Raw genomic sequence first — 71,126 nt, 5'->3', positions numbered from 1 at the left:
AAATGTGTGCACCCTGGGACAAAATCCCAGTCAGTGAGCTATGTACAAAACTAGCCACAGAGATCAGAGAACCAAGGAATGACTGGCCCCTGTCTGGTTCCCAATTTTGTGTTTTTATAATGTTTTCACTTCATGTCTGTGCATTTCCTGAAGCCTCTCCCTGCTTCTCTGGTGTTGTGTGTCTGATATTGAGAAGATCGAGGTATTGGTGCAACTGAGACTTGCTCTCCAGAGAGATTGCTTTTCCTGTTCCCTATTGGTGGGAACCTTAAATTAGTAACATTTTGGGACTCTTTTTCCTGGAATTTTGTGGTTATTTTGAAGTGGGCGCCAGGGTGGAGGGCCTGCTCTGGGGGCCCACCCTCTGGCTTTTTAATTTTTGGTTTTGCTTTTAAATAAGAGAATGGTGTTTACCTGTGACCAGAGCTCCAGAAATAGATACTTGGCCCAAGACCGGCGACGCCTAGAAGCCATGTGAAAACCTCTGTAGCTTCACTCCTCACCTAGTCTTAAGTAACTTCTTGCAAGTTTGGTGATCTCAGAATTGGAAAGAATATTAATTGCTTTAACATGGAAAAGAAATCTACCTTCCAGATTTCCCTTCTCCTCTTCTTACTCCCCACTCTTTGTTTTCTTTGATAAAATGAGATTTAAAACACACAAATTTAAATGGGACTAGAAACTTTGAGCCATAAAAATACCTGGGGCCAGTGATCGTGCAGTGGGAAGATTAAAAGCAGAAGAGGAGAGAGACAGTGGGGGTATAAGGAGGGAGCAGGCTCTTGAGGGAGCAGATGCTGGTTGACAGAGGAGGAATGTGAGCTTTCTGAAAAGCCAAGAATCACCAGTACCTGAACCCGAACTCTATGTGAACTGTCCCCTTTTTGAGAAAGGCAGCGTATACCCCAGTTCCCTCCTTGGTGACTTTGGGTGCGGAAAGAAACTATAGCAGCTTCTCTGTCTGCTTATTTATTTATTTATTTATTTGTTTGTTTGTTTGTTTGTTTTATTTATAGAAGAACCAGGGTATGGGCCAGATGAGCGGGAGGGTAAGGGGATTCACCAGAGAAAATAGAGTGGGGAGGGCCTCCCCTGGTGGTGCACTGGTTTAGCGCTGGTTGAGCACTGGGCTGCGAAGCTGCCCGCAGCCTCTGCAGCACCAGCTCCATCTCTGACCAGCGGCAAGGGTCCCACGTGGTGCATAGACCTCTCCTGCCATGCCTGCTGCTACCCTCAGCAGTGTACTTCAGTCTGCCTGTTCTGCTCCCCGTGCTGGCTCTGGTGAATTCTCTCACCCTCCTGCGCTTCTGACTGTACCCAGTGCTTGTATAAATAAATAAATAAATCTTTAAAAAAAAAAAAAGAAAGAAAACAGTGGGGAACAGAACAGGCAGACTGACTTTCTGCTTATTTTTAGTGCATCCTTTTTAGTTTCTGATTTGTAAGTTTTGTAATATATGTGATACATCAGCATAACTATGTGATATATCAGCACGGTAGCAAATGTATATGATTTATAACCAAACAAATATCTTTGGGAGGCATTAGTGTGTGATCACAAAAGTTTGGATACCACTGCTCACAGAGGTGGTAACAGTTGGGAGAGAACCAGTGCTTCTCACACTTGAGTACTGGGGATTCCTTGGAGAGCTTGTTCAAATGCAATTTTGCTTTCAGTAGCTCTGGACTGGCACCCAAATTTCTGAAGTTGGAAGGCTGACTCCAAAAGGGTGAGGTGACTTTCCCCCACCCTTCATTTTTTACTGTAGAATTCCATTTGGTGAGAGTCCCCATGGGGTCATCAGGGAACTTGCCTGTATCCTTTCCCATAAGGACTGTGTCATGTGCTTCCTGAGTTAATTTGCTTCTTGGTCCAGTGACTTGACTACCTACTTCATGGGAAAGAAAGGTACAGGCTGTCACCAGAGAAATGTCCCGGTACAGGGAGCCGGTGCCCTGTGCCTGGTGGACTCCAGTGCTTTACTTGCCTTCCCTGGCCTCTGTTGGCCCTCTAACTCAGGCTGCACAGGACCTAGTGCTTCTGAGGCTAACTAACACTTGCCAAGGACACCTCCATGCTGATGCTTGCAAATGACAGCCCCTAAGGGCCTTTTTTTTTTTTTTTCCACTTTGAAGGGAGGAAACAGCCTTGAAGCTTTAAGGGGTTATCTGAGCTCTTAGGACTTATAAGCTGCGAGGGACAGGGTAGAACAGGGCCGGTTCCTCCACTGCCTGTTCAGTATTCTTTCTGTTCAGATCAAAACTGCCTCTATTCAGGGAGCCAGTGAGTTATTAAGAGGCTAGAATTTTGAGGACTTAAATTTTCACTTATTTGTTACCAACAGTGTGTCCAGTTCAAGCACAGGATGCAGAGGTAAAGGAAGTCCTTAGCCATAAAGCAGAGACAGAGAAGCAAAGGTGCATTTGCCAGATTGTTGAGTTGGTGATAGGGTCAGGTCTGGGCGCTGCAAATGCCCAGAGAAGGGTTAGTGGGGAAGCTTAGCTGGAAGAAGGTTCTAGGCTGAGAGACCTGCAGGGTGAGATGGCCTTGGGAGAGGAGGTGCTGCCAGCAGGGGAGCCAGCGAGCAAACGGGAATTTCTCCTCAGTGTAGCCCAAGTAGTGATGGTTGATGACTTCGAAACGTACTGAAAATCATTCTGTTGACATCCTTAGTAATTGTTCTTTTTGTTGGATTGGTTAATTTAATCATTAGCAAATATTTCTCTTGAATCCACTCATATTCATTGTTCTGAAATTTACTGTTAATGCACTTAATTAGTGTTCACCTGGTATATTTTTCTTATCCTTTTATTTTTAACTATCTGTGTCTTCATGTTTAAAGTGGGTTTCTTGTAGTTGAGATTGCTCTTTGTACCCACTGTGATTGTGACTTTTAATTAGTGTTGAGGCCACTTAGTGTAATTATAAACTCTTCAAGCTTAAGACCAAAAGCTGCCTGTCCCTCATTCCCCAAAGGTGGGGTGAGGGTTGTTCTTCCAGTCTGGTTTGAGGATTTGGATTTGACCTGCTTCTTCTAAAGTTTTTCTCATCAGTTGGCCTCAGAATCTGCAGCCCTCTGGTTTAAGGCTCCTGGAATACAGCCCTTCATTTTTGGGGTGCGTTTTTGAGAAAGAATTGCCAGTGTTGTTGAACTTGTTGTCTTAAGTCATGTACAGTGTTACAAGTCAGTGTTACCTTAATAAGAAAAAAATGAAGAAAAACAAAAAGAAATTGCCAGTGAACAGAGTCAGCTTAGGAGCCACCTTCCTCATTTAGGGCCTCCAGCCTTCTCTTGTAAATCCCTTTCTGGCCTGAAGAAGCCCATTGACTTCTGGTGACACCCTCTGATGATGAAGAACTAAATAGTTTGCAAGAAGGGTTCACTTCTATTGGACCCGCTAGTGCAGTGGAGCCTTTTGATAGCCTGGGCTGCGACGGACAGCCTTGACACAGACCCAGAGAAACTCTGAAAACAGAAGCCTTGACCTGCTGCCTAAAATGTAAGGGCTCTGCTGGGTCAGGCGCTTCCTGTAGCAGAAGGGATTCTCCCTAGTGTGGGAAAGATAGGCATCCACTACTGTGTCTGCATATCCGAGTGGAAGGTCACGTCCTTGGTGAGATCCAAATGCCTTGTTGATGTGTCCTGTACCCGCTCAGTGACCTTGTGCTCAACCGCTAAGTTCGCAGTTCCTAGTTCTCAGTTCTCAGTTCCTAACAAGGCTCACTGGTCACTGGGTCACTGGGTCCAGCACCTTCCTGGTTGGGAGCTGAGAGAGGCAGATCTCCAACACATTCAAGTTAGAGTTAAGACTCTGGGTTCTGGGGATCCAGGGACTCTTGGTGGGGTGATAGGTCACTTCTTCAGACGTGCTTTTCCTAAACCACAGGTGGGTTCTTTGAAAGCCACCTTGTGCTTAGTGGGGAACAGAATATAAATACCCATCTTAAGGCCAGAGGCTCTGAGGACCAGGCAATTTATAAGTTTGTTCGGGGCCAGACCTTTTGTGGGGGAAGAAGGAACAGGACCAGATCTCCCCCTTCTGCCTTAGAGGCCAGGACACACCTGCCCTACCCTACGTTGTCTCTCTTCCTTGGCTCTGTGATGTGGGGAGACTCACTAACACCCATGTTCTTGCCCATTAGCCATTATCCACTGCAGCTGGCAGGTCATCCCAGGATCATCCAGACACACGGCCTCCGACCCCGCTGTTACACCTTTGCCACTTTCCTCCTTCGCAGGACATCCTCTTCTCTCTCAGTCCTCCTGTCCTCCCCAACCGCGGCTTTCCTGCTAAGATTCTGGCCACACCAGTTCCCACCTTCACTGAAGAGGACTTTCAATGAAGACTGAGGAAGTTGACATTGGTCTTAGAGGAAGTAGGGAGCCACTGACAGGTTCTGTGCAGGGGGAAAACAAAACCAAAGTGTTCTTTTCGAAAATGGGTGAGTGTCAGCAGTGTGCAGAATGAATTGGGCTGGGAGAGGCTGGAGGGAAGGAGACAGGAAGTGGTGATCTACAGTTCAGGTTAGGTTTTTAGGTTTTGAACTAGAGTAGAGATAGCAGGAATGGGAAGAACACAGAGCACTCACATGAGAAACATTAGGTAAGATAGGACTTGGTTAGCTATAGGGGTCAGAGAACTTAGAGAAAAAGGAATCAGTGATTACCAGATGGGCCTGACCTTTCTGAGCTGCAGTTTCCTTCTCTGTAAAATAAGAGACTTGGTTATCTGTGACTCGTGCTGGTGACATGAGATCTTGCTGCTTTAACTCGGCCTGTTTACCAGGAGAAACAGACCTCCCTGGCTTCCTCCTGTCTGGTCATATAACCTACTTTCTCAGTTGAGGGTAGGAGTTCTTAGAAGAGGCACAGTGCCCCCAGCACCTGCTCAGCACATCACATGCCATCCAGGCAGGGCTCACTGGTGTGCAGCTCAAGTTCTGCAGAGTGAGGCTACCACGGCCTGGGCTGGCCTCCTGGGCCTGCCGCCTGTGGCTGCCTGCCATCCCCAGCAAGTAAGCAAGATCTGAGGCCCAGTTGTCAGGTGGATTTCTGTTACCCTGAAGCCAGACTTGCTGACTCTGGACTGCAGAGAACCCGCTGAACAGAGTAAAATCTAAAGTTTGGGAGGAAGGGAGGTAAGCCTGGAATAAGTCCTTCCTTACTTCAGGGCTACCCCACCTTAGGTTGGGTGCTGTTCATGAGAGGCATGAAGGGTAGGTGTTGAGCTGGCTCTTGGTGACTCCAGTCTACTGACCTGAAGAGGTCAGGCCTATTCAGGGTGTGGCTCAGTACTCCTATTCTGCAGCCCTGGTGACGTGTCCTTGTGAGCCTCAGGGACACTTTCTGTTTTGTTTCTTTCCCATTCAAAGGGTTGGCGCCACCTTCTCAGAACACTGGCTTTACCTCTTCTTTGATTTCCTCACACAAAGGAAACACTTTTCTGTAGGAACAGAACATGATGTTGCTATTTAAATAGTGATAAATTACTAAAAAACAAAATTGTAAAACTTTACCTGGGGTGCTACGTGCCTTCTCCCCTCTTTATTGGCAGTTTGGGGCACAGAATGCTAGGTAGAACAGAAAAACCCCAACACATTGAGCACTTAAATTGTGCCAGGTATTGTTCTGGATGCTTATGTGCCTTTACTCACGCAGGCGTATGGGTGAGATCCTATTGTCCTCATCCCTATTTTACAGATGATATAACCAGGGCCTGGAGAGGAACTGGCTGCCAGAGCACAATTTGACCAAGGTCGTTCCAGAGCCCTCACCCGGGAAACAGTTTCGTGCCTCTATGTAGAGAGCCACAACAGTCACGGTGGAGAAAGGAAAAATAAAACCAAGCCCAAAAATAGCTTAACATGGAAACACAGTTATACATTTATGTGCCAATCTACAGTGAAAAATTGTTCCACCTCCATCACCGAGGAAACACAAATTTAGGCCACGGTCACTACCCTACGCCTGTTCTAACCAGAATGGCTAAAAAGAAAAAAAAAAAACAAACAAACAAGTATTTGTGAAACTTTGGAGTAAGAGGAGCTCTCATGTGGAAGTGAAAATTGATTGGACAAACTATGCGGCTGTACTTACTGAAGCCGAGTGTGTCTCACACACTGATCCTGCAGTTGCACTCCTTGGCATAGCCCCTGTGAAAATGCCTGTGTGTGCACTGTAGAGACACATGCCACCGTGTCCCCAGCAGCATTGCTTGTGGTAGACTCAAAGTGGAAACAACTTAATATTCCAGCAACGTGGATAAATAAATTGTGGTATATTGTGCGATGGACTGCTGTAGAACAGTGATCACTAATGAACCACCTGGAAGATGGCATGACAATCTTTTTTTTTTTCCCAAGATTTATTTATTTATGCATACAAGAGTTGGGGTGTTGGCCAGAGGTGCAGGGGTTGAGAGGATTCACCAGAGACAGAGTGGGGAGCAGAACAGGCAGACTGACTAAAATATACTGCTGAGGGGAGCAGCGGGCGCTACAGGAGAGGTCTGCTGTGCCATGTGGGTAGCTCCCTGGCCAGTGGGGGATCAGGAATTGAACTCGTGCTGCAGAGGCTGAAGATAGCTTCACAGTGCTGTGCTTAACCCCTTGTGCCACCAGGGAGGCCTGACATAACAGAATCTTGTGGATAGAATGTTGAGTGAATAAAGCCAGGCCCAATAAAATACAAAAAGTGCGATTCCACTGAAAGGAAGTTCCAGTCCTTGCTGTTGTAAGTCAGGAGTCTGGTTACCTCCTGGTGGTCACTGGCATGGGACACAGAGAGGGTCCTGGGTTCTGGTAGTGACCCAGTGCTTGAATGGGGCCATCGTTATGCAGATGTGTTCACTTGGAACACTTATCAAGCTGTGCATTCCTGTTTGCACTTAGCTAATAAGTGTATTTAAAAAGTACTTGAGTGATAGTAAAACTTGGTTCTAGTCTTACCTGTGAGTGCCTCAAGCAAGTAACCTCTCATAGATCCACTTTTCTTGTAAAATAGTTGTCTTGGACTAGATTGTGGTTTGCAAATATCATAGCCACCTCTTCAAACAAAAATCTAAATATAGGAAACAGATCAAGTGGATGGTGACGAAATCAGGCATGAATCAGGGCCCGAGATGAGGCCGCTGTGTGGCCAGAGCCCCAGGAGCAGGCACAGCCCCGATGCGTACTCTGACCAGTGTGCAGAGCTGGCTTCCTGCCCAGGGAGGCGACTGCAAGGCCCTCGCTGACTTTGGGGAATTCTGCAGCTTGGGTTCTAGCACTCAGCCTACTTCAGCACTTAATTGTTCTCTACTGGCTTCCTGTGTTTATCTTAGCTCTGCCATGAAGTCTAACAGGGTAGGGCTTGACTTTGGTTTTGAAGCTCCCTGATGATTGAGAAACAGCCAATCAAAACTGAGTATGGGTTGCTCTTATCAGATAGCCCCCTACCCCCACCCCAACAGAGTATAATAAAATGGAGGTAATGACAAGTTTTTGATGTAGGGATAGGGTGAAGGTGGTTTGGGATGTTGGAAAACTAGTGGTAGACTGACTGCATTGCTCAGAGCTTTGGACACTGGGGAGGGTGGATGTGAGGGTGCTTATATGGGACCTGTGTGGGGGTGGGTGCAGAGACCCAGGATATGTCTGATGAAGCCTCTAAGGCTGTCCACACTGATTCGGTTCCAGCCATGGCAATAATGGGTAACTTAAGGAATCTGACATCTGCAAACCCAGACTTCGAGGGGAGCCACATTTATGCAGGCCTGGCTTTCCCTTGGTCAGATTGCTTCAGATCTGTCTGTGAGTCTGTGGGGACAGGCTGTTGTTTGTGGCCAGATTCCTCCCTCCCCGTCCCTCCATCCACTTAGCAGTAGGTATGGCAGGCCTACCCTGTTGTGCTGGGTTCTAGGTACTGGCGGGTCATCACTGACAGAAACAGAAACCTCTCTGCATGCATGGGGGAGACAATATAATAAACAAAACACATGGCAGGAGAGAGAAAGCAGGAAAAGGGTATGTCAGGAAATACTAACTTTCAGGAAAGGCCCCCCCTCCCCCAGAGGTGACATTCTAGGAGAAGAGATGAGGTCATGGGGGCTGGAGAGGAGCAGCAGGTCCAGAAGGAACCACATGAGGTAGAAAGTTCGCCCTCCTTGAGGACCCCAGAGAAGGGTATTGAGAAACTACTCTAAAGGTGGCCAGGTGCTGTTTTCTCCTGGGAGTAGGGGTGGGTGGGTGTCTTTGTCTTAAATTTTGTCTCTAGGATGAGGAAATGATTGCTTAACAAAGGGAAGTGTTTGAGGGCAGAAGAATCCTGGGGTGCCTTTCTGTGTGTTCAGCCTCCACCTGCCTCTTCTGCCCCAGGGGCAACCCTACCCTATGCTTTCAGGGAGCCGCTTGGCAGAAGACTTTGTGGAGTGGTCCACCTTGAGCCACCACCTTTGAACTTTGAACTGCCTTGGGAAACAATCCCCCAAACAATTTCCTTCCCATCACTGCTTTGAAAGCCTCCTTCACCTCACCACCATTCAGTGTCCTGGGGAAAGTTATGTAATCTCTCTGAGATTGCTTCCTTATCTCTAGAATGGCAGGAGGAGCTATATGGTTGAGTAGTTTTGAAGATTAGAGATAATCTGTTTAAAGTACCTAATACAATGCCTGGTACAATCAGTAAGAGGTAGCCAAGAATAAAAACGACTAAGTTTTCTCTACTATAATCTCTCCAAATATACCAGTGGGGAGACACAGAGGTCAGGTTCTGGGCCCACAGTCGCACAGCTAGTAAGCGAAGAAAGCGGTATTTGAGCCAAGGTTGTCTGGTTCCCTAGGGAGGGAAGCACAGGAAGGTGAAGCAGGCGGAAGCTTGAACTTGTACTATATGCTGCCTGTGAGTTGTTTGTCCAAATCCCTTAATCTTCGCTCACAGCTTTCTGATCATTTTTCAATTAACATTTTGTTCCTTTCTGTGCTGAGAGACCCACGTCTACGAGGAGAAAGAATAGGGCGTGGGGAGGAGGCTAAATACATGTCACTGTATACTGCCCAACAGAAGAAATTTTCTTCCTCCTCTTCTCTCGACTCTGAGATGTCACAATCAGAGGGAGTTCTTTTGTGTGTGTGTGTGTGTTTTATTTATTTTTTAATAATTATTTTATTTTATATAATTCTTACATGATTTTTCATTTTTGCACAATGTATGCATTTTCATTTCAGTTATATTCCCCGTACAATTCCCACCTCCCCTTATTTTGACCCTAATCGTTCCTCTCTTCCCCCACATCCCCAGTAGTGTGTCTCTGGCCTACAGTTGCTTGTTGATTTTGATTTTTTTCTCTATTATAATTAGTCTTTTTCCTGGTCCCTTATTTAGGTTTTCTAAATTCCATATGAGTGAGACCATCCAGTATTTTTCTTTTTCTTTCTGGCTTATTTCGCTGAGCATGATCCCTTCCAGCTCCATCCATGTTGCTGCAAATTGCATGAGTTTATCTTTTTTGAATGCTGAGTAATATTCCATGGTGTATATGTACCACATCTTCTTGATCCAGTCATCTATTTTTGGGCATTTGGGTTGTTTCCAAAGCTTAGCTATTGTAAACAGTGCTGCTATAAACATAGGGGTGCAGGTGCCCTTTTGAATTAATGTTTCTGTGTCCTTTAGGTTTAGAGGGAGTTCTTAAAGGGCTGGTGTGGAGGTACAGGAAGGCAGCAGGCAGAAGGTGGGAGAAGACAAGGAACCTACTCACCTGATTTGCAGCTGTCACTGGTTGGGTTTTCCACCGGTGAACTGAGGAGCTAGGTCCCAGCAGGCTGAGATGGAAGGGGATCATGCCTGAGCATTTAGATCCTAGAATAATGGAATACAGAAAAGCACAGAATAAATCTGCATGTAGCTGTTGGGTCACGCTGCCCCATTTTGAGAAACAGTCTGACAGACAGCAGAATCAAGAATAATGTTTTGCCTGATTTTTTCTCTAAAAACAGGAAGTTGTTTTTTTTTTTTTTTTTTTTTTGTGGGACCCTCGCTGGTGGCCGGGGAATTGAACTGGCGCTGCAGAGGCTGCAGGCAGCCTCGCAACCCAGCGCTCAACCGCTGCGCCACCAGGGGAGGCCCTTTTTTTTTTTTTTTTGAGACAAGAATCTTACCACCCCAGACTAGGTTTGCAAGGTATGTTTTTGATGCATGTGTAGATAATCCTTCTGTAAAACTTCTTCTCTTAAATTGTAAAATTATTTGTTCTGTCTTTCCTTTCTGGAAATTATATTACTTCACTGGAATGACCAGATTGTAGGTTCCATTGTTCTATGTATGTGCCTCTGTGTACACATAATTGAAGTTTGTCTTTTCTCTTGCTAATCTCTCTGTGTCAATTATTTTATAGCCAAATGAACTTAGAAGGTTAGAGGAAGATTAGCTTTTTCCAAATGTGGTCATGGGCCACTGGCTACCAAGGGTGCTGTAGATGCCCTTGAGTGACAACCAGGCATGTGACCAACTCCAGACTGAGATCAGGCTAAGTCAGGACCTAGTAGAAACGATTGACTCACAGCATTCAGCCATTCAAAGTAATCAGCTTTTAGAAATGTCTGTAATTAACCTTATTTTGAATGAATGAAGGAAAGATTGAACAAATGATGACTCAGTCATTTGAACCCCAGGTCTACCATCTGACTGAAGTACTAGGTTTTTATACACTCATTCATAATTCCATAACACAGAATTAGCATTGTTAACCTTCACGTATATTTCCTTCTAGTTTGTGTTCAGCACAGTTGCGCATGTGATGTGTGTAATTCAATTTTACATTCTGACTGCCTTAATTTTAGCAATCCACGTGAAACAGTCTAACCAGTATACTAGTTCTATGGAAAATAGCAAAATTGTTAAATGTGTCCCTAAGACTAAGACATATCCTATCCTAATCATATTACATATAGGCTGATTCTAACATTTTTTAGAAGAGAGGCGTTTGGAAGTGAAAATAGGAACTTGAACAGATATTTGCGCACCTGTGTTCATAGCAGTATTAATCACCGTCACCAGAAGGCAGAAGTAGCCCAAGATCTGCGTGTGGATGAGTGGATAAGCAAATGCACAGAATAGGATATTATTTGGCCTTGAAAAGGAAGGAAATTATACATGATGCAAAAGGGTGAATCTTAAAGACATATGCTAAGTGAAATAAGCTGGAATGAGGAATGAGGTACCTCAAGTCATTGTATTCAGAGACAGAAAAGAGGTAATTACTAGGGTTTGGGGGAGAAGGAAATGGGGAGGTGTTCAATGGGTGCAGTTGGGGAAGATGAAAGTCCTGGAGGTAGATGGCGTTGATGCTTACACGTGTGAGTATACTTACTGCCAAAGAACTATAATACCCTACAGTGGTATTCTTCATGTTTTGTATTTATGTATTTCACTGAAACAAAATGAAGCAAAGATAAGACTTGGTCCCTGGTTTTGCCCCCCCCCCCCTCACATTCTGGAAGATTCGTCTTCCCTCTCTTCCCTACAGAGTTCCTCTAATCTTCACCAGTCCTCTGGAGTGAAGCCAGCCAGGCTCTCCCTTCCTTCTTGCTTATCCATCCCTATGTCCCCAACACACACACACATACACACCCTGGAGATCTAGATTAAGGGTCCTGAATCCTACTGGGCCTATGGCTGTTGGAGTAATATCAGACATCTGAGACAGGGCACAATATGGGGAACTGTGCGAGTAGTCTGCATCCTAAACAAGCTCTCCTGTAAATGATGCCAGGGTTAGAAGAGGGGGGTGGGCGGACCTCCCAGGTGGCGCAGCGGTTGAGCACTGGGTTGCGAAGCTGACCAGGGCCTCTGCGGTGCAGGTTCTCCCCGGCCACCGGAGGAGGGTCCCACATGGTGTGCAGACCTCTCCTGCTGCCCGCTGCTCCCTTCAGCAGTGTACTTCAGTCCTTCTGCCTGCTCTGCTCCCTGCTCTGGCTCTGGTGAATTCTCTCACCCTACCGTGCTTCTGACTGACTGTACCCAGTGCTTGTATAAACAAACAAACAAATAAACAACAAATAAATAAATGAATGAATAAAATACATGCCTCTTTAAAAAAAAAAAAAAGAAGAAGAGGGGGGTGGGAAGATAGGGAGAGTCTGCTGTGTAGGCAAGGATGCCTTGAATCCTAAAGCCACTTCTTAGTGAAGCACCTTCTAAATCACAGACTCAACCCCTGCCTGAGGATTTCCAGGCTTCTGTGTTTCAGTGTATCAGGGACCTGGAGAACCCCGACCTTCATCTGGTGGGCTAGAAATAGAAATGCAGCATCCTTCCTGCAACACCCCTGCGCCCCGGACCTCCTCAAGGCTTCTGCCACACTGGGCTGAGAAGACAAACCTTGCTTGTGGGTCCTGTGGGAGTTGATGGAGGGGCGGGGACAGGCTGCCTGATCACTTACTGTCTGGACTACACCGAAAGTAGGTGAAAGTTGCTCATCAGTTCAGGATCTGGGGCCAGGGCTGGGAGGGTCGAAGGTGAGACAGTGCATCCAAGGCCCCCGCTTGCTTCATAGCAGAGCCAGCCAGAGTGACTGTCTCTGTGGACCCACCCAGCTGGCCTCAGGCTCAAAATGGACGTGGTTGAACCCAGCAGGATCTGGAGCACCCAGTCCTGTCCCTGCTGCCCTCACTAGGGGACTTCCAGTGGGTGTCCTCATTTCTGTCTTCCCAGGGGACTTTTCTAGCCTATGGGAGCAGGCAGGAGGGGATTTTTTTTTTTTTTGGAAACTACCTAGTAGTTTAGTAGCCTAAGAAATTATCCAGTCTTTCAGAAGGTTGACCCAATTCTTCATTCTCCAAAACAAAAACAAAAGGTTTCTAAACTGCTAAATGACTTTTCATTAACCACATAGAAAAAAAGGCTACAGATGTAGCGGGAACATCAGTTCCCAAGGCTCATTTATTCTAGACTCTATTTTTACCTGGTCAGTCTTTCCAAAAATACATCCAAACTCCACTACCATTTTGCTTACTAATTCCGTCTCATCCATGTAGTTCTTGTTTCTTTGACAAGGTATTTCTCCCTACCTGCCAACCTGAAAGTCAGCACACACCTGTCACTGTAGGTAGGTGTGATGAAAACTGGAATCTTTACATGGCTGGACACTGGAATTACTTGAGAAACTTTTAAAAATTTACAAAGCCCAAGTCTCGCCCAGCAATTCTGAGTGAATTGCTCTGGTATGGTGTTTATATATTGGTTATTTTGGAAAAATTCTCTGTACTGATTCTTGTATTCAACCAATGTTCTATATCAGGATTCAGGTTATGGAATTAGCCCAGCCCTCAGATGATCCAGCATAGAAGCCTGGAATATTAATTAATTCATCAAGACGTCAAAAACCTCAATAAAAACCCAGGAGGCCAACCTTTTTCTCTCAATGAGGAATCTAGTCGAAGAAATACACCCAGGGGCTCCTATTGTGCCCCAAGAGCTTCCTGATGAAGTTACCTTGCATTTCATTTTTTTTTAAGATTTATTTTATTTATGCATACAAGAACTGGGGTACAGGCCAGAGGTATGAGAGGTGAGAGTATTCACCAGAGACAAAGTGGGGAACAGAACAGGCAGACTGACTGAAATACACTGCTGAGGGGAGCAGCGGGCAAGACAGAAGAGGTCTGCTGCACCATGTGGGTAGCTCCCTGGCCAGGGATCAAACTCATGCTGCAGAGGCTGCAGATAGCTTCACAGTGCTGTGCTTAACCCCTTGTGCTACCAGCGAGGCCCCACCTTGCATTTCTTATCTGCCCCCTCACATCTCCTATTTGCTCCTAGGCTCTTCAATTCTTAGGTCCTCATTTGATCCCCTCATTATTTATTTTATTTTATTTTATTATTTTTTTGTGGGATCCTCGCCGGTGGCAGGGGATCGAACTGGCTCTGCGGAGGCTGCGGGCAGACTCACAACCCAGTGCTCAACTCCTGCGCCACAAGGGGAGGCCTGATCCCCTCATTATTTTGAGAGGATTATAGAAATAGCCACTGGGTTAATCCATAATCCTTTATAAAGCATCTCAGGATGAGCTGTTCCTATAGGTGACCACACTCATCCCTCTGCAAGGATGCTTCAGCATCCAGAGCAAGTATGTCTGAACCAGGACAGGACCTCACACTGTTGGGAGCTTGTCTATGGCCTCTGCTTACCACCTGATAATAGGTGTGATACCCAAATTTGAGCCTTGAATAAATGATTATATTCTGCTCATGAGGCTCATTATTTTAGGAAAAGGCGTCCACATGGTATATCTACAGGGCCCAGAAGCCATGATGTGATATGGCCCAGAGGCTCTGTTTCATTACTGAAGAGGCTGAACTGGCCCAAGTGTTCTCGAAGCAAGAGCACTCAACACCCCTGACACCATGCACAGACCTCTCTGTTACGGAATCCTTTGGTAGAAAGCTCCTTTTGGTGTTCTATAATGTCAACACATTTTAAAACATTGCAGAAAGTGTCAGAATTACCCCTCCCTAGGCATAGCGTTCCTCTGTCTCTGGCAGTTCCAAAGCTAAGCCACCCAGACTCAGGAATTTCTTCTCCCTTAGGTGCCAATCCTCCAGCTTTCAACTGCCTGAGTTGCCTTAATTGCCTGTTCACCAAAAACAAAAACAAAAAAAAAGAGAGAGAAAGAGAAGGGATCAGAATATACTCTTGTTTATATTTGCTGCAAATGTTCACTGTGTTCTGCTGTTTTTAAGTGTTATTTAGCCCAAATTTGTACTGGAGGTGAAACTAAGAAAGAGTCTTTGTCTTGCACCAGGAAAACTTGCCAGGGTCCGCAAACAGGTGAGAAGAAGTGAGGACTGCTGACCTGCTGCTTCCTCCCTGTGAAGCTACTAGGGAGGGTTGGGGGGTACTTCCTCTGGGATGGCCAGATCGCTCCCCGGTGTTTCTCCTGCTTGAGGTTCCTAACAGGCCCAGGCCACCTTAGACTCGCTGTCTTTCCTCTTTTCTTGCCCCCTGTAACCTATCCCCACTCAGGTCTACCCCAGGAATACCAAGATCATATTCATATCTCTATATCAATATCTCTACCTCTATGTCAATTTCTGTATCTTTATCCATTTCCTGGAGAAAGGTTATATTTCAGGAGGCCAATAGTGCACAGTGGTTAATGGTTGTTAATGGACTTCCAACTTTGAGATTAGACACATGTGGATTAGAATCTCTGTTAGGTGATCTGGTACAAGATTTTTATCCCTCTCATTCTGAATTTCCTTATCTAAAAGGGGTGGCAATATTACATGATTGAGTTGTTGAGAAAGCAAATGTAAAACTCTAGCACAGCATCCAGGCTAGAATAAGTGCTGAGTAAATGGTAACTTTTAACAATGATTATGATTATAAAATAGTTATTATGTAATGTTATGGTTATTATAAAGTATTTTTGAATGTAGGAAGGCACACACAAAAATAAAATGAAAATTATTTATAATTCAGCCACCTAGATCTAGTAAATCTGATAGATTGAAACATCTAATATATTTTAGAAAATTGGGATCCCACTGGTATTACTTTTATTTAACATTTTCTTCTCACCATATTTCCTTACTAGGGCTACATCTTATATACAGCACATTACAATTTAAAGAATATTCTTGAGTTGTATAGCACCATCTGGGTCTAGTGACTTCTGGGTGCTTTTGCTTTTTCTCTATTTTCTGTTCCTTGGCAATGAGTTCCTGATTATTGGTTGTTGAAGAGTCTTCAGATTGGGTTCTCTCCACTAGCCATCAATGATGTGATGGTGTTTTCAACTTGATTTATGTGCACCTAAGAATGCCCTTGTCCATGTCCTCCACTCCAGCCCCTCCCAGCATCCTGCTCCAAAATTTCCCTGTCCTTTAGAGTGAGATCCTCCCTGCATATTTTTGCCAGTCTGGCTTCATAGCTTCTTCTGGGTGTCTTTCCAGTTTTTGAAGTAGCAATCTGGGTCATCCCTGAGCCAGCACATGGAGTGGGCTTGGTCCTGATTTCTTAAAGACCAAAACAGAGGGAGAATCCCCTGTAAAGGGGCTCGAAGATCCTTCCAGAAAAGACTAGCCATTTACACAGATATCAAGGTCATCTCAAGCACACCCAGAGGCAGGTGCCTCCACCTTGTACAACACGGTGTGTGGCAGTCTGACGAGCTGAGCTGTTCCACAGCTTCCCTCTTTCATTTAAGGCTTGGATGCAGGCTAGATCAAGTTCCTCAGTGGGGGCTATACTCAACAGCCATTTAGCAATCATTGATAACTCAATGGGAATGGGTTTCAAATTCTTTTCTGAAAGCGAGTTTTGATAAGGAAGGAGAGAGCAAATCACAAAAATTGACCTCTAAGGGGAGTGAGGGATGACCTGTTCCTTCAATTAATCCCCTTAATTAATCCTTACAGTAGCCACAACAATCTTCCATCAGGTGGTTGGTGCACACTCTAAAAATCCAGCCAAGTCACACAGTGGGGTTTATACCCTTCCTGGGTTGTAGATCAGTCTTTCTTCCCTTCCTCATTTAAAATCCTAGCCAGAAAATACCAAGCTTAAACCTTTAACCCTGAGGAATTTGCCCTAGGCAGAGTTCAAATTTGGTCTCCTCTTCACCTTGAGCATTTAGAAATTCTAGAAGGTCACCTCTCCTTCCTTTCAGAAGTCTCCTACTTACTCATCCTCTTCCCCAACCCCTATTGTGGAATTGGAGATCAAGGGGCCCAGCCCCAAGCAGGACTATAGAGATAAATACATTGAATTAAATCTTTAGCGTTCTATATTTTGCAATCAACACTTACTATTTTAGTTTACTCTGTTTACGGGAATGACAGTTAAAATCAACAGCATTGAACACTTTAGTGCTGGTGATTGCATATAAACATTATTGATCTTGTCTGGCTCTAAAGCATGGCATCTTTTCACACCTATTTTATAATAAAAGACTGTCTTCTGAGAGATGGTTGTTAAAAAATTGTTATCGGAAAAGGATATTATAGCAGAGACTGCTGATGTTTCCCATGACCCACCTACTTGCTGCCTTTCCTGAATGGTGGAGTCCCCAGCAGCCTTCCTGGCTCCAGGACCACATCTGGCCATTAAGATGATGTGGAAGCGTTACTTGGCACTTCTGGAAAGTCTTCAAAGTGAAAAGGCCTCTTTGTTCCTATTCTGCTTCTTTTACTACTGGTGGTATTTTGGTATACATAATTTTGGAGTAGACAAATAGTGTCATATGACATGGCTTGTAATACCATTTAATATATAGTAAATGATGAGATATATGTTAGACAGCTCTTTTAGGCTACTACTGCACAAATTACACATTTCATATGTGGCCTTCTGTTGTGACCAAATGAAAAGTCAAATTAAATATAATTATCACTATATATTATCTTTCAGCATTAGTTTTTGAAATTAATTTAGAGATGTCTTGATTCATTCTCTCAGAACTTTGATCAGATGTATGCAACTTCCAATCTGAGGAAGATCCCTTTGAGATGAATGTGCAAAAATCACCATTTTAGGGTCTCCCTGGTGGCTCAAGGGGTTAAGACGCAGCCTGTGAAGCTGTCCACAGCTTATGCAGCACGAGTTTGATCCCTGGCCAGGGAGCTACCCACATGGTGCTGCAGACCTCTCCTGTCTCGCCCGCTGCTCCCCTCAGCAGTGTATTTCGTCAGTCTGCCTGTTCTGTTCCCCACTCTGTCTCTGGTGAATCCTCTCACCCTCCACCCCCGCGCTCCTGGCCTGTACCCCAGCTGTTGTATACATAAATAAATAAATCTTAAAATAGAAAAAAAGTATTCTATAAAAAAATTACCATTGTATGCACCCTTGTGAACTTAAACATTATTGAGTTTTAATGTTTCATTTTGAAATAATTTGAGACATACTGAAAAGTTGCAATAATAGAAAGCAATCCCAGCTAACTTTCACCCAGATTTTGCAAATGTTGGCATTTTATCCCTTTTGCTTTATCATTATCCTGACTTTGTCTCTCCTTCCTTCCTCTCCTCACTCCTCCTGCCTTTTGTTTGTCTTTGTATCCTATCCCTCCCCGCCTCCCCTCCCTCCCTTCTCTCCTTACCTCTCCCTCCCTCTCCCCATCCATCTAATAATCTCATTTACATAAACAAAGAGTAAGAAAAAAATATACACATATATGGGTGTGTTCGGAAAGACACCCATCACTCTCTACCCCCCTCCCTCTGACACACACATACACACACACACACACACACAGTTTTTTTCTGAACTATTTGAGTTAGATCCAGATATGACGCCCCCCTTTGCCTTTAAATACTTGAGAGTATGGGCCTCCCCGGTGGCGCAGAGGTTGAGTGCTCGGTTGTGAAGCTGCCCGTGGCCTCTGCGGCGTTGGTTCTATCCCCGGCTGCTCCCCGGCCACCAGAGGAGGGTCCCACATGGCGCGCAGACCTCTCCTGCCGCCCGCTGCTCCCCTCAGCAGTGTACTTAGGTCCTTCTGCCTGCTCTGCTCCCCACTCTGGCTCTGGTGAATTCTCTCACCCTCCCGTGCTTCTGACTATACCCAGTGCATGTATAAACAAAACAAACAAACAAACAAATAAATAAAAAAAAACATGCCTCTATTAAAAAAAAAAAAGAATTGAAAAAAAAAATAAATACTTGAGAGTATATTTCAGAAAACAAGGGCAGTATGTACAATAATCAGGAAATTAACATTGATAGTTTTATTTTTATTATCTAATTTGAATACCTTATTTAAGTTTTACCAGTTTTTTCCACGTTCTTTATAGCAAAAAGAGTAACAAAAATTTTAATCTAGGCTCTCACGTTGTAGTCAGTCATCACGTCTCTTCTACTTCCTTCACCTGGAATACTTTTCACTCTTGCTGCCCCTGGCCTGGGTATTGCTGAAAAGTATAGTCACTCATTATTTTCGTTGACAATTTAAAAGCATGTGCAACTCTGGTGAAAACACAAAAAGTTATCATCTTGACAATTTAATTTTTTTTTAAAGATTTATTTATTTATTTATACAAGCACTGGGTACAGTCAGAAGCGCGGGGAGGGTGAGAGAATTCACCAGAGCCAGAGCAGGGAACAGAACAGGCAGACAGAGGAAATACACTGCTGAGGGGAGCAGCGGGCGGCAGGAGAGGTCTGCACGCCATGTGGGACCCTCCTCCGGTGGCCCAGGAGCAGCCCGGGATCAAACCAGCGCTGCAGAGGTTGCAGGCAGCTTCGCAACCCAGCGCTCACCACTGCGCCACTGAGGAGGCCCTAAATTTTTATTTTAAATTATGGTAAAAACACAGGGAGAGGGTTGCAATTCTAACACCTGTGAAAGAAAGACCAGGGGGCAGGAAGTGGGAGTTGGGGGAAGCCTCATTTTCAAGGTAGTGCTAAGAAGTCTCAGCTCACCCAGTGGGCAGCTCCAGTGCAAAATTTGCCAGTCGTGGAGCCCCATTGAGCAAAAACTGTCCATGACCTCATATGTTGCTGTGTTTGAACTTTGCCTGGGAGTTGCTGGGAAGAGCATGGCCTCAGCTGAAATGCTGTGTCTGAGCTAGAGGAGCTACAGCTGGAGATTATTTAACCGCTGCTCATAAGCAAGTTCTTTCTTAAAGAGATTCAAGAGGGAGAGCCCTAGGGCTGTCAGAAGAAAGATGTATAAAGATTGTATTTGTTGTTTAAAAAATTAGAAATGGAGTAAAACTATTTTTACTTGGGATATGAACACCTACTAGGTGTATCACTCTTTTGTGACTCCCTGAGGTTTCAGTGGTCATTAGGTGGGCAACGCTAGTCTAGGTATCTAACTTCTTTCCAGTGTGGAGTTTCAAGCTAGAGTCTTGAATCTGGTTGAGCAGAACTATGCTCGTGTCCGACAGCCCCAAGGTATGAAAGGAAATAATTGGAAGCATAATTCACATTACTATGCCAACTGGGTTTACTAAGGTTCTTGTTAAGGAATGCCTCACCCAATCTCTGAACCCTCCAACTAAAGTTGATTGAATGTATGATATGACTTATGGCTCAGTCAGCATCTTTATGTCCAGAGCCACTTAATACTGCAGTTTTAGATGCAAAGGCTTCATGAGGTGAAAGACCCATGGGGACCACATGTAAAGTGCAGAGAAGTGTCCTGCCCAGAGTCACTGAGTTGATGAACTGGGACTGGGACTCTGGCCCCCACAGAATCATAGGGTCTCCCATTTGCAGGGTTAGCCAGAAAGGCCTCCAGTTTGATCACCTGATCACCAGCTCTTGCTGGAACCCTCTATAGTGTTTTGACCAGTGGGGTTTGGGTGCAAAATGGAGCAGCAACATGTTAGCTTTCTGTCCCTTCGTTGTCCATTATGGGGTGTGTCATCTACCAGCGATCTGGTTCTGCTCAGGGAGCAACACAGTACAAGACAGCTCCTTCTGTTTTTGTAGGTATCACCTTTCCCCTCCTAGTCCTGTGTTTTATGTCACGTTTACTTCTGTAGCTATTCCTCACAGAGCAGGACTTCCAAATGACTCAACTCCCTGATTGCCTTTCTGTGAAGGTATGTGAGTTTGCTAATGTTCCCCTTAAAAGGTGTCACCCAGCACTGAACATAATACTGTAGAGTGGTCTTCCGGCAGGCGCTGCAGAGACCGTGACACTCTAATTTGAGTGCTGCACGTTAACATGGCCCAGCTGTGGTAGGTTTTCCAACATCTAGTCAGCATTGTTTTCCCAAACTTGCATTTAAAAATTTTTGTGCTTGATTTGGCTTTATTTTTAGAATGTTTTCCACCAGAAGGAAGAAGTACGAGGGGGAACGGAGAAAGGAAAGGCTGCCAGCTTGCATGTGTCAATCCCCGAGTTGCACCACCACAGAGTTGCAAGCGTCACACGCTTAAGCCGTCCTTGCAACACAGTGCCCATTCCCCACTTTCTCAACACCAGACTCCCCGCCACATCGTGGTGGTGCATTTTCCTGCGCAGCAGTAGGTGGTCAGGCTGCCAGTTTTTTTTTTTCGCCAGTGTCCTAGTCAGCAACCTTAGGTGTTTTGACTTCAACCCTTCCCCTCAATTCTGTGTATGTGTTGGGGCAGGAGCGATGCAGCTCATTTCTTGAGGAAAAATGCAGACTAAATCACAGAGTGGTTCAGATTAGAGGAAGTCTATTCAGACATCTCAATCCATCTTGGGGGGCGCAATTCAAAAAGCAAATATTTATATATTTATGGAGTGTTTCCAAGAGCACTTTTATCTATAGCTATTTGCATGCTCAAAATCATCTTTGGAGATAGGTCAGCTATTAAGATGAGCCAACTGATAACCACAGGGTGTGGCTGTTCACCTCTGAGCCAGGTGCTTCCTGGACAAGCTGTGGAAGCTGCTTCCAGCCCACCCTGCAAGATGTACTTGTTCCCATTTGGGATTAATTGTTGATTAGCTCAGTGGTTGCAATTATAATCATTCTTCATCTAATAAACATGTACTGAACATCGCCCGTGTACCTGAGGCTGTGGTAGTTTCTGGTGATTCAAAGACCAACAGGTGTTCCTGTTTTTAAGTTACATATAGCCTTGTCATTCTTATCAAGTTACTGTTTGTATTTCATTGCAACAATTGGGATCATTGGTCTTTGCCAGGAGAGAAGTGAAAGAGGTGCTTAGAGACTATCTAGATGACTGACTCATGGGCAAATGAGGCAGCTGGGGTCCAGAGAGGACAGTCCTGCAACTTGGTGTATGCAGGGTCAGAAGCAGGCCCCGGCTCCCAGCTCCTAGCCCATAGCCCCGTCCCTGCACTGTGCTGTGTCTACCATGTTTGTACCCCTCACCCTCGTTTCTATGGGATAAACTTTGGAGATCAGATAAGCCCATTTCTCAGTGGCTGAGAATCTAAAACTACATTATCCATTGATTGCTGGTAATTGCTTTTTGCTGTAGTGACTTAGAGTACCTGACCATTTTGGCATTTATCTTATGTCTAATATAATTTCATATCATTGTCTGCCTAGAATCCAGTTCTCTTCACATCATAGTGTGAGTTCGCCCTTCCAGTAAGTGTTGCTGTGTACCATGTGTGAACTGTGTTGGCTGTTTTGAAGTCCAGAGTCTGAAGATTGTATGTTTGATAGCTGCTCGGCAGTGTTTCAGGGAAACCATGTGTTGTGGAAGAGGGCAAGGCGTATTGTGTACCTGGCTGCAGAACAAGGGCCAGCAGGGGAAGTTCCAGGAAATACCCTTGACTCAGTTGTGAGAAATGTCTGTCCGGTCAGTCGAACTTGTTTGATTAATGGAATGAAGAGTCTGAAGCTGCAAGTTAGGCTGCTGCTATTGGGAAGGCTTTTGGAGGAGGGGGGCTTTTGGATTCATGGGGAGATGGCCTGATTTCTCTGGATTTATCTGTTCCGGATATTTCATATCAATGGAATGGTATAATATATGACCTTTGTGTCTGGCTTCTTTCACTTAACATAGTTATATTAGTTTGCTCAGGCTATACTCACAAAATACCAATAGACTGAGCACCTTCAGCAAAAGAAATTTCTCTTCTCACAGTTCTAAAAGTTGAAAATTCAAGTTCAGGTTTGGCTTTCCTGAGGCCTCTCTACTTGACTTGCAGGAGAGAGGTGGACTTTCCTCTGAATTCACACATTCCTAGTATCTCTGTATGTCCAGATTTCCTCCTCTTATAGACTTACAATGGATTCAGACCTACCCTCAATGACCCCATTTAACTTAGTCACCTCTTTAAAGACCCTGTGTCCACCACAGGACACCGGGAGCTGTGGAGGTAAAGCCTTCCACAGGCTTCCAGGATTGGGGCTGTCTACCAGCCCACTGCACAGAGCCGTAGGCCAGCCCCTGGTGAGCCAGGCCAGGTGTGTGGAGATCCCTGCAGGGTGGCTCAGGAGACGCCTTCTTGCTGAAATTTGCTAACCATGCCTGTGTAGTTTCATTAAGACCTGAATTTGGAACAGGCACTACTAAAACTTCATCTAAACATAAAAAAGAGAGAGAGAGAAAGAGAGAGAGACCCTGTGTCCAAATACTGTTACATTCTGAAGTATTGGTGGTTAGCATTTCACCATGTGAATTCTACCGGAACACAATTCAGTCATAACTTTTTTTATGGCGGAACACAATTCAGTCATAAAAATCTTGGAAAGATTTTTATCTTTATCATGCTGCCGTGCTGCAGCATGAACCAGACCTTCATTCTTTTTCATGACTGAATAGTATATGGATAGATCATATTTTACATGATGGACACATGGATTTTTGGCTATTGTGAATGTTGCTAAGTCCACTGTCTTTTTACATAAAGAGGTTTCTGGCATTGGGGCATGGTCGGGCAACGTGCTCCGTCTATTGGTATTTTCTTAGTATAGCCTGTTAGTATAGTATAAAGAAGTGCCACTGTCTGCAGACGGTGATGGTGAAGGCTTCTGTGACCCACCTGAGGTACACAGGGCATTTGGTGAAAAGGTATGTTGTGACCAGGCAGTGGGGTGATGAAGGGCTTCTGGGCTGTATGTGTCGTCAGCGGGCTTTCTCAATACGCTGCTGCTTGTACGTCAAACATTTGTCTGGCTGCTTTATTTACCACATCTTATGGCTGAATGATACTTTTCTTACTGATGAGGAAATGACCCAAGCAATAGTGCCAGGAGTTGCCTAATTTACCCCTCTTGCACAGACCTATATACAGTTATCTGGTGATGTACTCAGAAAAATCTTCGACCTACTGCAAGCCATGGAGTCTTCTTCTGAGGGCGAAGGTGAGCTTTCTGCTCCTGTTTCTTTTCTCTCTGTGATCTAGGAGAGTGTCTTGAGGTCATAGAAAACCCTTGGACGAATGACATCAGGTGATTTAGGGACTAGTCATAGCCATGATTTCTGCCTACATTATTTGCTGCCCAGAGTTCAGCTGGCTCCTAGCTTATACTTTGGGATGTTTTTCTTCAATATCTCTTTGTTTTGTGTCTACAAAATATTATTGGGGAACTTTTCTGGCAAGAAAATAAGAACAAGTATCCTCAGGCATATTTCTGTTCTTGCAATGAAAAGAAGCAAGATTGAGGTATGAGAGAAAGGGCTGATCCTGAAACCGTACCCCCTTCATGGCTGGCTGTGTCTCTTGGGGTCTCTGTGGCTGTGTGTCTGCTCCTCAGAAGTTCTCTTTAGAAGCTTCACTTTGGGAGTGCCCCCAGGTATTGTCAAGCTTAGGGAGACCAAATCATAAGCCAACCTGGTAAGAGAATGTTCTTATCAGCTGGAGTGCCCACCTGACACATTTCCAGGAAGATCACAACTGCTGGTCATGTTGTAGAGCAGCCCCGATACAAAACGGGGTGCCTGACTGTGGGTCCTCACCCGCGCGCTTAAAAGGACTTATCAATGCTCTACTGCAGGCACACGCGAAAGGTTAATAAAAGGTTTATTTACAAGGGAAGGGGAAATGAGGAAATGTACGGCTCAGGGAGAAAAGTGGGAGACAAAGTTTTAAATGAGTCCTACCCGATCCGCCGATCAGGAATCCCAAAATGGCGCTCTGAGAGCTGGCCGCCAGCCAGGAGCCGTGATCGCTCGCCCCCCAAGGCCCACGTGTTTGGTTTTTATATCCAACCTGGCTGCCCAACTCCACCCTCAGGTCCCAGCCACCTTCCCTTTGGTGGTGATGGAATTTGTCTTTCCCAATGTCTTGATGGCTTTAGTCTGGAGTGGGGGTGGAGTCCACAAAACCTGCATGGGATTAGCTCAGGGCATCATTTCCCCCTAACAGTCAGAATACAGCATGCATTGGCTTACCAGAGAATTCTCTGTGAGAGAAGGTAAAGTGGTAATTAGAAGGAGTCTGCACACAGTGGAATGAAGACAGAAGAATGTGGGGTCCTGTAATGGTTAGTCTTACACAGCCAAGGTACCCTACTATACCATTTCTCTGTAAATTATCTGTAAACTTATTCTCACTGCAGATTATAATTTTTCCAGGATAGTAGGGCCCCATACTACCTAATAGAGCTTGTTATTACCAATTCTAACAGCCAGATTTTTTCCTATCCCACTTCCTACTTCTAGTTTTCAAGACTTTGAGAGGAATTTTCCAGAGTACAAGTTTCTGGCTTGCCTTCTCTTTTAGTTTCATAAGGATAAACTGTATTTGGGAGAGGGATGGGAGAGACACTGGGGGCAAGGTAGTTTGAAACATGTCTCTGTTTCAGGATCCTGCCTTTTGAACTCTCCTTTACCCATTTTTCCCTTGCATACCCAGACTGGTGGTTCTGGACTTCCAGGCATATCAGTGTCCCAAGACCTTGGACTGCCTGTAACCTGTTCTTAACACCAACCAGAGACCATTGTTTCTAAACAAATTCTCGTTCAGTCAGCCCATATTTACAAATGCCTATCTTGGGTGTGACTGCTCAGGGCCAGGGTATGGACATATCAGTGGATATGAGGAGGTTCCTCCCGACCCGGAGGGTTGTTCATTTCATTTCTCCTTCCTTTTTGCTTTTGGCAGCTTTCTATCATTCAGATTTGGAGTCAGTTTTCCTAATAATCTACAAAGTGTGACCTGATGTAATTTCTCCTACCTCCTCATTCTCCAGGCCTCTCTGTTCCACCCACCCTATCTCTTCTGTGAATCAGGACCCTACCCTGGGGTCTTTGTCCCTATTTGTCTACCTCGATGGGTTTATTCCAGATTTCTGGAAGGGTGATCAAAATGTAGGATAAAAAATGGATTGTAAAATATCTCAATGATTTCTTACATCATAATATGTTGAGACGACAAGAATTTGGACATATGAGGTTAACTAAAATATATTATTGATATTAGTTTCACTTGTTTCTTTTTACTACTAGGAAATCTTAAGCTACAGTTGTAGTGCGCCTAGGCCAGGGCTGCGCCGGCTATTGAAAACCTAGGTAGGCACCATCCTGGTGGTGCAGGGGTTAAAGTCAGCACTATCAAGCTATCACAAGTCACTGCAGCATGAGTTCGATTCCTCAGCCAGGGAGCTACCCACATGGTGCAGCAGACCTCTTCTGTCTTGCCCGCTGCTCCCCTCAGCAGTGTATTTCAGTAGATCTGCCTGTTCTGCTTCCCACTCTGTCTGTGGTGAATCCTCTCACCCCCTGCTCACCTCTGGCCTATATCCCAGTTGTATGCATAAATAAAAATAAATCTTAAAAAAAGAAAAAGAAAACCTGGGTGGAGCCACCATTGTAAAAATGCACTATTACCAATAGAAATTTGAGGTTCATCTAATAATTTGAACAATGCTGGACATATAAGAGTATTTCTTTTCTTTCCTTTTACTAATAAATCAGGACATTGCCAAACCTTTGAGAAATATGCAAAAAGCCCAAAGCCTCCTCTACATCTTCTCTTTTTTATTGCCAATTCAGTTTTGTTTTTTAAAACTTATTTCCTTCAAAATTGGCTCTACTAAAGTAGTGCCATGTGCCTTTCCTGCACCCTCAGGTGAAACTCACCAGGTCTAACTGCTAACACATTGAGGTCTGTGACTCTTTGCCAGCCTGGTCTTTATTTTCACAAACTTAGGGGCACTTTACATTGTGGTGCCATTTCAAAATTTTTACTTATTAATGCTCTCAGTAATTTCTTTTTTTTTTTTTAATTATTTATTTATTTATACAAGCACTGGGCACAGTCAGAAGCGCGGGAGGGTGAGAGAATTCACCAGAGCCAGAGCCGGGAGCAGAGCAGGCAGAAGGACCGAAGTACACTGCTGAGGGGAGCAGCGGGCTGCAGGAGAGGTCTGCGGGCCATGTGGGACCCTCCTCGGGATCAGCTGGGGATCGAACCGGCGCTGCAGAGGCCGTGGGCAGCTTTGCAAGCCAGCACTCAACCGCTGTGCCACCTGGGAGGCCCTCTCAGTAGTTTCTTAAGATGATTCTTAAGAATTTATTTCACATTATAACTAAATACTAAGTAATTTGGAGATGGTCATTGAAATCCCTTGGATTCAAAATTTTGTGGCATTGTTATTGGAGTGGAGATTGAACATTCTAGTAGGAAAGTGATTTCACTGGGATGGACTTGAAAGAATACCAGGGGTGCTGGGGAGCTTGTTTTTATTCCTTGACTTATTGGCTGTGCTATCATAGACAAGTAATTTAATAGTTCATTAACACTAAGGAAAAAGGGTAGGAGTGTGTGTGTGTGTGTGTGTGAGAGAGAGAGAGGGGGGGGCGGTTAAGGGTACACTCTGAAATTCAAAAGTGAGTTCATAATTCTGATAAGGACCACTTCTTTTTGACTTCATAGTCAACTGATAGATAAAGCTAGAACTCAGTGAATCCTGGTTAAATGTAAAGAGAAATGAGAGATCTTGACTTTTCATTCCATGTACCGTACACTTGGACCGAGCAGAGAAAAACTGATTCAGAACAATGAGGTGAAGATGAAATTTCCAGTTGCTCTTCCCCCTATTATGTGCACCCTTTTCATGGCCTTAGCCTGCTTGTGGCATTTCCTTACCACATACTTCTCTCTTATTTTCTTACTTTTGTTCTAATACATGGTCTGAGATTACCAGCTCTTGTGGGATCTATTTCTTTGTAATGCTCAGTGGAAGGCTTGGCAGAACACCAGGAGCACAGCTATTTGATCACCTATTTCTCTTCCCCAAGATCCTTGAGATTCCAGTGCAGCCTGTTTGCAGCGTCTTACACGCAGCTGCTGCCCGTGAGCATCTAATAAATGCGAGATACCAGGATAAGATGCACAATGAGCTTTTCAAGCCATTGCCCATCTCTCTGACCCTTCTCCCCTCTGGGAAACAGGCTCAGCCTGGACATTTTGGAGTCCTCAACTGATTTCTGTATGTTGTCTCATCTGCATTTTAAGTATTGATTGGTGATGAAGACCACAAGCCTACTGATAAACTTTGAAAGATCTAGGTAAAACCCAGAAATAGAATCCTATGCTCCCTGCGCCGCCCCCCCCCCCCCATTAAAATATTGTTTGAGCCTGATCCAGTTTTTCCACAGGTTCAGGATTCAGGCAAATTCTGTAAGTCAATGCATGTGTCATTTGCAAGAAACAAAGGTCTTAGGAACACATGCAAATCACTACCTTTGTGCCCATTCATACCTCCCTCAGTGCTCAGCTCTATATAATCTATGCTTCCTGCCCTGCCTGCACCCCCCCTCCCCCCCCACCCCCAGAACTGGGCAAATTGAGCTACCACTGATTTTTTAAATTTAAAAAAAAAAAGTATTTTGAAATATAAGAATTTACAATTAGGTAGAGTCCCATGAATCTTTCATCTAGCTTCTTCCAATAGTGACATCTTACCTGACCACCTGACCGCTGTAAGATATCAAAACCAGGAAATTAATTATTACTAACTAATACTAACTGGACTACAGTATATCTGCCTTTTAAAAAGTGCACCTATTGTGAAGTCATAAAACAATACTTTTAAACACAAATAGTATGTCTTGCTACTGGGTGGAAGGTTGACAAGGAGTATAACGTACTCTTAAAGCAGTAGCCAGGTGTGATGCTGGATACGAAATACCAGCGGTAGTTTTAAGGGCATGGTCCCAAGCTCAGGAGTGTGCTCTAAGAAAAGGAAAGACTTGCAGCAAGTGGAATGACATGGACTGGGCAGAGGGAAATAGAAATTTGCTGGAAGAAGGCTCAGTGGGACTTAAATTGAGTGATTTGCATCTCTTCACCCCGAGCCATGCAGTGGTCAGAGGAATGGTCCTCATACCCCCATAATAGAACATGTAAGCCCACTTGATTTGAGGAAACAGCATACAACATTTATAAAGACACAATTTTTAATAGATTTTATCTTTTAGAGCAGTTTTAGGCTCACAGCAACATTGAGAGGACAGTATCAGAGTTCACCCTGTGCCCACGTATGCCTTCCCGATTCAACATCCTCCACTAGATGGTACATTTGCTGCAATTGATGACCCTACATGGACATACCACCATCACCCAAAATCCACAGTTCACATGAGCATTCACTCTTGGTGTTAGACATTCGAGGGGTTTGGACAGATGTAGAATGACATGTAGCCACCATTCATGTATCCTACTGAGTACTTTCACTACTTTAGAAATCCTCTGTGTGCCAGATGTTAACCCCCACCCCTAACTTAGGCAACAGGTGATCCTTACTGTTCTAGTAGTAGCTTTGCCTTTTTCGTAATGTCACACAGTAGGTGTCATATACTACATGGCCTTTTCTCAGTGACTTCTTTCTCTTAGTAATATACACCAAAGGTTCTGCTGTGTCTATCCATGACTTGATAGCTCATTTCTTTTTTAGCACTGAGTAACATCCCATTGTCTGCATGTATCACAGTTTATTTATCCATTCACCTACTCAAGGACATTTTGGTTGCTTCCACATTTTGGCAATCAGCTGCTATAAACTTCCACGGATTTTCAACCCACCAGCGTGGTGTCATTAGGACAGTCTGTGTCTGACTTCTCATTCAGGAGTGAGAAACACTTTATTTTTTTTAAAACCTTGACTTCTCTCTCTTCTTTGGGTGGGTGGTGAGGTAAGGGTCTATTTTCAGTCTTATTCCATGTCTCACTTCACCCTCTCAGACTTGGGATGCTTCACGGGAGCAAATGGCACTTTGTCTTTAATTAGCAGCTTCTGATTGCTCACTGCCTGCCATGGCTTGTCTCCGCATCCTCTCACCGGGGAGCAGGAGCACCAGCACAGTGCTAATAGCATGCTTTGGATGTTTAAATCTGGCTAACTGGCATGGGATCATGGAAATGGGGTTGCTTTTTTTGCTGTTTCATCTAGGCGCAGGGGTAGGGTTAGATGACACTGGCTAAGAGAGGGAGTGTGGGGAGAGAGGTCAGCGAGAAAACCCTCATCCTCCATCTTCCTCTAAGCTTAGCCCTGGCCTGAAGAATTCTCCTCCAGCCAGCTGCTCTGGGAGAGATGGTCTGGTTGGCGGTGTGTTCTCCCCCTTCATCAGGGTTCCCCTGAGCACTCAAGGGTCAGGCTGCACCCATCTGAGTGCCCTGAATGTGTCAGTGTCAAGGGGGGTGGGGTGGGGGGTTCCTAACTGGCTTTGTTCCTTGGCCTTTGACCAAGTTCCTGAACACCCTCCCACCCCTCTCAATATCTAAACTTACCTTTAGACATCTAAAACAAGGGGATCACTGGGCTAATGGAAGATTCTTTCTATCTAGTCTTAGTAGTGTCTGGGATGATGGATCCCAGACTCACCCCTAGTACTTGGAGCTATCTATTCTGTAAAAAAAAAAAAAAAAAAAAAATCATTGTATTTGAGACTTTTTTACAATTTCTCCAGCCCTCTCTGGAAGACTGCATTCCTGACTGCCAGGTTGGGGGCAGGAGACTTGGTAAAAGTCCTAGACAGCTGGATGAAGTTGGGGTCATTAGCAGAATTCCAAAATTCTACGTTCTTGAAATTCAGTTGAATTTGGGTTGTTTGTAAATGATTTTGCAATGATGCAGTTTCATCTTCCATAAGTGTTATGGCAATTTTCCCAGAGAAATCAGATCTCACTCAGAGAGGTGGAGAGAGAGATTTATTCCTCACACCGGAGGGCTCAGTGGCATAGCTCCCAAAAGTCTGAGCCCTCAAGAGCAGAAATGGCAGGGTTTTATAGTTTGTATTCGGAAGCTTGTCACCCCACCCATCATAGACTTTCTTTATAGTTTGGAAAGGGCGTCAAGGTAGCCTTGGCTACTACTGCGTGCAAGCAGCACACCCAGCAACTTTCCACTCCAGCAAGCAGCAGAATCCAAGCAACAGACTTAGCAACTTCTGCTTCATAGGGACACTATCCTAACTTACCCGAGGGCTCTAAGTGGGCACCAATTCTAAGTCCTTTTAAAGTGTAAATTTCTTCTTCCCCCCTCCCCCAACCATCCCAGTTTGCATCTAGGTATCAGATTGGGAGGGGATTAAGTGAAGTGAACCTCCATTTGCCTTTCTCCCTCCACCTCAGTCAGGTGCAGGAGGGAGAACGTTGCTCCTTGCAGGCCAGCCAGGGATGCCTAAGGCTTATTGACACACAAACAGAGCAAGCAGAAGGTTTGAGTGGGGAATGAGAATACTGAGCTGGGATCTTTGAGGAACACTGCCTGGTGCCCCAAGAGCTGGACTGGCTCAGATACATTATCTAGGTCAGGAGATTAAAAACATGCCTCCCCTGATGTGGGCCCCCCCCCCCAAAAAAAACCTCCTGTTTGAAACCAGCAGTTGTTCGCTGGTTCAGAGGGTGGAAGTAATGCCACCTTGTTCTCTTGTCCTGCCTGTGTGTGCAAAACATCCCGTCGGGAAGTAGCAGGCACTCAGATACCTTGTTCTTCCGAGAGACGCAAGCGAGATAGCTTGTAGGGGTGCAGCAAGGCTCACAGTGCCAGTCTTGATCCCAGGCCCACAGGAACCCCAGGACAGCACCCTTGTGTTGGCCCCTATATTCGTTTATTGCTGTTTTTGTCTTTGGATCGGTCCACTCTTCTTTCAAGACTGGAGTGGGACGCTCCCTGGGGCGTTATAGCGTGTCATCTCTGGCATTTGCTCCCACTGCAGAAAAACAAGTCCAAATGCAATGCACTCAGGTTTCTGAACAGCTGCCCGAGCACCGAAACCAGACAGTCAGCAAACCTTCGGGAGGGAGAGCAAGACTCTGGGGAGGGTGGGGAAGGGGGGGGTGCACGGAATAGAGTCGGGGGTGGGGTGAGTCCGGGGCACTCGCCAGAAGGGCGACTCTCCGGCTGGCTGGTGCGCGGGAAGGGGGAGGTGCAGGCGGGAAGTGGGAAGGACTGGAGCCACGGTGCCCGCCGCCAGGGAGCGGGCTCCCTCCCAGCCGAGCCATGCGGGACGTGAGCGACGTGTGGCAACCTCTGCGCAGACTGTGCAGTGTGGGCTTAAGGGAGCTCCGCCTTCTTCCTTCTAATCACAGCCCAGCCTCCGCGTGAGGTATGCACCTCTGCGAGGCAGGCAGCGCTTCTCTGAGGATGTATCCTTATGCTAAAGTCACATCCTTCAATGCCGCCATGCGGGCCGCAGACCCCGCTCAAAGCCCCCCACCCCACCCCCGCCCCATCTTCAGCAGGGGCCCACAGGCTAGCCCAGCGACTGTCACAAATCTCGCCCTGCAAAACTGCGAAAGGACGCATGCACCCCAAAAATTAGGAAAGGCGAGATGCAGTAGGATCCTGCTAGAAAAATGTCATGAATTTTAGGGGTACGTTTAATCAAGGTATTGGCTCCCAATAATTATTACAGGCTTTTCGTCAGGTAATGAATTGTAGGTCGAGATAGGATCAGCTATATTTATTCTCCTACTCGGAGAGGTGGACAGAATTGTAAATGGTGACCTTGAAAGCCTGGCTTTTGCACCTCCCTCCTCATTCCCAGCATCGCTGGGAGCCAGGACACCAGGTGTTGGGGCTGGGTGTGGAGTTCAACACCAGCCAAGCCTTCAGAGGAGTCGGGGTCATGGGCTGGGTGAGCACTAAGGAGAGGGCTGGAAGAAACCCTCTCCTGGATGGGGAGGGAATCCTGGAGGTGGGGGGCAGGGAGGCTAGACTCACACGTACTCTGGGATTGCTGCTCTGGTGGGGAGCTAGAGGAGGGTCTGAACCGGGCGTCCTGTCACAATCTCTCCTATTTTGCCCACCCCCCACCCCACCCTCAGTCCTTAACCAGGTCTTCAATTTAACAGTGTCAGTCCAGCTTGATTGGGAGTGCATGTTATGAATGCATTATTGGGGTTCCACACTCATAGAGGCCTGGTCAGTAAGGTGCGTTTTAACCAGCATCCCTGGAGAGCCCCACTCTCTTCCCGTGGCACTTTAAGGTGAAAATTCCGGGAAGCTATGCCAGTCGTCCTTAGGGGATGACAGCAACAGGACCTTTTGCCGGGGCTGGGTTTTAAGGGCCAAGATGCCCTCAGCAGAGGGACTGCGGGAGCAGAGCGAGCCACTGCATCTGACCTGCAGGGGGCGCCCTCAGGCCGCCTCCAGACTAGTCCCCCCTCCCTCCTCACGTGAAAGGGGGCTGGAGCTGGAAGTGTGCGTCCCCGCCCAGGCTGACGTGATTGCACCGCGGTCCGGTTTCTTAAAAGCCGGGCGGAGCGCGGGGCATCCCAGCAGAGCCGGAGAGGAGGCGAGCGGGTGGGGAGGTAGGCGGACCCGAGCTGGCGTTCTGGGACCTCGACTGTCACTGCGCTCGGAGCATCCCCGGGACTCCCCGAGTGGACCATCCCGGCCCTGCAGGCGTAGCGGGTGCAACCGCAGCCCCTCGCCCCTCTTGCAGCGCTGGTGGCGTGGAGTCTCATCCTGGGGCGAGCGTTGGTGATTTAGCACAAAGCACGTTTCCAAAAGTAGCGTTGGGGAGAGCGCCCGGGCCGCGCTTCCGCGCACGCACCCCTTCTTACCCTTTGTTTCGGGGGTCGGCAGGCCGCTGTGCTCCCCAAGTCTGAATTCCTCGCGAGGGGCGGAGTGCCGCCGAGTCTAGGCTGCGAAGATGCCCTTGGAGCTGACTCAGAGCCGGGTGCAGAAGATTTGGATCCCCGTCGACCACCGCCCCTCGCTACCCAGATGTGAGTGCAGATGCGCGCGGGGCCGAACTGCAGGGGAGCGCGCCGCGTGCAGACCGAGGCCATTGTGGGGAGGCCGCTGGCTCGGCGCTTTTGTGCGGACTCGGTTCCTCCGGCGCGCTGGTGCGGGGCCAGGGGCCTCCCTCCCGGCGGACTCGCGCGCGCCCGGCCACCCTCCCTCTCTCCCTCCCTCCCTCCAGGCGAGCGGGCGGGTCCAGCCGCTCGCCCGGGGCGGGGTCCGGCGCGGGAGCTGCGCCACCCCTGGCTGGCGTGGGGGGCGCTGTGGCCCCGCCGGGTGGCCCAGCCGGCTGCCCCGCCGCGCGCCCCTCGGCTGGTGTCCGGGAGTGCAAAGGGATCCGGAAACAGTGCGCGTTCCCGGGCCTCTGCTCCGGAGCGCAGGGGCTGGAAGCGCGGGACGCTGCAGAAAGCCTTTGCCTCGGGGGCGCTTGGGCAGGGCCGCCTGCGTGTTCTCCAGCTCGGGCCACCCTCCCCGACGCCGGCCGGGCCGAGTCCAGCCAGGGAACACTCCCACGCGCTGTACCTCGCCAGCTAGGCTCTCTGCTTTCTCCTCCATCCCTCGCCACCTCCCTGCCCCTCTGTCTCCCGTCCTCCCTCCCCCTCTGTCTCCCGCCCTCCCTCCTCTTTCCTCCTGTCTAGGTCTAATCTCTTGCTCCTCCAGATCTCGCTCCCTCCTCCCCTCCCTCCACTGCCCCGTCCAACACCTGTGCCGGGGGTGAAGAGATAGGTGCCTGGAACCAAGTTTTCGCCCTGATTCTGGAGACCGCAGAGTTGGCGGCGTGTCGCACGCGCGCTCACGCACTCCGCGGAGCTGGGGGTTTGCTGGCAGGTAGCCGCCCCGTCCCGTCTATGGTGGACCATAAGTGCTCTGCAAAGGTTCACCTTGGGCTCTGTCCTAGCTGTAGAGCCTCTGAAAAGGACGCTTCCAAATGGCCTGACCCCCAGGCAGTCCTGCTCTGTTGCCCATCAGGTGGAAGGATCCTGTAGGCTGTTTGCTCCAGTCCTGTTCAGAGTGCCTGACAGGTAAACCTGGATCCCAGGTGCAGAACCTTCAGGGGGCACCTGAGTGTGAGGCTGCCGGCCGGCCTCCTCTGTTGCCATGTTTCACAGGGGTTGGTCACCCAGCCAACTTGACAGCTTGCCCCCTTGGGGTTTGTTGGTGTATGAATCACCACTTCCTTCCCCACCCAGACCTGCCTCAGGAGGTAGGGAGAGCTGGTTCTGTGGTTTTCCAGGTCATCAGTCACCCCCAGCACTGGTTGCTCCTCCACCAAGTAGTGCCCCGTGCTGGACTGAGAGTTTGGGGTGGAGGGTACTTAAGGAGAGCTAGTTTTCTCGGCAGGATAGCCAGGGGCTGGGAGCTTTGTAGGTCAGTCTGGTTTTGCAGCCCTTTCATACTTGCTCTTAAAGAGCTTGCTAAATGGGGGCAGCCTAAAGTCTGGTTGCACTTCTGTAAAACCTGTTGGGGGAAGGCAGCGTATTAAATGGTGAGGGATATTCTGCCATGCAAGATAAACAACCCCACCCCCTTTTTGTCTTTTGAATAGCAGATATTTATAGCGTACTTTGTAAACTGTAATTGGTCTTACAACTATAGTTTGGTTTATATATGTGTGTATATATGTATAAGTAAGTACGCGTATTTATGTGTAGTGTACTGTACTAACATTTACTCCTTCTCCTAGGTTCAAGGTGAGTGGATGAAGTAAGGGGAATGACCGTGAGGTTTTGTGTGGCATTGAGATTGGATAGTGTGGGTTCAGAGGTGTCTTCCTGGGCCACGAATGTAGAGCCATCTCCCTTCTGCTAGGCCTAAAACCATCCATTAGTCTTAGTGGGTCTGCATGTCCCACACACAGATGAGAGCTTTCCCTAAAAATCCTGTTTGCCATTCAGGGCTGGGGTGAAGAGTTGCTAAAGCTGATGGATTAAGTCTCTTGTCCCTGCCCATTCATGGAATCCCTTGTGTGGTTCTGGGGTGTAGTCTCAGACACATTTTTCCTTATAAAATTACCTGCAGCCTGGATATGCTATTATTTCAAGTAGTGTGTCTTTCTCCATATTTATAGTCACACTTGTCTCCTTGGAATAGAGAAAAGAGTTTTCCTTCTTGGCATCTTTTCCGATTCCCTTCTTGTCCCTTCCTCCCTTAATGCCATCTAAAACACTGAATGGGGTTTCTTACTAAACCTGTTACCCTCTTTCTAGTGGTTTCCTAACTGGGGGTCTACAGCAGATTCCTTTAAGGTTCATTAACTGAAAGAGGTTGTGGGGAACATTACTGTGCATGTAAAAAGAACTGTCTGGGAGGGAGCCCCATGCCATGTGGTTGGTCCTGAGACAACACACATTTGTGGGTTTGATAAATAATTGCCCTCATCAGTGGGGAGAGAAGTGGTGTTCGTATTGGTTAATGCAGGTCATCTTAAACAGCAAGTAGAAGGGCAGCCTCTCATAGCCCCAAACTTTTTTTTTTTAAAGATTTGTTTATTTATTTATTTATACAAGCACTGGGTACAGTCAGAAGCGCGGGAGGGTGAGAGGATTCACCAGAGCCAGAGTGGGGAGCAGAACAGGCGGACTTGATGGAATACACTGCTGAGGGGAGCAGTGGGCACGGCAGGAGAGGTCTGTCCCGCCATGTGGGACCCTTGCCGGCAGCCGGGGATCGAACTGGTGCTGCAGAGGCTGCAGGCAGCTTCATAGCCCAGTGTTCAGCGGCTGTGCCACCAGGGGAGGCCCAGCCCCACACTTTTTTTAATTTAATTTAATACTGTGGAATGGCACAAACTGCCAACTTACTCACCAAGGATTTAAAATAGATAATGCAGAGAGTTGATTGTGAAGAAGTATGACATGGCACTCAAATCCTGATAGATTTTCAACCCAGTGGGGCTTTGTTTGGTCCAAGATAGTATTCTGATTCAAAGAAGAAGGATAAGGGGATGTGTAAACGAAATCCCTACCTTCTCATTGGATGGCTTCTGCAGTTTATAGCAGTGATCTCAGCCAAAGCTTTATGTTAGAATCACTAGGGGGAGATTTTTGGAAAGGAGTCTGTTTTGGGTGGGTGCCTAAACCAAGTTAGAATTACCACGCTAGGAAACCAGGCATCCGATTTTATAAAAGTTCCTTAGGGTCAGCCACTGACTGAGAACCGCTAGTTTAGGAAAGAGCACTTGAAGGGTTTTAGGTGAGAAAGACCAAGTTGAGCCCCAGTTCTCTCCTTTTTTACTTGTGCCGTGGGACCTGGCTTCACTTGTGAGTCTTCATTTCGTCAGGTCTAGAATGATGGAAGCTATAATGGCTGATACTGATGGAAGTCTCCATAGCAAGCTTTTGACACCTATTATGTGTGGTTAATCCTCTCAACAACCTTTTTGAAGCATCCTTCCAGTTCATAGAAAAGGAAACTAAATAAGACCCTGAGATCAAGTAACATGTTCAAGGTCTGAGGAAGGGGTGGGGCCAGGCTTTGAACTCTATTTATTTGCTCCCACCCCCCTCCCCAGGCACCACTCTCAGCCAGGACAGCATTGTATTGCCTCCCATGGTTGACAGATGATTCCCTGAGACGCCCAGTCCCTCACTATTGCTGGCAGAAGCCATGTTGGGGTTGGGTGGAGGTGATTTGTTGGACAAGATTAGCTAAGCATGAGTTAAAAGTGGGCATACAAAGTACTAATGTGTATAGTAGCCATCAAAATAACATAGGACCACTTTTGAAAGAGATTTTGTTAGCTGTGTTCTCCCCAAAGCCCCAAGTCCTCAGCACCTGTGCCCCACCCCTGCCAACCCTGGGCAAGCTCACTTATATGTTGATTCTTAATGTTAACTAAGCAGAATCTTAAGGTGCCCTGGCCTGATAGGATCCCAAGAGAGGGGAGTTGTGTCCAGGGGATGACACTCAGGTGTCTGGCATCATTTTTTTTTTTTTAAGATTTATTTATTTATTTATACAAGCACTGGGCGCAGTCAGAAGTGCGGGAGGGTAAGAGAATTCACCAGAGCCAGAGCAGGGAACAGAACAGGCAGACTTACAAAATACACTGCTGAGGGGAGCAGTGGGCACAGCAGGAGAGGTCTATGCACCATGTGGGACCCTCGCCGGCAGCCGGGGATTGAACCAGCATTGCAGAGGCTGTGGGCAGCCTCACATCCAAGCGCTCAACTGCTGCGCCACTAGGGAGGCCCTGTCTGGTATCATTTTCTGGGCAGGTGTTTTGTGCAGTCTGTTCTCCTGGGATGGAAGGCATGCCGCCCATTTCCCAGACAGCCCTCTCAGGTGGTATGAGTGTAGGCAACAGGTGGTCTTTGTACAGCTGTCCTTAGCCCTGGCCTGGCAGGAGTAGGGCACATGGCTTCTGTAGACTCACAGTGGTTAGAATTCCACGGGTGCTTCTGGAGACTGGTTCACGCCACAGATGCAGTTTGCCATCGTCGCAAACTGCCTCCTCCTTTAGTGGCCTTGGTAGACTTGTCCTTGAAGTGCAACTCGCTTTCTTGTAGAAAAGAGCAAGAATGACCTGGCATCTTTGAGGCTAGCCTTTCTAAGAGCCTCTGGGTAGAAGAAAGCTTGCAGGAGGTTTGGGAGCAGCAGCAAAGTGTTTGGCAATGGTTTGTTTATTTTCTGAATTGGAGTTGTAGTTATCAGTACCGTGGGTGAGGACAGCTGCCAAGTACCTGCTGTGTCTGTACCTCACACATTATCATCCAAGGTAGCAGCCAGGAGGGCTGGGGTTGGAATGTGGTTTACTCTAGTCTGTCTTGCCGACTGGTCCCAGGATTGAGCTTAGGCTGCTGCTCGCCGCACTTACCAGCAGGCTTCCTGTATCCACTTAAATGCAGGGAGCTGGCCCATGCAACCAGTGTGCATTACACACAACCAAGACAGGACATTAGCTCAGGTCTCAGTGCAGGTGCTGCTCAGGCACGCTGGCCCCAGTGCCACTGCTTCCTTTATGTCTGTCTTATCGCTTTTCTCATGCCCTGCAGTGACCTTCTGTCTCATTTGCTTGTATGTTATCAGCCTCCCCACCACCAGCCCAGACCTGAAACTTCTCACACAGATTTGAACCCACCTTTTCCTCTGCTCACAGGACACCAGCCCAAATGTCCAGTGAATGAGTGAATATAATCGCATTAGAGAGTTAGGGGTGAGCTTCTGGAGCATGGTGACTTTCTGTGAACTCTTATTCAAGTGATTGCCTTAGCCATGGAAGACTTTGTTAGCCTGAGCTCCCCAAATGGTATCAGAGTGTTTCTGGTCTGTTAATTTGGTAGTCTTTAAATGATTGCTTCTTTGTTCCTTCGCCAAAGTGGTCATCGGTGTTATCTTCTTGAACATGTTCATACTGACATCTAAATATCTCTAAATACAATGGCATTTTTGGATGATCAAGAAGTTAAACTACTAAATGTAGAAGATGTAATGAGACACAACAATACTTTTGGAAATGTGTGTGTTAAGCTTCATACTTGTCTCCCATAAAAGCTGTGCTACTGGGCCTCCCGGGTGGCGCAGCGGTTGAGCGCTGGGTTGCGAAGCTGCCCGCAGCCTCTGCAGCACCGGTTCAATCCCCGGCTGCTCCCCGGCCACCGGAGGAGGGTCCCACATGGTGCGCAGACCTCTCCTGCCGCCCGCTGCTCCCCTCAGCAGTGTACTTCGGTCCTTCTGCCTGCTCTGCCCCCCCTCCGCCCCCACCCACTCTGGCTCTGGTGAATTCTCTCACCCTCCCCGCACTTCTGACTGTACCTAGTGCTTGTATAAATAAATAAATAAATAAATCTAAAAAAAAAAAAAAAAACCTGTGCTATTGAGGAAGAGGGGGAAAGGCAGAGCCCTCGGGAGGGTGGGAAGAGGTGGGAGGGTCCTCTCTCTCAGTGGATGAAATGGTTGGTAGAGAAGAAGTCAAGGACCTGGGGGGTGGGTGAGGAGATTGAGGAAGGGACAGACTACTCTAGTGCTTCAAATGTGCCTTGAGTTTAAAAAAGAGTTGGGATGTGAGGGGAGGAAGAGGGGGGTGAAGGTGAGTAAGATCCAAAGGTTTAGTCAGAACATTTCATGGTTTCCTACTCTGAGAACCCAGGAGCCTGGTAGAGGGACCTTCTTGGCACCTTCCTTACTGCTCCTCTGAATCTTGTTCAAGATGCTGCAGGAATAGGGATAATGGCCCCTGCTTTGCCAAGTACAGGAGTGATATTTTGTTTGGGTTTGAGATTCAACCTGAAATTTTGGCTTAAGATATTTACTGTGCTGTGTCCTTGATTAATTATTTCTTCCTACCCAATGCATCTCTTGCCAAAGGAGATTTGTACATGTGATTAGTGGGGAGGTGAACTAATCCCCAATGTGATAAATCTGTCAGCCTCTGTCTACACTTCCTTGGCAAGAGTCCAACAAAAGTATTCCTTGCTTGGGCTCAGGGAGAGACAGACAGACACCCCCTCCTCTGCATGTTTGGATGTTCTTGGGGGCAGTGCCACCACAGCGACATTAGATTAAACCAGGGGAAAAATCAGTGGCTTGGGGTAAGGATTAATGAAGTGGAGTATTGTTTTCAGGCAATGTGAGAATAGTTGGAGGGCAGCTGTCTCTTTCCTGTGTCACCTGCAGCCGCCACAACACAGAGAGTACAGTGTGCCTCTGTGCCCTTTGGTTTTCAGAGAGGCTGTCACCATTCTCTGCTGGCACCTTGGGACTCAAGGAAGCCAATGGCACTTCTTGGCTTCTCTTGTGTGATCAACGCAGGCCAGAAAAATGCCTCTGTCTTCTAGGATTTTTGTTTGCTTCTAACCGATGGCTGTGGAATCCCAGCCAAGGCCTTTTGTGGCTCCTGAATGTGACCTGGTCTCTCCTGGCCTCCCCCACCCCACATGCTGAGAAGATCATCCTGGTCTAACAAGAAAGAAGAACTAGCCCTGTGTGTGACTCTTGCTTCTTCCTTGTCTCCAGCCTAGAAGAGCTTGATGGCAGGGACTTGCACCAAATGTGACCTCAATTTGGTCACCAGGCTGAGCATCAGACCACGTTGGGGCATCCTGTGCCTGTCAGCGGTATGGCAGCACCCCCTCTTCCCCATCTGGCATTGGCTAGCTTAGAGGCAGAGCCCCAGTGTGATCTGTTGTTGGCCTAGATTTGTGGTGTTGCTGGAACAGCTTTCCCTGCGTGTAGGGCCTGCAAGCCGCGCTTCGTGGCTGAGGGCAGTGCCTGACTTGGCCGGTGAGCGCAGGGCAGGGTGTTGGGTTGGGAGTTGGCAGGTGGCCAGTCTCCCTCCCAAGGGCAACCCCTGGCTTGAGAGCACTTTTGTCACCAGTGTCGCCTGAGAGTCTCGGGCAAGATGCCAGCCAAGGAAACATTGTGCCTTAATGTCTGGAACAGTGTTCTACAGGCTGCCTTCTTAAAACCCAGCGTTCTATGGGCTGTCTTCTAAAAACCTCTCTTCCTGGTGTTTTGTCCTGCTGCGATTCTGAGGAACTTCGGACAGCTCAGCAGTGAAGCCAGGAGATTCTCGAGCAAACCCTCCCGTTTCCCAGGGCCCTGCCTGGGGCTCAGTGATGTGAACCCTGGTGCCCTGAGACCTGCCATTTTTGCAGCAGGACTCTGGTCTTAGTCAGACTTGTCAGTAGGCAGGAGCAGGAAAGGGCATGGCTTAGGGATGAAGGAATTTATCCGTCACCCCATATGGGAAACCAGCATTCAGGTTCTACCCAACTTTCATTTGATAAAATCATTTTAAAATTGCCTTCTTTTAAAAGTTCTTTGTTTAGAAAGGCCACCCAGACCTGCTTGGCTTCTCTGTATTTGGCTGTGAGGCCCTTCTCCCTACTTCCCATGTCCCACTCCTGGTCGCCACCACCACTCAGTAGTGCTTTTAGAAACCATTTTTCTGGGCCTCCCTGGTGACGCAGGGGTTAAAGACAGCACTGTCAAGCAATTGGCAGCCACTGCAGCATGAGTTCAATCCCTGGCCGGCCAAGGAGCTACACACATGGCGCAGCAGACCTCTCCTGTCGCGCCCGCTGCTCCCCTCAGCAGTGTATTTCAGTCAGTCTGCCTGTTCTGCTCCCCACTCTGTCTCTGGTGAATCTTCTCACCCCCCACACCTCTGGCCATACCCCAGCTCTTGTATGTATAAATAAATAAATCTTTTTTTAAAAAAGAAAAACCATTTCTCCAACCTCATTGGAGTTGAAAGTTGAAGAGTCTCTTCCTTTTCCCCACCTCAGGAGTGAACTGGTAACGGGTTTCTGGCTGGGTTTAGGGACCTCAGGTATCAGGCTGGGAATTGACTGGGACCAACCTTCCCATGCCTTACCTGAAGGTAGGACAGGGCTGCAAGGTGTGACTAGGGGCTCTGACCACCAGGGCACCCTGGTCCCCTGGGATTGTCAGAAGCCAGGGATGGCTTTTGCGATGGAAATGAAACAGGAACGCCATGGAATCCTGCAGTTTGTGGCTGGCACGGACTTTGCCCCTCCCTGCTTGTGGCATCCCTGCTGACCTTTTTCTCTGTTGCTTCTCTCAGCATGTGGGCCAAAGCTGACCAACTCCCCCACGGTGATTGTCATGGTGGGCCTCCCAGCCCGGGGAAAGACCTACATCTCCAAGAAGCTGACTCGCTACCTCAACTGGATTGGTGTCCCCACCAAAGGTAAGGCTGCACTTCAAGGCCAAGCACTATGCTCTGGCTTCACAACCCCAAACCTCCATCCCTAAAAAAATAACCTTTGCACCTCCAGCCACCTCAACCTCTGCAGATCTTTTTCCTTTAAATTCCCACAGCACTTAGCTGTGCTGTTCCTCAACCAGATGTCATAAGATGCCCAGTACCATTGACTATATTTTTATAAACCTTTGCCTGGTCTTAACCCATGCGAAACATCATGGGGACAGCCTTTGCTGCCCCCACTGCACCTGGTGAACTGCTTCATACAGTAGGTGCTGGGGGAACTGTGCTTCCTCATGGCAGTGGAAGAATGGCTGGTTTGCACCTGCTGATAGGTATGTGAGCTCTTCCCTGGAGACCTTTGGCAGAAATCATTGCCCCTGTTTTCGCTAGATGTGTCTGCAGGCTGTTTGCACAGCCTGAGCCTCTAGTCCCCCATGTGGTGAGACTGGGCTGGTCACCCCCAGGAAAGCAGCAGACAGCCATGAGCAATCAGAAGGTCGATGAGCATCTAGAAGGTCGATGATAGCCCTGGATGTGGAGAGCCACTCTCTGCTTTCCATGTCTTGCTAGAATCTTATTCAAAGTGGTCTTGGTGTGTAGTCTTGCTTTCCTTTTCTAGAGTGTTCCACCTTCTTCCTGGAGAGTCAGCTAAGTGTCCTTTCCTTTCCATCCTCAGTGTTCAATGTTGGGGAGTACCGCCGGGAGGCCGTCAAGCAGTACAGCTCCTACAACTTCTTTCGTCCGGACAATGAAGAAGCCATGAAAGTGCGAAAGTAAGGCCCTGGCTGCTGCGAGAGGCTTCGGACTTGGGTTGGCTTTGCTTTTTTGGGTCAGATTATATCAGAGGAAGCGGAAACTGGTCAGTGGGGTGGTTCTGCTGGGCCATCAGAGGGCCCACCTGCATGTGTACTGGCGAAAGTCTCCTGCTTCCATCCATCTGATGTGACACAGATCCCATTGAGAATGTGACTCAAGGGCCTCCCTGGTAGCGCAGCGGTTGAGCGTTCGACTGCAAAGCTGCCCGTAGCCCCTGCAGCGCCTGTTCGATCCCCGGCCTCTGGGCGAGGGTCCCACATGGCGCGCAGACCTCTCCTGCCGCCCGCTGCTCCCCTCAGCAGTGTACTTCAGTCCTTCTGCCTGTTCTGCTCCCTGCTCTGGCTCTGGTGAATTCTCTTACCCTCCTGCGCTTCTGACTGTACCTGGTGCTTGTATAAATAAATAAATCTTAAAAAAAAAAAAAATGTGACTCAAGGCTTCATAAAGAATGGGCAAAGTCTCTTTCATGGAAAATCATGTTTACATTTGAAAAGGCCTTTTAAGTCCAAGGTGCTCATGAAATCCAGGTGCAGTGCTATTTACTCTGGCTATGCTTCAGAATTACCTGGGAACTTAGAAAGCTCATCCCTGAGTAGGCCTCACCCCTGGTCAGTTCAGTGAGGGTCTCTGGCAGGACTGGGCAGCAGTTTTTTAAAATTTCCTGGGACTCAGAGCCCCGAGGCCTGAGCGCTGCTTCCTGGGGCCACCACAGCCAGTGTGCAGGCCTCTAAGCAGAGCCTTGGCCTGCCAGATGGCCAGCTGAGTAGCCCCATGGTAGGCTCACCAGTCACCACTCGTTGGGGTGAGTGGGGTGGGTGGGCACCGATATGTGCCTTTTCTGTGTTGCAGGCAATGTGCTCTGGCTGCCTTGAGAGATGTCAAAAGTTACCTGACGAGGGAAGGAGGCCAAATTGCGGTAAGTCTGAGGAATAGCTCAGTCTCCAATCCCATGGTAGGATAATGTCCTGGAGAGAGTGACATGTGAACACTGTCCTAGGCTGTCGAGAGCCATTATGGGGACACTTCAAAGAGGACAGGTGCTTCTGGCTTGAGAGTTGGGGCAAGCAGGTGGTGAGAGGAACACAGGGACTCAGGAGGGTTTTCAGGCTGGACTGTGGCACAGTCAGCTGGTGTGCTCTGCTTAGCCCTCTGAGTACTGCCCTCCAAGGCACACGGACCTGTGTGGCTGCATCTGCTGAGCTAGTGCTCCTCTGCACACACCCTCCCGTGTGCTGCTGCTTGTTCCTATGCTTTAAGGACCATTCCCACCTGTGCCCTCCATCCCTGCATGTAAGAGGCAGTGGGAGGGGAGGGTGTGGGCAGAGTGGTTTCTCCTGGAGTCAGTTTTTGGCTGATGCCTGAATGACAGGCCAGGCCCTCTGGTGGTTTGGTATATCCTGTTCATTAGTTCTCTTCACTGTCCATCTTTCTTCCTGTCAGGTTTTTGATGCCACCAATACTACCAGAGAGAGAAGGCACATGATCCTTCATTTTGCCAAAGAAAATGATTTCAAGGTAAGTGTAAAGTAAGGACTGGGCACGGTGCAGGTTTTCTGATCCAGCAGACCCGGTGAAGGAGGAGTCAGAGTCCTTAGTGGCTTTTTTTGCAGGTCTTTTATTGGGGTTCACCAGGCATATGGCAGGCAGGGGTGCTGGGGGGCCGGGAGGCTGGCAGGCCTCCCAGCCCCCAGCAGGTCTTCACTCTGGTCTCTCTGGCCTTCTCTCAGCTTCTGCTTCTCTTGCTTCTCGCTCGGCTTCTCTTTTGGCTTCTCCTCGGCTTCTACTGGCATCCCCGTGACGCCGCCCTTAAAAAGCACAGTCTTAGCCCAGGTGAATCCCATCTACCTAGGCCCTCACCCTACTCCAGGTGCCCGCCATCAGGCATGCATTCAGGACAAGGATCCATCATCTATCCTGATGGCAGGAAGGCAGAAAAGCCTGACATTTTTTCCTTACCCTACAGTAAGCCAAACTTGTCGTCTTGCCTGGGAGCACTCTGGAGCAAGGAAACCCCAGGGGTTGACTGATTCCTCTGTCTGGAGCTCTCTGATTGCTCCTTTACCTCCTGCTGCCTATGGAGGGGGCCTTCTTGGTGGGGCCTAGGAGGGGTGCCTAGAGAGGGGGGAGCACACCTATTGTGGGGAGGCCGAAGGGCCCATGATTGAGCAGGGGAGACTTTTTTGATCTGTATTTGGATCTACAAGCAGCGCCCTTCCTTGAATGTGGTGATAGCATCACAGTAACATCAGGTTGGCCCTTCTTGGGACCACATTGGTTGTTTCCTAATGTTTCTGTCTTGCTTCCTCCCAGGTGTTTTTCATCGAGTCTGTGTGTGATGACCCTACCGTTGTGGCCTCCAACATCATGGTGAGAAATGCAGGAGTCCTACTCCAGGGTGGTGGCTAGGCGGGGGAAGCAGCTAGACTCAGGGAATGAACTGGTTGTCCTAGTCATGGGTTTTTGTCTGGGAGCTACAATCTGGGGGGATCAGAAGAGCAAAGTGGTATTTGAGAAGTATGTTCTATGACTTAAGTGGCTTCATCTGGGGCCTTTCAGACTGTTGGCAAGAATCAGTATTTGTGGGAATTGAGGAGTATGGGGGAGATCAGGAGCAGTTTCTGTGAGTGGTAGAGGCAGCTGGGTGGTGATAGGGCTGCTCAGGCCAAGGGCAGCTCACCTGGCCTGATCGGAAAGGAGACAGCAGGCTGATATCCTTTGCTGTATAAGGCTCTGGTAGGTAAGAATGGTCAAGCTGATAGGACCCAGCTGACTGAAGTAGAATTCTCAAGTTTGGAAAGAGTGAATAATGGTTAATGTAGCTGCAGTGGATCTTCCTTCTCTCCCCTATGACAATGGGAGGTGGCCTGCATAAATTGAGGGTGACTGGCCACTTATTTTAATTAATTCTTAAATTTTATCATTTGATAGCAATATATCATACACAGGAATGGTTACTATAGGGACTCTGTGGCTGGTCACCTTCTCATATTATAAATGATTTTTGTCCAGCTTAAATATATCAGAGCAAGACATATCTATAAAGAAAAGCAGGCCTGACACCTCTTTGGCAGCCGTGGTGTGTACGAGTGTGTACTTTAGCAGGGTGCAGAGTTCAGCTTCAAGTATTGGGCCTTTCCTCCAAGCAGTGGAAATATTTACTAGCATTTCTAAGAAATGAGTTCACATTTCAGGAAGGGCTATTTAAATTCTGGAAAGTCAGCCCAGATCAATTTCAGCAGGTCCAAAGGAAGAGTCTCAAGGTACAAGGAAACAGAAGTTGCCATGGTCTGAACAAAGGGTTGTGCTGTGTTTCTTTGGTTTGGTTCTCCTAGTTCCACTTGGTAGTGAAGCCAAGTGCAGCTGTAAAATCATTTTTTCCCTTGTGAGCCATCACCAGGATGCTTGACTAAGAGTGCCCAGTCCACGTTGTTCCTCCATGAATACATCTGTCATTTGCCCCCCGCCTCTGTGTTCAGAAATCTCTTTCTGTTTAAGCCCTGAGCAGCCTCTTAACTCAGTCCTTTGCACTGTGCTCCTTATGTGGGTGACTATGCTTGGGAAAAAGAGATTCTGAACTTAGATATTTTTATTATGGTGGTAAAATGTATGACCTGACCTTTACCATCATAAGACGCTTTTAAGTGTACGGTTCCGTGGCTTTCACCACATTCACAAGGTTGTGCAACCATCATGCCATCATCTCCAGAACTTTGTCATCTTCCCAGAGCAAAAGTCCATCCCCTTTAAACACTGACTTATTTAACTTGGACCTTTGAAGAGTGGCCACCTCTTTCATAGCTGCTGAGGAGGAAAAGGACACAGCTAGTATAAATATTGCTGGTTTCCCTAAAATCTGCCAGGTTTCTTAGACCTGTTGAGTTATAGGGGAGGGCAGGCCAAGGGCCACTGCTGCACCGGCTTCCTGTGAGAGCCAACCTTAGAGATACTAAGCAAGGGTCCGTGTAGGGAAGCATTAACTGCAGACCAGCCCCAAGTGTGTGCTGCCCCATGTGCCGGGGGGTGGTGGGGTGGTGGGGGGGTAGAATCCTGCCCGGCACTCGGGGTCAGGGGTGTCTTCAGCGACTCCTGAGTGCACCTCTGCTAACCTGCAGCCTGTTCTTGGTGAGGGGAGCAGTGCAGATGCTTCTGCGGAACTGGGTTGAATTGAGGGCTGGGCTGTCTGGTGGGCTGATCCTGAATCACGGTCCATTCAGAGGTTTCACTCTGGAGTGATGATGGCCTGAGTGAGTCCATTCATTATGGAGTCCTACTGGGCTTTTTTTTCTCTGCCCTTCCAGGCAGTGATTCTCTGTCCACTGTGTAATCATCAGGTTCAAGGTCCCCTCCCCCATCTTTCCTTTTTTCTCTAAAGCGCTGGGCAGGCTCATCTTTATTCTGAGCCTGTCTGTGCTTTCCCCTTTTGCAAGCCCCAGTTCCTGCTTCATCTAAGCAGAAAGCCTCCCAGCGTGATTCATCAGCTGCCTCTTTGTGGTGTTACAGGAAGTAAAAATCTCCAGTCCAGATTACAAAGACTGCAGCTCAGCAGAAGCTATGGACGACTTTATGAAGAGAATTAGTTGCTATGAAGCAAGCTATCAGCCCCTCGATCCCGACAAATATGATAGGTAATTCTGAAGAGGTGACTGTCTGAATCACCTACTTGGGAACTTCTATTGTTCTGATATTCCCACAAAGGATTTCTCCTAGACATTTCTATAAACTCTTTTTAAAAATAACTCTTTTGGGAAACCCTACATTCTATTTCCAGTGTCCATATTTTAGAAACTACCTATGTAGAGATGTGGCAAGGAAGTATTTGAACCCAACCTTGCATTCTTCCCTTTGATATCTTCTTTGTTTTCTTTTCAGTCTCTTGCTTTCCTCTCTCCTCTCCTGGGAGACCAGCCAGCTTCTCGGCCACACACTGTGCTGTGGGGGTTGGTTGTTGTGCTCAAGCTCTCTGACTCCCAGAGAAAATCGATTCTGTCTGTGCCCTCAGGGAGTGTAGTCTGAGTGTCTGCAGCAGCTGGCCTGGGGTGGGGTGTTCTGATCAGCCAGTGTCCTTCCTGCGCAGGGACCTCTCCCTGATCAAGGTGATCGACGTGGGCCGGCGGTTCTTGGTGAACAGAGTTCAGGATCACATTCAGAGCCGGATTGTGTACTACCTGATGAACATCCACGTGCAGCCCCGCACCATCTACCTGTGTCGGCACGGCGAAAGTGAGCACAACCTCCAGGGGAAGATTGGAGGTGACTCAGGCCTGTCCAGCAGGGGCAGGAAGGTAAGGGGGGGATAGGGAAGATCAGAGGGATGGGGGAGGCGTGTGTCCATCTGTGTATCTGTGTCTGCATCGATGTGTCCATCTGTAGGTCTATATGTGTGTCTGTGTGTCTTTGTGTGTGTGTGTGCACATGCATGTGCAAGAGGATGGCCCTCCAGGGCTTTGTGGAGGGTGTGTCTGCACAGGCTGCCTTCTGTTTTTCTGGGGCTCCTCATTCTAACGGCAGCAGTGACTGTCACTAACGTGTCGTGTGGGCAAGAGGCACTGCTTCTCCAGGCGGGCAGGAGGCTGGAGTCAAGTGTGTGTTTCTCTCTCCCTCTCAGTTTGCCAATGCCTTGAGCAAATTTGTGGAGGAGCAGAACCTGAAGGACCTCAAGGTGTGGACCAGCCAACTGAAAAGCACCATTCAGACGGCAGAAGCCCTCCAGCTTCCCTACGAACAGTGGAAGGCACTTAATGAAATTGATGCTGTGAGTCCCTGGGTCTGGCCAGGGCCTGGGGGGCAGGAGCGGAGGGCATGGGAGCCTCTACCCAGATCTGCTAGAAACCATAGCAGATGGTTTCTGTCACACTGTGCCTGCTGCAGTCACCAACTCCAGGTAGCTGTTTGGGGCGTGTTCCCTCAAGTGACCGCTCGTTGTTTCTGCAGGGTGTTTGTGAGGAGATGACCTATGAGGAGATCAGGAATACCTACCCTGAGGAGTACGCGCTGCGAGAGCAAGACAAGTACTACTACCGCTACCCCACGGGGGAGGTGCGTGCTGGGCCACGGCTTTCCTCTATCTGGGCTCGCTTGTGGGTGTCAGTGAGTCATGGTCAAGTGTGGTTGGTGCATGTGGAGGAGCTTGTGATGCTCTTCAGCGTCGGGCTGAAGAGAGGGCTGCTGGGCACTCAGCTGGACCTGCCACTGCCAGGTGACTTTGCAATGAACCCCTGCCCCAGGACCAGGGCTCTCACACCGGACTCCCTCTGTCCCAGATCTGATTCTCCCTAAACAACCTGTCAGTGCTCTGAGAGAAGGGCAGCTGGATTTCTCTGCGAGCAGCAGTCAGAGAAGTGTTTCTCTCAGAGAGACTCACAATCATGTGTGAAAAAACACGATGGTGGATGATCATTCCTTCCACACGAGGGTCTCCTTGTCTGCAGTCGACATGGCAGCCACATCACCTCTGGTCTCCAGTGTCACTGAATTGATTCTGATGGGGGGGGAGAGGCATTCCCTGTGCTGCGTGTCACCCCCTGTGGCTGAGTGAGCAGATGCTGGAAGTCAGGGTCGGAGTCCAGGTGCAGGTGGTGCTCTGGCTTGACCATTGCCACCGCTGCAGGCCTGGGCTAGTGACACTTAGCTCAGTCCTTCCTGTTTGTGGCCCTCTGAGTCCTGTTCATAGCCCAGTCCCCTCATGCCAGGGTGCTGTCCTCTCATCTCACCTGGTCCTCATTCCCTGGGACCCAGTGAGCGAAGGAAGGGGGTGGTGAGAGCTGCTGTGATGCTTGGTGGTCTAAAGTCACAGGTCTGCCCCTTCTTTTTAATCCAACATTTGCCTGTTAGAAAATTCATTTGATCCACTTCATGTATGCCATCAGTGGTTTTTAGTGTGTTTATAATACTATGTAATCATCACCACTAATTCAAGACATTCCATTGCTCCAAAAAGAAACTCCAGCCTGTTAACTCTGTCAGTCCCAACTACCCTGCTCTTGCCCCTGGCAACTGCAGATCTTTCTATCTCTGTGGATTTGCCTATGCTGGACAGTCCAGTACAGGCAATTCATTTAATGGAATCATATGGTATGTCTTTTGTGTCTGGCTTCTTAGTACAACTTTTTAAAGGTTCATCTATGTTGTAGCAGGTGTGAGGACTTCATTCCCAACTCTCCCATTTAGGGGGTTAGGAAAAGGAAGTCAGAGAGAGAGAGAGAGAGAGAGAGAGGTTGGGGGGAGAGAGGGAGAGGATATGAGGCTCACAGCATCACTTCTCCAATCTTCATCAACACGGGTGATTTCCCTTTATAGGAAGGCTGGTGAGGTGGGCCCCCCAGGGCCCATGGGAGTAGCATGGCTGTGTTGGCAAAGCTCCTATTTTTCCCATGCACCTTTGCTCCAAGTGTCTCCTTCCTCTGTCTGCAGTCCTACCAGGACCTGGTGCAGCGCCTGGAGCCAGTGATCATGGAGCTGGAGCGGCAGGAGAACGTTCTGGTCATCTGCCACCAGGCTGTCCTGCGCTGCCTCCTGGCTTACTTCCTGGATAAGAGTGCAGGTGCGTGGCCTCCAGAGCTTCCTGGGGTTTGGGTAGAACCCCACGTCCTTCCTCTCCAGCCCACATGGGATTTCTGGGTGTGCCCCAGCAGTGTGAAGGGCCTCCTGTGCCCAGCATCCCCCTGCCAGCCTGTGGAGCACTCTTCAGAGCTCACTTGGATGCACAGTGGGCTTACGTCTTCTTTGACAGCCCCATTCTAGCCTTGTCTGCTCACAGCTTGGGGCTTTGGGTCGAGTGGGAGGGGCAGCTCTAAGGAAGAAATGCCCAGAAAACATTAATGGTGCTCCTATATCCAAGTCTGTGCCTGAGGTTCAACCGAATACCAAGACTTGCTGAAACTGTTTGGAGAGTGGCTTTTTTTTTTTTTTTTTTCACTGTAACTCATTGTGAGGGTTAGTTTAGGTGTCTGTTGTGAGGTGTGCATGGGCAGAAAGAAGGAGAAATGCATGTCATGCTCAGGGCACCCATGTGCAGACTATCTCTAGGGGCCGGTGAGTATCCATCTTCAAATCTCATGTCTGATCTTGGGGGCCCTTTTTCTTTTCAGAAGAGATGCCTTACCTAAAGTGCCCTCTTCACACTGTCCTGAAACTGACGCCCGTTGCTTATGGTAAGTGGGGCGACCCAGCCCTGCCAAGACCTGTTCCTGGGGATCGGGTCTCCTGGTGGCTGAGGGGCTGCAAACCACTGTCCCCTTTAACTGAAGCCATCCTCTCTCCCTGCTGCCCAGGTTGCCGTGTAGAATCCATCTACTTGAACGTGGAGTCGGTGAGCACACACCGGGAAAGGTCAGAGGTGAGTGTCACCTCTGTGCCTCTGGCCCTTGAGCACCAGCCTGTCAGGTGATGGGCCCATGGGTGCCAACACTTGCAGACCCCACAATCTTGGTACCTTTGGATATTGACCTGTGTCTTTCCCTGGGTTCTCCCTGAAGGAATTTGTGGGGACCCAGCCATCCTGGGTGACTCTCCCTTCTCTCTTCTAAATCTTCTGTGTTCTTGGCCTGTCTCTCCTGCAGCTTCTTGGCATCTTCTTTCCATGCTTTCTCCCCCCATTTCTACTTGACCCAAGAAGTGAGCCTTAAAGAGGAAGACATGTTCTCCTCTTTGAAACATAACCATGACACAATTATTGTCTTTTCTTTTGGGGCACCTCAGTTATTTTAGATTCTAGAATTAGTAGTTACACAGGATCAGCAAATCCCTTCAGTCATCCGTAGACAATTAAGTACAGAATTACCAAGAAGATTATGTTAGGACACAAGCATGTAGAGAAACAGAGGATTTGGGAATTAGAGACATAGATGGTGGATAGAGGGTGTTTTTAGGATATCCAGTGTCTGGGTGCTGCTGATGTCCACTTGGGGTGGGTTCTGAAATTTGTCAGTGGTCTGCAATTTGGTGGTGGGACTGCTGGATCCCCAAGACTAGAGCAGAATCTGCCAGGCACACGATGTGAAAGGAAGTTTGAATTCACTTTATCTGACTGTGGAATGCACAATTCTTCCAGCACCAGCCCCATCCGTTCTTTTGGTGTGACATTCTCACCATGCAGGTGCCTTCCCAGTCCCCAAGGAGCTTGGCCAGATGATTTCTGCATTAAAGCCCCAGCTTCTGCCCACTATTGCCTGACTGGTTGATGGAAACGAGAGGGGACTGTCCCCTGGCTTTGTGCCAGTCTTTCTAAACATGGGTAATGGTACTGCTGCTGCGACCCCTCCATGGTGCGAGCAGCAGCTTCAGCCTGGCCCAGCTGGGCTCTAGCAGCCCCTGAGCACTTCTCTGCAGGGCACAGGAGCAGGGACTTTAGACAGATCTCCCTCAGGCACCTGCACCATGTCTGCGGGGCTTCGGAGGTCTCATGTGCCTTGATGGAACACTAGTCTTTGACCCTGGCTGACCGATTCTGTTTCCCCCATGTTTTCTGTATCTTTAAACTCCTGGCAGCCCTTGCAGCCTGACTGTGCTGTCTGAGCCGGGGTGTGGTTCTCCATGTCAGCCCTATAGATCCTGGCTCAAGGTCCAGTGTGACCCCTTCTCCCACCTCTTGCTGACCTCTGGGTGGTTACTCGAGCCTCATATCCCGGCCTCTCCCCGCATCCCTCCTGCTGACTCTCTTGGAGGCTGGCAGCCAGGTTCTTCCCGACTCCGTATCTGCTGTAATTGCTTACCTGGATGCAGAATCGCTTCTGCTCTTCTCTCACCTGCTTTGCACGTGTTTGTCCAAGTGGGTATCTCGGAACCACCTGGGAAAGGGGCCCAGGAGGAGATCATTTGTTATTCTTAGTGATGGGGAGATGCTTATTGCATCAATAAAATCCAGAAGCAGAGAAATGTTTTGTAGGATTTTTTTTTTTTTGGCTTTTTTTTTTTTTTTTTTTTTTTAACCTCCCCTCTCCTTATAACTGTCGCCTTCTCTCTTTTTTCTTTGTCTTGCTTAGGATGCAAAGAAGGGACCTAACCCGCTCATGAGACGCAATAGTGTCACCCCACTAGCCAGCCCCGAGCCCACCAAAAAGCCTCGCATCAACAGCTTTGAGGAGCATGTGGCTTCCACCTCCGCTGCCCTGCCCAACTGCCTGCCCCCGGAGGTGCCCACGCAGCTGCCCGGACAAGTGCGTCGACCCTCCCTCCTTCCTTTCCTCATGGCTTCGTCTCAAGTCTGGGAGGGGGGAGTGTCCTATGGGTGCGGCGGTGACCTCGGACCCGGCGTGCGTTCAGGTGGGAGGAAGAGAGTGGGACCCTCTGAGGCAGTGACCCCAGGAGGACCGAGTGCCCAGGCTTCTCGAGGGGGAGGCAAGCTGCAGACAGAACTGGGCGGAGCAGTGCAAACCACGGTGTCTGTGTCCATTCTCGTTCCTGAATGGTGTGGCCTAACACAAAGTCTAAACCCCCAGTTCAAGAGAGTCCATTCAGCTCTGGGCCATGGCTTCTAAGTGGTCTAAGGATGTCTTTTCCCCAGACCCACGCTGTGTGTTTTCCATGCTCTTCTGCAGCGCCGCCCCCACCTCAGACAAGGTGTAGTCAGTCAGGGGCCTCGGAGCACAGGCTGGTCTGGAGCCATGTGGCTGACTGGAACCCCAGCAGCGTGATATCCAGGCCTGGATGACCTGGAAGCGGCCACTTTATCATATAACAATGGCTACTTCAGCAGGTAGTAAAAAAATGAGTGTCCAGACATGGCTAGATTTCCCTTACTTCATTTACTATGAAGATTAATGACTGGAAGACTTGACTATTTGGTAAAGAGACAGGTTTTCAGGAAACCAGTCTTTAAAGACAGATGAGAATCTTTGCCAATATGTGAGATATAGAAATAAATCCTTAGGCACAGATTTAGGTCTCACCTCTGCACCTCTACTCATACACTTAGGCTTACAGATAAATACGAGGCTAAATTTTCAAATAGGTTTGCATGTTAGGGTGAGGAGGCCTGCAGGTTGCCTGCATGTCCCTGCAGCTCATTTAAACCTTAACTGTCTGGCGAGGCGCTGGGGTGGGGAGTGGCACACAGCCTCAATTCCCTATAGACCTCACTTTTCTCTGGAAGGGGGAGTAGCACCTCCTACAGGAGGTGGATGGAATAAGGTGATTGATTGTGTGGTGTGTCTCACACATTTGGGGCTCACACTGAGACAAGGCTCCTGGGAGCCTGGGAGCCTGGACCTGGCTCTGGAGAATAGCTCTGCTATGGGGCATGAGCTGTAAAATTTTATTGTCGGATGAGGTTCCCTTGCTGGCCTCTGTCTCATCTTTTAAAATGGAGCAAGACAGGGAAACATCTAAGACGTTTAGGTTCCTTTCAACTGTAAAATCAGGTGGGTTTTTTTTTTTGTGTGTGTGAAAACAGATCTGAAATGTAGTGTGAAATATAGCAGCATAGCTGGAAGTTTAGAGGTCACCATTTAGAGGAACCCAGGGGTCTGGCCTGGATGAGGGTTGGGTGGTGTGGAAGGATGCACGGCTGAGGCTTCCCCAACTTTGACAGGACAGTCTTTGGGGTTGCTAGGCTGAACTCTCAAGCCCCTGGGGAGTCTGGAAGCACTTGGCTGGGCCAGACCTGAGAGGTTGGACGGGGATTGTCCCAGCTGAGAGTGTCTTGGTTTCAAATGACTCAGCCCTGCACCCTCTTCCTCTACTGACTTCTCTCTCTCACCTTTCTCTCTGCAGCCTTTGCTAGGGAAAGCCTGTTTGTAAGTATTTTTCTCTGAATAAGTTTCTGCTCACTTCTTTTTTCTTGCTTGCCAATTTGGCCTCCTGCCTGTGAAAATGTTGTTGCGGATAATAACAGTTTTTCTGAAATGTGAAGGAGGAAGATGGCACGGGAGGAGGGAATTTATGAATTTGTAGCAGAGGATGCAAGAACTAACTACGGTCCAGCTGGCTTTAGCCTATTCCTGTGCCGCTGCCGCCACAGCTGGCTTCCCTCTTCTTCTTGGGTTCTAGGTGATCTTAGAACCTGCAGTGGTCTGTGGCTTGACATAAACTCATTTTCCCCTATTGGAGGCAGATTTTGGTGTTGAGCTGGGTTTGTGCCTGCTGCTGTGTCCTGAGTTCTTGTTCTCCCCTAGGAGAGCCCTTTCATGTTGCAACTTTACCAGCAGTCTAATAAGTAAAACCAATATAAGAGGTGGTGCCCTGGTAAGAGTGTGGTGGGGGTGGGAACCGGGCAGCCTCACCTCCCTGTCCTGGTGGGGACCCCAGTGACTCTGCAGACCCCATAGGCAGGATAGGTCTATTTGGAAACCATTCTCCAGGAGGGGCTTGACTTGTTAGGAACGTGCTCAGCTGTAGCAGTCACATTAAATTGGACTGGGTACAGTTGTCCAGTCAGATCCACGTATTCCCCCTACATCAGCCAAGCTCACTGCAGAGTTTCTGGTTAAGCCCCCTGGAGCAGCCTCTGTTATTTCTGCCTGCTCCAGTGGTCACAACCATGGAGGGAGCTGAGGGTCTTAGCACCACAAAATGTTACCCTGCCAACCCCTAACGTGACATCTGCTTGTATTCCCTTTTGCCGATTAGGTTACCTTGACTATTTCATGCAGAACTGAAATAGCTGCAGAAAGAGCACCTTAAAGTCATGACTTGTTCTCAGAAACTTAGAGTTCTTGGCATCAAGCTTAGATCTAGATGGCACCACCTGTTGGAAAATGTATTTGGACGTGCTTTACAGCCTGTGGGGAATGTGGCTACATTCTGTGTCTTGAGTCCTTAAAATAATCCTAAGTGGTCACCAGGGTGGGCATATCCCCAATTACCAGAGGAGGGCTGAGGGTGCATCACTGGCCTGCAGTCATCCAGCTAGTCAGAAGCAGAACTGGGGCTTGAATGGGTCCTCCAGTTCTGGAGGTTGGCTGCTTTCTCTCTGGTGGTTCCTGGGAAAACAGCCAAAATGCTGTTCACCTTCCCCATTCCGGGCACCAACCTCCCTCTGCCCCCCCCCCCCCATTCCACCTCCTTTTAATGCTTGCAGCCGCTTCCAGTGACTAAGGTGTGTTTACTTAGTAAACACATTACATTCCGTCTGTAAGAATCAGTCCCATGTCCGCCACTCCTTGAATCCCAGCATTGTACAGGGACCCTGCAGGATCATGGGTCTCCTTGTGAGGAAACTAGACTTTGCATTTGGCTCCTTACGGTTTGGCCTCTGTGCATATCCTCTTCCTTTTGCATGGCTGATGTTGCTAAGAAAGAAACCCTTTTCCCAGGAGGGAGCTAGGTGGGTACAGCCCCCCACCTCTTAGGGTTGAATTTGCTTTTCCAAGGCTAATCCCTCCAGTATAGTCAAAATGCATTCCTCTGGACCCATCCTGCCTGCTTTCCTCTCCAGTCCCTGCGTCTACCCCAGCCTGGGAGTAGGACCCCAGGCCTGGAATTGCAGACAAAAAATTTATTATCAAAGTCAAACCAAGCCAGGTTTGAGTCTTGCTTCTCCTGCTCTCTTGTCTTTGGGACTGTAGCAAGATGATGAGTGTCTAGGGCTAGAGCATCCTCATCTGTCAAACGGAGAGAGGAACGTGATAAAGGAGGATATGGATGTGTGGGGCCAGTGCTGGTAGACACTGTGATCCTGGCAGAGTGGGCACCTGTGCCTGGTGGTACATCCAGAAATCTTGGCCTTTCCATGTCCTCCTGTCCCATCTACACCAGGACACTGGGATTTCTTCTCGTGGGCAGCAGGAGCACCCAGAGACTGGGCATTGGGGGACTGTGGGGAATCTTAAGGGGTGCAGTCTGAGGATGCTGTTTCCTGGTAAAATAAGCAGGAGAGAGGGCTGGACAGAGGACCCTACAGTCATCTTCCAGGGCTGTGTTCAGGCTGGGATGATAGACCATCTGAATTTCATCACCCATCCTTTATTTTTAAATTTTAAATGCACACTGAAAGAAAGCATTACTAAAGATGTTTTGTTTTTCTTTTCCCACCTCTTTCTTTCTTTTCCCACTATGCTTGAAAGACGAACTGTCTGTCACATTTTCTCAAAGTTTTCTCCTTACTAAGCTTGGAAAGGTAAATGGCCTGGTGCATGCCTCTCTTTGTCCCCCTCATCTCTCTGAGTCATGCATCTCAGCCCGAGAGGGCGTCTTGATCTGTGTGGAGACTGGCCATTGTGCAGTGTGTGACACATACACCCGTGCCAGGGAACACGTGTCTCTCTAAGAGCTGCTCCATTGTCTCAGGGGCCTCGCTCCTGCCCTACTTTCCCTCCCTGTGTCCCTAGCCAGGGCGCCATGAGTGAATGGTGTGGACATCCCGTGCCTGTGTCCCACTGTCATTGTTGCATCGCCATCATTTCTGGGCTTGCGATGTCTGAGGGTGGGTTGGTGCTACTGGCTGCAGGGACCCAGCAGTGCCTCCTCGCTGACCTCGCAAATTGTCTGGGTCCTTGCTGGCTGTGAGGCTACAGGGCCCTTCCCCGAAATATCCCCATCCCTCCACCTACAGAGGGTGTGTGGATGTACTCGTGGTTGGGGTGTGGGGTACCCCCCGCTCCTGAGACCATTGAGAGCAGGCTCAGATCCAAGCACTGGCTTCAGTGCTGCCAGCCCTGGGATTCTTCTCTAGAGAGTTTTCTAGCATAGACCTCGGTTCCGTGTCAGAGGGTGGGGGTGGAGGAGTGGTCACCCCTGTACATCTGCAGCCTGGATTCCGCTCTCCCCATGCTCCTTAATAGTCTTACATTCAGGATCAGAGAGAACACATAGGTTGTGTTTCCTTTTTTGGGGGGTGGATTCGGAGGTTAGGGGAAGAGACCGCTGCTGAACTGTGGCAGCCGTCACCTGTCCCAGCCGATTGGAAAACATTTTAGAGGAGATTTTCACACTGGCTGGCTTCTGAGGGTGGGCTTTAAGGTAGGATTGCTGTTAGTAGGACAGGGAGCGTGCTCTGCTGGCACATGCTTTCTATGCCTGGGTCCCTGGCCTGGGCCTTCCCTGCCTCAGTCAGCCACCCTTTTCAACCTGTGTTCCAGCTGCTGAGCCCTGGTTTCTAGAATCTGAATGACAAGGGCTGGGGTGTGCAGCTCTGCCTGAGGGTCCCCTGCTTATCTTCTGCCTGGATGTAGACTGGCCTAGGGCAGCCTCAGGGTTCCAAAGGGTCTTGAGCAGGATGGCTTCCTTAAGAGCTGGCATCCACTGCACCCTAGAACAGCTGTGAGCCACGAGAGCAACCGTCTCTCCCCCACTTCCTTCCCTGCCTCCTGCAGGTAGATGACAGGCCTCTGCTGCAAGATTCTCCCAGCCTTGCACCCAGCCCCTTCTCTAGTGTGACTCTGGGCTTAAATCCTACCACATTCCTGGGGCCTCCCTGGGCTTCCTTCCACCCATCTGGCTAATGATGCTCCTCCAGGGTCGTGTTTTTTGTTTTTAGGGGATGGGAGGGAAACTCTCAATTGCATGGCTTTAGTCTTTGGCTTTAGAAACCTAGCCTGCTGTCAGTAACACTTCCCCTTCCCGCCCCTCTTTTCTCCTGCTGCAAACAGAACATGAAAGGCTCCCAGAGCAAGGACTCCTCCCGGAAACACTGAGGCAGACCCATCGGTTCCACTCCATTTCCATTTCTGCAGCTTAGCTATTGCTCTTCCGTCTACTCAAGGCCAAATGATCCCAAGGACTTCTACCGGAACAGGAGGGTGGTGAAGAAGGCTGTGCTGATGGAACAGAGCCGGTGTCCCAGCAGCGTCGGGGAAGCCAAGATACCAGGAGGCCTTTCCCGTGTGCACGTGTGACCACCGCAGCTGCCATGTGAGGCCGCAGTGCTGCCTCTCCAGGGCATTGTGGCCTCTCTGATCCTCCCACCCCCCAGGCTCAGTGAGGGTGATGAGCAGAGGAGGAGGCGAGAGAAGGCCTCAAGACAGGGGTGTCAGTGCCTCTGTGCTATTTTGTTGTTTTTCAGCTGGTATGTTCTCAGCTGGGGAGATGACACTGGCCCCAGAAATCTCCATTAAAGGGGCCTAGATCCCGGTGACTGAAGGTCAAGGGATGTTGAGCTTTCACCAGGCTTTACTGTTCGTCTTGGCTGAGCACGTCGCTTTGTGAACTCCAGGTGGAAAGAGAAGTCATGCTCTACCCGTGCGTGCACCTACCTTCCCAGGCACGGTCTGGCAATGTAGTGCTTACTAGCACTGGGATCTCAGCCCCCCAGGGAGCCCCATGGTTCTTCTACCTGGATCTCCGGCACCTGAGATGGAATTCCCAGGGCTGCTCACTTTTGCACTTTGTTTTATGGCAGAAAGTGTGGCCTGAAAGTGGCACCATCTCTTCAGGAACTTAGGTTTTGTGCCCTCAGTGACTGCAGGGCTGAAAGAAAATGGGGACGGGGTGGCAGCGGGCCCATGAGATGGTGAACTCAGGACTCTGCAATCCAGCTGAGGCGAGAGCGATGAGATCACTGCAGGACTGGCCTGGGAGGCAGTCTGGGGTGCCGCATTCCCCTCTTCTGCAGGAGGTCGCCACCTTCCATGATTCCTGGTAGGGATAGTGGCCTGCTCTTGGCCACTTCTCCCAGAGCGTCCATGGCCTCCTGACAGGTCTCTTTATCGTCTCCCCATGTTTTTCTCAAGCCCCTGCTGTGCTGGGTTTCTGGGGGGAATTCAGAGGAGGAGACTGTCCCTGCTCTCCTTTATGGCACTTGGCCATTTTTGTGGAGTTTCAAAGCAGGGGCTTTGGAATGTGTGTTCTAAATTCTTATAGTTTCTGCCTGCTTGTTTCTCCTTGTTGACTTCAAGTACTGGGGAAGGAGGGGTGTCTTGAGGCTCAGAAGAAGCAATTTCTAGACTCAGCAGTGGAGTTTGCCCAAATGATCCTTTAGGAATCTCTGCTAGCTGGTGCCAAAGGACACTCTACTTTCCTGTCTTCTGCTTTTGAGCCTGACATCCTCACCCTTCTTAGCTTAAGAAATAGTTATTGGAAGTGGGATTGGGGACACTGAGCCATCTGGGGCCTGGAGTGGAGAAGAGCTGTATTTTGTTTTGTTTGAGGAACTTTTAGAGAATGCATGTTTCTCTGGTTGTGATTAAGTGGGAAATGGAAAGACACTTCAGATACCATACATCAACTTTGTTGTTTTCACACCAAACCATTGGAATCCCACTGCCCCCTACCTACACCCCTAGCCCCGTTGGCAGACGGCATGAGAGGCTGTCTATATATTCCTGTGTGAGGAAGACCTGGGCTATTTTTCTTACTCTTTGAAGTCTGGTCAGACAGCATGTTCGTGTGTGCATGAGTGTGGGGAGGTGAGTGTGTGTGTGTGTGTGCATGCGAGCGTGTTTGTAGGCTGCCTGCATTATTAAATGGCCTGCAGCTCTGCCCTTGAGCTTCCTCACACCCTCTGGCCTAATCTCTTCCCCGGTGTCAGAGCTGACACTGAATATTGGCTGACCCTACCCAGGGCTTTAGGGGATCCATCCCCCCCTCACCTCTGACATAGGGGACTTGCCTAACAGGAGATAGAACATAAATGTGGATGGGGAAGGAGGCCTTGGAAAGCGGAGGCTGCCTCATTGAAAGCCGGGGATCTTAATTTGGGGGAGAGGGGGTGGTGAGTGGAAGGTGTTTGAGCTGCAGTTACAGAGCTTCAGCCACTCCGACTACTGACACCACCTCCTCTCCCCCCAGAAAATCTGGGACCAATTTTTTTAACTTTGCATATTTGTTTCTGGGTGTGCATACCCCCTCTCCTTACTCTGTCCTGAGACCATGGGCCAAGCTCTTCATTTGGGGGGAGAAGAAAAACTGAACCACACCAATGACGTTTTTGTTTGTAATACTTGAAATTTATTTTTTTATTATTTTGATAGCAGATGTGCTATTTATTTATTTAATATGTATAAGGGAGAGTGAAGATAGGAAGCTGTATAAATTGGGTTTGGTTGTTTGTTGGTTTGGGGGCCTTTTACATGTGACTTACTATGCCTCTGTGTTCTAATGTTTGTCTGAATTAATTACCTGGGATGAAGCTGTGCCAGCTTTCACACAGGGGATGCCTTTCAAAAATTTGTATATTTTGCAATTGCCAGATCAATAAAATACCTGGTTGAAATACACAATAATGTGCACCTTGGATCCTTTTTGGGGTGGGGAAGAATCTTTCATTAGCATCTGTGTTCAGGTACCATGTTTCTTCACTCAGCTCTTGACCTACCACTCCATCACCTTCTTTTATTTTTTTTATAAAGATTTATTTATTTATGCATACAAGAGCTGAGGTACAGGCCAGAGATGTGGGGGGTGAGAGGTTTCACCAGAGACAGAATGGGGAACAGAACAGGCAGATTGATCGAAGTACGCTGCTGAGGGGAGCAGCGGGCGAGACAGGAGAGGTCTGCTGCGCCATGTGGGTTGCTCCCTGGCTGGCTGGGGATCGAACTGGTGCTGCAGAGGCTACACAGTGGATTGCTTCATAGTGCAGTGCTTAACCCCTTGTGCCACCAGGGAGGCCCCACCATCACCTTCTTTTAAACAGGACATGCAGATACCGGTTGCCCAGTGCTGTATTTGAGAAATAATAAACTGCACCAACTTAAAGGAAAATTAATAGACAATGATGTATTTTGGAGCAGTTTAAGGTTTATAGAATTATTTGGGCAGTACAAGGAACTGCAGCTGTACCAAGAGTTTACATATACCCCTCTGTCCCTGCACGGTCTCCCTCTTACTAACATCTTGCAGTGGTGTGGGGCATTTGTTACAAGTCATAAGCCAGTATTGAGCTGTCAGTGGTAATAAAAGTCCTTGGTTAGACAAGCGCATATGGCTCTTGTCCATCATTACTGTGCACATGATGCCCCATCATTTTTATTCCCTCCATTCCACACCTTCCCCCAGCCTCTATTTTTTTTTTTTTTTCTTTTCCCCCTAGCCTTCAAACAGCACCAATTCTAACATAAGCATTGCAGAGCATGTCACAGCCCTGGAAAGAATAACAAAAAGGTTTATTTTAGGTTCCTGCCTTTCACTTCCCACCCTCCCCCTACACCCTCACGGCCCATTTCAAACTTCTAGTATGAGTTTGCCAGAACTTGAGCAAACTTTGCTTCTGAGCTTCAGCACCTTCCTCTCTGCAGGTGAGAACTCAACTCTTGCATGTCATGGTCAGGCAGCTCTGAGCCTGTAGGCAGCCATCGTGGATGACCTGCAGTGCCTTGACCGTGTATGTTTCTTCCAGAACTCCCGCTGCCAGCTCCAGAAATAGCCCTTCCTCCCAAGTTAGTCCTCCTGCATCCCTTACACTTTCCCAGCCTGAACTGTGAAGAGAACAGGAGTCAGCAATTTACACCTTCCTTTAGAAATGACCCCCAGGTGGGTAGAGCCCAGTGCTAAAGGGCTTTGCCTGGTGAGCCCAGCCCTGGTGCAGCCTGTGAGGGACATACCGCAGCCACTCCTTGGATTCTGTGATTATTTTTGCTCAGTATGTGGGTGCAGGGGTTAGTGTGGCGGCCTTTACAGGCATAGTCATTTGCCCCTAACTCTCTCAGGTTATCAACCAAGAAGTTAGAAGCTGGCACACTGAAGTCAGGTCTGCTCGGCATAGGAATCCATGACATTTCCATGAACTTTTGCGCAAGCTCTGAGATTTATCAGTGTGACATCAGGTAAGGGCTGCAACTATTGGGGAAATTATTGAAGAATGAGTCACCAGGTGGATTCATCCTGGAGAAGAGAGGGGGGCAGAAAGCCCCAGGGAGTGAATGACAGAGGGCAATTCAGATGTTAAGATCCCAGAAGTGAGCCAGGCCCCAAGGCCCTTTGTACCTTGCAAACCAGACCAGGAATTCCTGTAGCAAATGAGGCCATTGTGCAATTACTAACAGCTACAAGGCTGAGGACTTATCTAATGTAGTTTTTTTTCTTTTTCGCTTTTTAGTATCTATTTGGATGTTTAAACTCTCTGCAGTAAAAACTAAGTTTTTACAAGCTGCTGAACAATGATAAATTATTTCTCCCATGAAAGTAGTCACACAATCTTAGAAAGAACAAATATATGGCTGAATGAACATTAATACACATCACCATTTTATCAATTGCATAATAAGACAAATTATGGAGTCTCCAAATACTAAGTTACATGCTCAGAAGGTGTATAAAGTATTAGCTATCTGTTCATTTTATCAGCAGAAACTCACTTTTTTTTTTTTATCTACAAGAGAGTTTGGAGAGAAGGGGAAAAAAAATCACTTCAAACAAAAATAAGTTGGTAACTTCAAATAAATGAAAAAAATTACAAGAATTTCAGAAATTAATTGTTAACAATTGTTTTAGGTACAATAACAAAACATCTCTACTTAAAAAACATTTACTAAATTAGCAGATTTTGCATGTTCTGCACAAGACAAAGGCAACATTTTATTAAAAATACTGAATAATCCCCTTCCATTTTTTTCAGACTCATTAATTTGCAAATATTAAAATATTGAAACTAAATCTAAGGTTTTTGTCTGGAGATGTAAAAGACATGTGCAATGTAGATTTTCAAAATGGAGATTTTCCATAACAGCATAAAATAAGATTTATAGACAAACATTAGACGATCACTTCTAGATCTGGTTAAAAAAGACTAGGAGTTTTGCAAACCTGGTACAAATATTGATGATGTATGCATAAAGTGAGCAGGCAAATAAAGCTAGAGGCTCTACTTTCTATGTTTGAAGTGACTGAAGGTATAAACCACATAAGGCCCAGAGTCTTCATAGTTCCTGGGATTTTAATTCTGTATCATGCTAAAAATAGGCGGGTATTGTGCTGGATATTTTGGTACCTAATCTTTCTTCACATGGAAATAGATTTGAAGTTGTAACATAATATGCATGATTTCAGGAAAGGTCAACTGGAACAAATGATAACCACACTTTAAATGCTGAACAGCAAGAATCTTTTGCTAAGTATCCAAGTAACTTGATGGTAACCCAAATCCAGATGTTGCAATGGTGTCAAGCATGTAGGCCTGTAAAACTGCTTTTCATTACTCCCATGGAAGCTTCCTTAGACCTATTCACCAAGACAGCATATTGGCTAATACATAAGAAAAATTAGGTCCTGTTTCAAGTTTTATTTCTTTTTTAAAAAATTAATTTATTTTCTTACAACTCAAGCTCCATTTCTAAAGCAATGGCACCAGGCACCTCAGTTGCATTGAATACAGCAGTTGTTTCCACAGCCACTGGAGTCTTTGAAGTGCAGATGCATTTTAGGATGACACTTCTCTTAATACAAAAGTTGCTTGTTGTTAAAAGCTCCACACCGCTATTGTCTAATAAACTGTTCTGCATCTTCATATTTCCTTCCACCCGCCAGCGAATGCCAAGGCCACAGCTCTGGCGCCCTCCTGACTACACAACAAACAGCAGTACAACAGCCTGGTCCTTCACAAAATTTAATTTTTTCAATTTGCCATTCATCAACAATCTGGTTGGACAGTGGAGCACCGTCATCAAAACTCCAATTTGGAATCCAGAAGCCTTCTTTCTCTACAAGAGTAAACAAAATTGCTTAGGAAATTCTCACTATTAAGGTAACCCCATATTTAAATTCCTCTGTAAATTTGTTGTAGGTTGTAATGGCTGGATTGTATGTAATGAGAAATCTTATGTTTTTGTACATGACTTTCAAAGGAGCTTCATTTGGGCCATGTTAATCTTGTAAAAAACCCTCAATCAGGTGATGAAAGAATTTTTAAAAATGAATACAGAAATGATGCAAAGATACTGGGTCCACTTCAATATATTGCGTTCAATATATTCAAAATAGCATTTTGAATATGAAGGTGGCACTAATGGGTATTGAAATGAACCTCCCAACAAGAAGCAGCTTCAATCCAGCAATGCTGAGAGAACAGTAAGGAAGCACACTGAGGTTTACCCCATCCTGCTCAGAACTCTGGTAAAATGTTCTGTGGATTTCAATTCAACATACGTGTATCCAGGGTAAGCCCTCTGAGTAGTGGAGTAGTTGTGGAGAGGTGTGAGTGCTCTAGGTCACTGTTGAGGTGGTACTGTGCTTGATAATGATCTCCACTGCTCTTCAGAACGTCTGAAGGAGTGTAGCCTAATCATATGGCTGGTCCCAAGGCGGCCGTGACACTGGCAGTGGTGACAGCTGCAGGGCAGAAGGTAGCTATGGTCATCGAGGGGTGCGGTGGCATTGCATGTGACAGTGGGCTCACCAGACTTTATGGCTCTTACATGTGTCGGGGAGGTAAGGCTACTATTATTATGCCCATTTTACAGATGAAGGACTTTAGACTCCCTCAAAGTAACTCACTCAGTCAAGGCTGCTTGGCAGGTTAATTTGAGTGCTTCAAACCCAGTTATCTGGGACCTGAGTCTGTGCTTTTAATCGTTATGAAATTTCACCAGCACGTATTCTTGGACTTTGCACAGTGATGCAATTTAGCCAGAAAATGGGTGCATGGTCAGGTCATCTTAGGCTGCTTGCCTGCTGGGCAGGGAGGTGTGGGCTGTCCCTCCCATCATACTCCCATGTGGCTGGACCTGCACCCTGGCCTGGATGCCCAACAGGTGTTCAGAAGGTCAGGGTCTTAAGGGAAGTCATGCAAAACCTTCAGGATGAATGTTGCCTAGATTTTGGAAATCCTATCTATCAAATCTTTCTTCTCAAGATTCACATTAAAGTTTTACTAGTGCTTATAAAAGGGTGTGTAGCAAGTGGGGGGTGAGAGTGAGCGAATGAGTGCTTAGGAAGGGCTTGCTGCCATGAAATGACTGAGTGAGCAGAGTTGGTGGGGGTTCCTCAATGTCCTCAGGCCATGTGCTGCAGGCCAACCAGGTGGATCTACATCTCCCTGTGCCGCAAACTCACTTTCTACTTTTCTCACTGGCACAGTTACAATATTTTCATTTAGGACTGTTGCAGGGCAGGGAGAGGGACACCCCAGACCCCGCAAACTTACCTGCTCTAAATAGGTTCTGCCATCTGCCACAGCAACAAAAAACATATGAGACTTTAATGGAAAGGAACTTTAATACAATTAGTAAACAACACAGGAAAGGCAAAGAATATAGTTTCTAAATCCAGCACCCAAAGTCACCTGTGCCCTCGTGGGTAAAAGTCACCCAAATGGGATTGGCCCAGAGTAAGGCCCGAAAGCCTGCCACAAGTCTAAAACACCTTTCAGTGGGGACCCACAGAAAAGGATCAGAAACAACCAGACAAGTTTGGGAGGAAAAGAGCAAAATCAAAACCAAGATAAAAGCTGCCATTGTCACCTCCCCACGGGTCTCTCACCCACATCTGTGTCACCCAGTCCACGACCAAAAGACAGGTGCAGTTTCTTCACGTGTCTCTTGGCTCCACGCGGCTCCTCCAGGTCTCCTTCTGGCTCCATCCTGCTTCCTTCCTCAGTCTCCTCTGCAGCTTCTTCTCTTCTCTTTGCTCAGCTTCACCCTCCTTTGGGCGGGGCAGGAAACCTGGAACTTCCCTTTTTCCTGGGACCACCCTGTGACAGGACACTTAATAAACAGTATAGGAAGAATTGGTTAACTATGTGGGAGGAAAAGGTAATTAGATTATAGTGTTTTGGCAACCCTATTGACCTAAGTGATTTAAAAAGTCAAACTATTTATTTTAAATATTTATTTCTTTATTTTTGCGAAGAACTGGGGTGTAGGTCAGAGGTGAGGGGAGTGAGAGGATTCACCGGAGACAGAGTGGGGACCAGAACAGGCAGATCTACTGAAATACACTGCTGAGGGGAGCAGCGGGCCAAGATAGGGGAGGTCTGTTCCCCGGCTGGGGATCAAAATCATGCTGCAGTGGTGACAGCACTGAAACCTAGCCCCTCAGCCAACAGGGAAGCCCCCCAAAGTTAAACTATTTAAAAGGTGAAGAAAATCTTGGTTAATATCTAATTTTTAGACAAAAAGTAAGTTTAAAAGCAATAAAAGAATTCACAAAGGAAATACTGAAAGTGTACATTTTAAACAGTTTATGTTCAAGGGCATCAAAAACCATTGTAAGCAAAAGGAAAACAACATGTTAAGAAAGTATTTGCAACACATCTGACCCCTGAATCATCCTAAAATATAAATTGGAAACTTCCAGAGCAGTAAGGAAAATATGAAGACTCTTCTAGATATCTGAACAAAGGCTTTTATTTAATCCTTAGGAGCCCAAACCTTTGCAGCCTTTTGAAGGCTAAAGTTGAGACCACTGAAGTTTGTACGTGCATATGTATAGAGGATGCATATTTGTAACTGATTTTTTTTTATTGTATTATGAGAGTCTTTTACACTGTTGTTTGTTTTTGGCCTATTGTCACACAGCCACTAATAGATGGTCCAAAGTTCTGTGGAAAATGTGAGTTCCACTCTGTGCTTTTGAGGTCGTCAGTCTCTTTCTCCTCCAACAAGGTGTATTTCAAAATAAGAAACCAGCTCTTAGGGCAGTCATCCTCATTTGTCAGCTTGATAACTTCATCATAAGTTTGCAAACTGGAAGAAATATTAATGCTGTAATAATACATTCCATTTTTGTGTTAAATTCTGCATCTATTGATAAATTTGGTAAAGATAGCATTTCAGAATAAGCAGTTTTATCTAAATTAGCCAGAAGAGTGGTAATCAACACTTTCAAAGACTGTGGTAAATGACTAGCCTCCTCTTTAATATTTGCTATCACTCAGGGAACTTGGTTTTGATAGTAGGAGATGAAAAAAACCAAAGAACCTGCAAATTGATATTATGGTTTTCTAGATTGCCATGTTTACTCATTGCTGTAGAGACCATTATGAAGGCTACTAAGACTTACAGAATATAAAAATGGTAGTTGCGAGTGGAGCCTCTGGCCTGCTTGCATTGACTAGTGCAGCTGACAACCTGTGTGTAGAGGCAATCAGGGTGGTAGGAGCCCCAGCACAGCAGGGTGCCCCCACCTACCCCTTTCTACCTGCAAGAGCAAGCTGACTACTTGGAGTACTAGACTCTCAGGACCAGGACTGCTGGCCCTTCTTTGTCCCTGCCTGCGTGACTCCCTCTCCATCATTAAGGAGAGAACAAAACAAGCTGCCCCTTTACATTAGTCTGCAGACACAGGTGATGCATGCCACTGTACGGTGGTCAGGATGGAGTCATTGACTCATGACTGTACTATGGAAAATAGACCCCTGACTGGGCAGATGCAGTATAATTAGAGGGGCTCATGGTGTGCATAAACTGTCAACCTCCTGCAATCAACTCTGCATCTTCTTGGTTCTGGAAAAGAACTGCAGTCTGAAGGAAAGCAAACTCTCTACTGGCAAGTAATTGTCCATCCCCAATGGCAAGCAGGCCAGGATTCTTTTTTTTTTTTAAAGATTTATTTATTTATTTATTTATACAAGCACTGGGTACAGTCAGAAGCACGGGAGGGTGAGAGAACTCACCAGAGTCAGAGCAGGGAACAGAACAGGCAGACTGACAAAATATACTGCTGAGGGGAGCAGTGGGCGCGACAGGGAAGGTCTGTCACGCCATGTGGGACCCTCGCTGGTGGCCGGGGATCAAACCGGCACTACAGAGCCTGCGGGCAGCTTCGCAGCCCAGCGCTCAACCGCTGTGCCACCAGGGGAGGCCCCAGGCCAGGATTCTTGTCCAGCTGTTCATATTTTTATTTTGAAATAGAATGAAATGTAAATATTTCAAAATGTGTTTGTAAACATGCTAAATATTATCGGGTCATGTTCAACAACTTTATAAAAAAATCTTTAAACAAAGTCCTAGACCACATGTCATTGCTATCTTCTGAAAGAGAGAAAATTTACAAGTCAGTTCTGAAGAAAGTCCCTTTGTTTTTATTTTTATCAAGTTGAGGACCACATTAAAGTTTCCCATGGCCTTATGTCCTTGACCTTCCATGTGGGGTCCACTCATTTAACAGGTGGCCTACATGACATGGAACACACGTCTGGTTGGACTAAAATGACTAGACTGTGTCCATTTATTGATGAGTTATTGTCATTTAAGGAAATTCATGCTTTGAATCTTACATTCTTTCTATTCCCCAAGTCCTTAAACATTTCTCTCTTTAAAAACATATATAAATTTTAAAATAATATTTTCAAGTTGTCACAAATTACATCCCATAGGACAGGTTAATAAGATTTAGGAAGCATTTTGTACTGAATACTCAACTGCTATGCTAAAAGTACCACTTTTGAATAAGAATATTTTTCAGTTAATTAAAAAGATCAGTCAAATGTTCATTCCAGGTCAATACACATTCCTCTAAATATAATTTTCATGAAGAGAAATTTTGGCACCCCGAATGAAACAATTGCTTGATTTATGAAAATTCTGCCACCGTTAGCATCTGAGATCATTTCCCAGACTAATAGTACAGAAATATTAGTTTCCTTAATTTATGACTGGAAAGTCAGTGAACCAGAAACAAAATGACTTGTTTAAAGATCTGGGTGAGGGGCCTCCCCGGTGGCGCAGCGGTTGAGCGCTGGGTTGTGAAGCAGCCCGCGGCCTCTGCAGCGCCAGTTCGATCCCTGGCTGCTCCCAGGCTGCTCCCTGGCTGCTCCCTGGCTGCTCCCCGACCACCGGAGGAGGGTCCCACATGGCGTGCAGACCTCTCCTTCCGCCTGCTGCTCCCCTCAGCAGTGTACTTCGTCAGTCTGCCTGTTCTGCTCCCTGCTCTGGCTCTGGTGAATTCTCTCTCCCTCCCGCGCTTCTGACTGTACCCAATGCTTGTATAAATAAATAAATAAATCTTTTAAAAAAAAATTAAAAAAAAAAATCTGGATGACAAGTCATTCTGCAGTCACTGGGCCAACCTCAGCCCCTCATCCAGGTCTCAGCTCCAATGCAGAGCCTGACTGTGCCAAAGACTGCTGTTAACAGCTAAGCCCTTTTCATTTTTGAAACAAAGTTTATTTTTTTTGAGGATATTTTATATATTTTAAAATATTTATTTATTTATTTATACAAGCACTGGGTACAGTCAGAAGCACAGGAGGGTAAAAGAATTCACCAGAGTCAGAGTGGAGAGCAGAGCAGGCAGACTGACAAGTGCACTGCTAAGGGGAGCAGTGGGCGGCAGGAGAGATCTGCGCACCATGTGGGACCCTTGCCCGTCGGCCAGGGATTGAACTGGTGCTGCAAAGGCTGCAGGCAGCTTTGCAACCCAGTGCTCAACTGCTGCGCCACTGGGGAGGCCCTTGAAGATATTTTCTTGAGAGAATTGAATCTCAATACTTAAACTATATAAAATTCTTTCAGATTCATTTTTATAAAATATTCACTAGCAGATAATTTACTGAAATATCTATCTCTTGCTAATTACCATGTAATGACAGAATGACAACAGCACGCTTAATAGGGATGGAAAGTTCCTGAATATTTAATGCTAAGAGTAACAGTATTTCTGCCTTTATACTCCTTTAATTCTCAAAGATGTGTTTAAATTAAATCAATTCTTCAAAAATTAAAAAAAAAAGAGTTATAAAAATAGGAGCACTGTGTCAATTGAAACTGAACTTACCAGGCAATATTAGAAGATGGAGGTAAAAAAAGAATCACGTTTCTCCTACCCCTCTGAAAAGAAATGATTACATGATTCCTGCAGAATGCAAATTTCTTGAAAATGGCAAAATGTTTTTTGCTATTTGATAGTGGAAAATTAATTTTTCATGTTTCATTATGTCCTTTTAAACCAATATCCCCTTTTTATTTTTCATGATTTTTATATGTATATATGTGTATACGTGTGGATGGATGGAAGGATGAAAGCAGCTTTTCTCCTGGCTGCTCTTTCTAGGGGCTAGGATGTTTCCCTGCTAAGGTCTGTTTGTCCTCTAATTCACTTTGCATCTCCTCAAATGGAGTGCGAAAGACAGCACGAGACAAATTGCTATTCTTCCTTTTATAACGTCAGGACTTTGAAGGTAAATGTGTTAGCTTTCTGTTCCTCAGCTCTTCAAAAGGAAATGTGGCTTCTCAACTGTTTGGGTGTTTCATGAAAAGCAGTACCTCATATCACTTACTCAGACTAAGAAAGCACCATCCACAGGGACATTAAGT

General features: G+C 47.4%; 1 protein-coding gene across 3 annotated transcripts; it reads left to right on the top strand.

Annotated features, from left to right (window-relative positions):
- Positions 1-33,486: 33,486 nt before the first annotated feature.
- PFKFB3 (6-phosphofructo-2-kinase/fructose-2,6-biphosphatase 3) lies at positions 33,487-58,634 on the top strand (the record flags this gene model as incomplete). 3 transcript variants are annotated; one of them, XM_084253784.1, is made up of 16 exons in its annotated part: positions 33,487-33,562; positions 42,106-42,231; positions 42,926-43,022; positions 43,915-43,981; positions 44,506-44,580; positions 45,376-45,432; positions 47,566-47,690; positions 48,140-48,347; positions 48,671-48,817; positions 48,997-49,101; positions 50,476-50,605; positions 51,153-51,215; positions 51,336-51,400; positions 53,046-53,219; positions 54,775-54,797; positions 57,066-57,108. In XM_084253784.1, 16 exons carry the CDS (start codon positions 33,487-33,489, stop codon positions 57,106-57,108), a joined length of 1,581 nt encoding a protein of 526 aa, XP_084109910.1. The 3 variants fall into 3 exon arrangements, with proteins under 3 accessions (XP_084109910.1, XP_084109911.1, XP_084109912.1); XM_084253785.1 differs by lacking the exons at positions 54,775-54,797; positions 57,066-57,108 and adding an exon at positions 58,590-58,634; XM_084253786.1 differs by lacking the exon at positions 57,066-57,108 and having other exon boundaries at positions 54,775-54,801.
- Between the last annotated feature and the right edge of the window lie 12,492 nt (positions 58,635-71,126).

This window comes from Talpa europaea, assembly GCF_964194135.1.
Source record: "Talpa europaea genome assembly, chromosome: 14".
In the NCBI taxonomy this organism is placed as follows: Eukaryota; Metazoa; Chordata; class Mammalia; order Eulipotyphla; family Talpidae; genus Talpa; species Talpa europaea.
The sequence above is the reverse complement of the archived record's forward strand: the minus strand, read 5'-3'. Positions and strand labels throughout refer to the sequence as shown.